This window comes from Dasypus novemcinctus, unplaced genomic scaffold (assembly GCF_030445035.2).
Source record: "Dasypus novemcinctus isolate mDasNov1 unplaced genomic scaffold, mDasNov1.1.hap2 scaffold_329, whole genome shotgun sequence".
In the NCBI taxonomy this organism is placed as follows: Eukaryota; Metazoa; Chordata; class Mammalia; order Cingulata; family Dasypodidae; genus Dasypus; species Dasypus novemcinctus.
In genome coordinates, this window is record NW_026688293.1 from 5,491 (window position 1) to 77,579 (window position 72,089).

Consider the following 72,089-nt stretch of genomic DNA (forward strand, 5'->3'; position numbering starts at 1 on the left):
TTGCACTTGGGGGATTGTTGCTGTTCCTTTAGGGACTGTGATAGAGCTCCCCTGGCTAGGAACTCAGCACTCCCTCAGTTGTTTTTAATTGTAACAACTATGAAAATATCCAAACATCTTTATGTACCCTGGATATATGGATATATGCCCTGTAGAACTCCCTGCCAACCATGTGTCCCCTGTCAATAACATCCCACACCAGCGTTCCTCCTCTGACATTATTGAACCTCTCTGTGATCCAAAACTTCTTCAAAAATGAAGCCCTATATTGCCAGGTTCCATTAGTAGTAAAATGAAATATAGTGATGAGTTTAAAGGTTAGATATAGAATACATATTAATTTAGAAAAATTAAGGTAAAAATAAATTGGGGTACCAAAAAATTTAAAAATACAAAAGCGTTATTTTTGATGTTTTGCCTTCCATCACTGCAATAAGTGTTGCCTTGTATGCAAACTGGCAAGGCAACTTCTTCCACCAAGGGATTACTACCAAATACCAGCTGATGATGTAACTAGAAAATGACCTTGAATAAAAGGGTCAACTCGGACCAGCAGAATGTCTGTCTACATATAATACCAGGAGTTAAAAATGCTTTTTGACCTTGAATAAAAGGAGGAAAGGAAAGGACAAATGAGTTTATGTGGCTATGAGTCTCCAAAAAGAGCCGGGAGGTCATCAGAGTGGTCGCCCTTACGCACACCTCAGCAGAGTCCCAGAGACAGATAAAGAAGATACAACCCCAGGTACTGGTTCTTCTGAGGGCTACAGGGACCAACAGTTTCTGTGGTCATGGCAGATGGAGTTCAGTGCCATGTCAGTTGGCCCTACTTTGGAGTTTGTGTTTCTGTGTGATGGAGATGGACTCAGATCTGATTTTGTCCACAAGCCTCCCTGTTACTTTTACTGGATCTGTAGTTGGTGCTTGGGTTTAGTGTATACCCAGGGGACCTGAATCTCTGGACTGACCATGTGATAGCCAGGCCCTGAGCCTCAACAGGCTTGCAACTCCTACACTCTGGTTTATTGGACTTACACCACTCTGCTAACATGGAGATGAAGAAGGTGAACCACCACAGCAGGGAGCCAAGAGTGCAGACAACTGAAAGCAGGAGAATTGCATCCAACATCCATGTGGAATCTAAGCCCTTTCTTGATATAGATGTGGAGTGGACACAACCATTCCAAGGTCCACAGGATGGAGGAATAGAGTATGGATTAGAGTGGACTTACTGATGTTCTATTCATGAATGATTGTGATTAGTAACTGAAGAAAATGTGGCATTGGTGTGGAGAAAGTGGTCATGGTGGCTGCTGGGGGCAGGGAGTGGGAGGGAGAGATGTGATGTGGGGGCATTTTCAGGGGTTGGAGTTGTCCTGGGTGGTGCTGCAGGGACAATTACCAGTCATTGTATGTCCTCTCATGGCCCACTGGGTGGACTGTGGGAGAGTGTAGGCTATGGTGTGGGCCATTGACCATGAGGTGCAGTGGTGCTCAGAGATGTATTCACCAAGTGCAATGAATGTCTCATGATGATGGAGGAGGTTGTTATGGGGGGAAAAGTGGGGTGAGGGAGATGGGGGTTTATAGGGACCTTGTATTTTTTTAAGGTAACATTAAAAAATTTTAAAAAGACCAAAAAAATGAAAAAAATAATAAATGCAATACCTACCAAAATCTCTGCAACCTTTTTTTAGGAATGGAAAAAGGTGATCCTCAAATTCATATGGAATAGCAAGGCACCAACTAGCCAAAACAATCTTTCAGAAGTCTCTAACTATATAATAAGCACACACAACCAAAATATCATCCCAAATTATACAACATAACATAAAAAGAACTGGAAAAAGCTCATCTATTCTCCAGGGGGAAAATCAGCCAATACAGTCCCAAATGAACCAGAGAAGGAATTATGCATCAAAGCAGTCTCTGCTCAATAAGAAAGGTAAATACTCTTGGAATGAAAGAAAAGATAGTTCTCAACAAAGAAACATAAACAACAACAAAAATGTAAAAGGAAACTTTAGACCTATATATAAAATATCCAAAATTCAAGGACAACTAACAAGATGTGGCAAAGTAAGGAGCTCCTAGAGTCAGCTCCTGCTACAGGGCAGTTAGTAATCACATGGTGCTATCTAAAGCACCTGTTTGGGTGCTTCAGGAAGCCAGAGAGTTTCATGCAACATCCTTGAAAGAACAGAAGGAAGGAGACTGCCCATCTGCAGAGAAGATTCAGAAGTAGAGCACCCCATGCCCTGGAAGCTGGTGCCCATCATCCAATGGAGGCACAAGCCACCTCGGGAACTATTCTGCAGCTGGAATAGGAAGCTCTATTTCCCAAAAATGGGGAAAGAAAAGGTAGTTGGGCACCAACTGCAGCTACTGATGAGTAAATTGAGAGGGCTACAGTATATAATCCTAAGAACAGCTGAAGTTTGAACCTGAACAAGTCAGAAAGAGGCTGGGAGTCGCCATCTTAACTCCATGCTGGGCACAAGGGGAAGCAGGACAGAATAAAAATCCCAGTGCTGGTAGGGACCAGCACCTTTCCATCCACATCAGATTGCAGCTCTAGCATAGGACCCAGCCTCACCTCCAGCAGGGAGGAATATGGGGGACCTGCATTAGCCTCTTTGGGAAATTACCAGCCAAGTTGAGTTGCCAGTGAATATCCTACTATAGCAGCACAAGCTGCCCCAAGAGCTATCCTCTGGCTAGAAATGGAAGCTCCTTTTTCCCAAAAACAGGGGAGGAAGAGAGTTGGCCACTGATTTCAGCTACTGATTAGTAAATTCAGTTTGCTAGAGTCTAACCCTAAGAACAGCTAAAGGATGAACCTGTCCAAGTCAGAAAGAGGCTGATGGCCACCATTTTAACTCCACCCCCAGCAGAAGGGGAAGCCAGGTTGACCGAAAATCATGGTGAACATAGGGACCTGTTTCTTTCACCCAGATCAGCCTGCAGTCCTATCCTAGGCTTCAGCCCCACCTCTGGCAGGGGGGAAACTAGTGGACCCTGTACCAGCCTATCCAGGTAACTCCAGGAACCTTTAGCTGACATGGACTGAATAACTGGAAGTCTACCAGGACAACTGTGGTCATCTTGGACCTGCAATACATAGATTGCTGCCCATGCCTGCAGCTCTGTCCCTGCCCCAGGCAGGGGTGAAAGGGGCATGAAGCTTCATCAGTTTCACTGGGCAGCCACAGTCACAGCCTGCATAACTTGAATTATTCCACACAGCTGTGATTCTGTCCCTAGCCCTGGCAAAGGAGAAAGTTGAGAGAAGATTCATAGGTCACTGGGTAATGAGGGCAGCTTAAGCCTCCACAGCTTAGAGCACCAACTACATCCTTGGCTCCTACTGCACAACCAGCAAAGGAGAAAGGGCAGAAAGCCATAAACTAAAGAGGAAAATCTACACCCAGAATAAATACTCTACTACACCAGATGCCAATACAACAAAAAATTATAATCCACACCAAGGAACAGGAAGATATGGCCCAGTTAAAGGAACAAGATAATGTTCCAAGTAACAGAAAGGATTTGAGACAACTAATCATAGAAGTTCAAACAAATCTCCTTAATAAATTCAATGAGATGGCTAAAGAGATTAAGGATATTAAGAAGACACTGGAGGAGCACAAAGAACTTGAAAGCATACATAGCAAATTAGCAGATCTCAGAATGAAAGGTGCGATAAATGAAATTTAAAAACATTGAAATCATATAAAGCAGATTTAAGGAGGCAGCAAAAAGGATTGGTAAGCTGAAAGAAATGGCCTCTGAAAGTGAACATACAAAAGAACAAATGAGGAATGGAAAAAAATTGAACAAGGAAACAGGGAAATAAATGACAGCAAAAGATGTACAAACATACATGTCATGGGTGACCCAGAGAAGAAGAAAAGGGAAAAGGGGCAGAAGGAATATTTGAAGAAACAATGGTAGAAAATTTCCCAACCCTATTGAAGGGCATAGATATCCATGTCCAAGAAGCACAATGTACTCCCATCCAAAAAAATCCGAATCAACCAACTCTGAGACACATACTAACCAGAATATCTGATGCCAAAGACAAAGAGAATTCTGAGACCAACAAGAGAAAAGCAAAGCATGACATAAGGGATACCCAATAAGATTAAGTGATGATTTCTCTTTAGAAACCAGGGAGGCAATAAAACAGTGGCCTGATATATTTAAGATATTAAATATAGAAGTAAAACTTCCAGCCAAGGATCTTATATCCAGCAAGACTGTCTTTCAAAACTGAGGGTGAGATTAGAATATTCACAGATAAACAGAAACTGAGAGAATTTCTAACCAAGAGGCAAGATTTTCAAGACATACTAAAGGTTATGCTAGACCCTGACAAGAAAAGACAGGACAGAGAGGCCTGGAAGAGAGTCTAGAAATGAAGATTATATCAATAAAATTAAAAGAGGAAAAAAAAAGGTGAAAATAAAATACAGCAGATAAAACTCAAAAAGTCAAGAAAAAACTTAACCAATGATGTAAGGCACTTGTATTCATAAAACTGCAACTCAATGTTAAAAAAAAAAAATCAAAAAAGTTCTAAATAACTGGAAGAATATTCCATGCTCATGAATTGGAAGACTAAATATCATTAAGATGTCAATTCTACTCAAATTGATATACAGATTCAATGCAAGCCTGATGAAAATTCCACCAGAATTTTTTTTAATTGAAAACACAATTATCAAACTTATTTGGAAGGGTAAGGGATCCTGAATAGCCAGGAACATCTTAAAAAGGAAAAGCAAAATCTCACCTCCAGACTTTAAATCATATTTCCTAGATATAGTGGTTTAAAAAAAGCATGGTACTGCCATAAAGACAGACACATAGACCAATGGAATCAATTTGATGGTTCAGAAACAGACCCTCACATGTATGGTCAAGCCATTTTTTACTAGCCTGTCAATCCCACACAGCTCAGGCAGAATAGTCCATTCAACAAATGGTGCTGAAAGAACTTGATATCCATAGCCAAAAGAAGGAAAGAGGACCCCTATCTCACACCTTATCTAAAAATTAACTCAAAATGGACCAAAAACCTAAAAATAAAAGCAAGAACCATAAAACTTCTAGAAAAAATGGTAGGAAAGTATCTTCAAGATGTGGTGGTACATGGTAGATTCTTAAAGGAGATAAGAGGAGGACTGAGATGGACTACTGATGGTTAATGTACATAAGTTTTAATTAGCTTTGCTGTGAAAGTGTGGAAATGTATAGAGCGGATGGTAACACATAGTGAGTAAAAGCTAGTTTATAAATGGGGATGTGGCTGAAAATGGTAATCTAGATATGAAATGCCAATTGACAGAATGCTAAAGAATAATCTAGGAACCCTGAATAGCACAGCAAACCAAGAAGTAGATGAGAATTGTGTTTGATGGTACAAATGCAAGAGTGTCCTTTGTTAGCTAAAGCAAATGTACATCACTACTGTAAGGTGGTGGGAATGTGGAGAAGTATGGGAAAAATATAACTGGAGTGACCTATGGACTCGGATTAGCAGTAATAATATAATATTGTTGCATCTATGCCAAAGATGTACTGTGTTGATAATGGGGCAGTATGGAAAATGTATGCCAAATGTACACTATGGTCATGGTAACAATCAGATGATATTATCTTATCTGTAACAATTGTTCAGATAGAGGGGTGTTGTTTGGGGATTCTGTACATGTGCATGATTGTTTTATAAGTTTACAACTTCTGCCATAAAAATATAGTTAAAAAATAATAATAGGGTAAGTTGGGGGGAAAATACACCAAATGTAAGATAAGAACAACAAGATTTTGACAAAAATCTTTCATAATTTGTAAGAAACATCTCATGAAAATGCAAGGTGTTGGTGGAGGGTTGATGTATGGGACCCCTGAATGATGTTACACATGTTTGCTTTCTAACTTCACAATTTTTACCATACTTATTATTTATGAAAGATCATATATAAATGATATAAAGATAATAATAGGGTGGGTTGGGGGAAAATACTTTGGTTAGTAGTAATATTGTGACAATGCTCTTTAATCATTAGGTTAAAATGTTTAACAATTCAAGGTATTGGTGATAGGGTGAGGTATGAGAGTCCTATATCATGTTATATATATATTTGTTTTGTAAATTCACAACTATTATTATACACTTAATGTTTATGTATGCTTATGTATGAGTGGTATACTCTAATAAATTTTTAAAAAATGTTTTAAAAAGCATGGGACCCACTGAGTCCATCACTCTCCTTTCTGGGGAACAGGATTGGAAGGAGACTATCTGGGGAGTCAGGCAAGCTAAAATTAGATTCAATTATAAAACAAAGTTGAAAAATTAGGTATTTTTTTTTATCACCAATTTACAGATGAGGAATAGGTACAAAGATCTCAAAGTACTTTTCCTGAAGTGACCCACAAAGTACATGTCAGGATCTAAGTACAGGGAAGTCTGACTTAAGGTAAACCACTGTGGAAATGACTTCACAAGAGTCACAATTCCATCCAAGTTGGGCCTCCCTCAAAGCCCATGGTGAGCCTCAACTACATTCAAGGGCTGCAAATATGATGGTCTGAAACCACCTACCCAACAAGGAGGGTCATCATAGAGATGGTGGAAAGAGCCACCGTCTCCACCCTTTACACTTTATTAAATAAAGTGAGTGCATGGTGACTGTTTAGGACTGTTTAGGTGATCCAGTGAGCAAGAGATAAAGAATCAGCAAATACAACTTGAAGAAGAGGGGTCAATGGTAGGATAACAGAGCAGGTAAGAAAGATGCTGTGAGTGGATTAAGTTCAACCTGCTGCCCACATAGGATGTCCCAGGTTTGGTTCCTGGTGCCTCCTAAAAACAAACAAGCAAACAAATGAATAAACCAACTCAAGGGAGCCTATGTGGCTCAGTGGTTCAGTGCCAGCTTCCCACGTACAAGGTCCCAGGTTCAGGTTCAATGCCCAGTCCTGGTACCTAAAAAAAAAAAAAAAAAAAAAAAGGTTACCTAAGTCAGAGAAGACAAGACTGGAGATGGGGATCAAAGGAGGAGGAGGAAGCAGGCAAATGGTGAGGGGCTATTTCCACATCAAGGATATAGCCAGTGACAAGTGGAGAAGGAAGAAAGAGCTTGATCACTCAATTACCTCCAAGGGAGTTGGGCATGACAAAAAAAAAAAAAACAACATTAAAAATGTGCAAAGTTGGGAAACGGACTTTGGCCCAGTGGTTAGGGCGTCCGTCTACCATATGGGAGGTCCGCGGTTCAAACCCCGGGCCTCCTCGACCCGTGTGCAGCTGGCCATGCGCAGTGCTGATGCGCGCAAGGAGTGCCCTGCCACACAAGGGTGTCCCTCGCGTGGGGGAGCCCCCACGCACAAGGAGTGTGCCCCTGAGGAAAGCCGCCCAGCGTGAAAAGAAAGTGCAGCCTGCCCAGGAATGGCACCGCCCACACTTCCTGTGCCGCTGACGACAACAGAAGCAGACAAAGAAACAAGACGCAACAAATAGACACCAAGAACAGACAACCAGGGGAGGGGGGGAAATTAAATAAATAAATAAATCTTTTTAAAAAATGTGCAAAGTATTTAAATAGACATTTCTACAAAGAAGATACACAAATGGTAAATAAGCATATGAAAAGATGCTCAAGTCTATTAGCCTTTAGGGAAAGGCACATCAAAGCATGATGAGCTATCCTTCACACCCACTCAAAAGGCTATTATTTTTTAAATTGGAAAACAGCAAGTGCTGGTAAGGATGCATATAAATAGGAAACCTCATACACTGTTGGTAAGAATATAAAATAATGTATTGGCTGTGGAAAACAGCTTGGCAGTAACTCAAAAAGTTAAACTAAAATTACCAAATGACCTGGCAATCCCATTTCTGCATATATATCCAAAAGAATTGAAAGCAAGGATTCAGACAGGTATTTGTATGTCAATGTTCAGAGCACAATAAAGAAAGGATAGAAGCCAAATAACTACCAGCAGATGAATGGATAAACAAAATGTGGTGAATACATACAATGGAATATAATTCAGCTTTAAGAAAGAATGAAGTCCTGATGCATTCGTCAACATGGATGAACCATCAGGACATTACATTCGGTAAAATAAGTCAGACACAAAAAGACAAATATTGTATGATCTCACTGATATGAACTAAGGATAAGAAGCAAACTCACAGATTTAGAATCTAGAATATAAATTACCAAGGGATACAATGGGTTAGAGAATGGAAAACTGATACTTAAATTGTGCAGAATCTCTATTTAGGTTGATTATAAATGTTTGGGAATGGATAGTGGTGATGGTAGGACCTTACTGTGAATTATATGTTTGTGAATATGGTTGAGAGAATTTGTTTAAGGTCATGTACATTACTAGGAGGAAAGCTAAAAGCCTAAAGATGGGATTGTTTAACTAAGTGAATCTGTTATGGATGATGGACTGAGGTTAACAAATATAAGATTGCTCTTTCATGAATTATAACAAATGGATGACACTATTACACATTGTTAATAATAGGAAGGTAGATGGAAAAAAACACCTAATGTAAACTAAGGATTATAGTTATCAGTAATATCTTATATTCTTTCATCAAGCCTCACAAAGCTGACACACTAATGCAAAGAGTCAACAATAGAGGGATACATGGGAACACTGTATTTTTTACATGAATTTTCTGTAAACATACAACTTCCCTCATTTTAAAAAATTGTATAATTTAAGAAAGCATTATGCTAAGTGAAAGAAACTAGATGCAAAGTACCATATATTCTATGATTTCATTAATATAAAATGGAAAGATAAATTTATAGAGATGAAATTTATAGTGGTTATGGAGGGCTGGGGAATGATAGAGGGATTGAGAGGTGACTTCTAAGGAGTATAGGGCTTTCCTTCTAGGAGTAATGAAAATGTCCTGAACTTGATTGTGGTGAGGAATGCACACATCTGTAATTATACTAAAGTACACTTAGGATAGCTTATATGGTATGTAACTATATCTCAATAAAACTGCTTTTAAAACTTGGAGCACAGATTGTGGAGGTTCTTGTAGTCCAGTGTAATAGCCTTGCATTTTACTGTAAACTGGGAAAGTGTGGAGGTTTCAGTAAAGAAAAACAAGGGCCAAGACTTGCCTGGGGTTTTAACAGGATCATTCTGGCTGCTAGGTAAGAATGGACCACAATGGCAAGTAGGTCAAAAGGCCAAGTGATATGGTGGATTAGACAGAGCAGCAGCAGTTAGGGAAACCAGGTGGTCGGGTTCCACACTTATTTGAAGTAGCTGTTGCTGGATTACTGTGGGGTAAGAAAGTGACACAATCCCAACTCCAAAAGACAGAGGAATGAACAAACAGGAGGAATGCACCTATGGATAAGTAGACTATTATTATTCTAATAATGGAAGAACATAACATTAATATAAAGACAGTGGACACAAGAGGTTCTGAGGGGAGGGAGAGGGAAGAATAGGCATTACATGGGGCATTTTTCAAACACTGGAATAATTTTGCATGATACTGCAATAACAGATACATGTCATTATACATTTTCTCAAACTTACAAAAATGTGCTGTGCAAAGTGTGAAACAATGCAAACTATAGACCATGCTTGACAGCAATGCTTCAATATGTGCTCATCCCATGAAACAAATGGACCACACTAATGAAGGATAATGTATATGGGGAAAATTGTTAGGGGGAGGGAGTAGGGTATATGGGAACCCCCTATATTTTTGATGGAACATCTATGGCAACTAAAGCTCCTTTAAAAATAATGAAAATAAATTTTTTTTAAATTGTGACACTGAAGCAGAAGTATCAATGGGGTTGTGATGTTAGGCAAGAGAAAGACTGGGGTATCATCAAAACTAGTTGATATTTGAAAACATGGAAAGAGATTCTGAAGAGAGAGTGCAATTGAATGAGATCCATAAAAAATAAAAATGACTCAGATGGTATCTCTCTTCATAAGACTTTCATGCTAATGTGCTGGAGGTGCAGTTAGTGTTGGGGTTTAAGATATATTTAGGGGATTTGAATCTCTGGACTGACAATGTGATAGCCAGGTCCTGAGCCTCAACAGACTCCAGCACCTACAATTTGATTTATTGGGCTCACCACACTCAGCTAAGATGGAGTTGAAGAAGGACAACCACCACACCATGGAGCCTAGAGTGATTACAACTGAAAGTGGGAGGATTGCATCCAGCATCCATGTGGAATCTGAGCCTCCTCTTGACATAGAGGTGCAATGGACACAACCAATCCAATGTCCACATAGAAGAGGTGGCATTGGATTGGGAAAAGTGGACATGGTGGCTGATGGGTATGGGGAAAGGTAGGAAGAGATGAGAGGTGGAGGTGTCTTTGGGACATGGAGCTGCCCTGGATGGTGCTTCAGGGGCAATCACCGGACATTGTAAATCCTCACAGGGCCCACTGGATGGAATGGGGGAGAGTATGGGCCATGATGTGGACCATTGACCATGAGGTGCAGAGGTGCCCAAAGATGTACTTACCCAATCCAATGGATGTGTCATGATGATGGGAACGAGTGGTGCTGGGGGGGGGGAGAGGTGGGGTGGGGGGTGGGGTTGAATGGGACCTCATATATATATTTTTAATGTAATATTATTACAAAGTCAATAAAAAATAAGAAAAAAAAATGATACACAGCTCTTCACCAAATTTTAAAACTACAGATCTGAAAAAAAGAAACTATAAAGGCAAACTACAGACAGAGAATAATATTTGCAAACTTAACTATGACAAAGAAAGAACACATACCTAGACTATCTGAAACTGATATCTGGAACAGCTATCTACAATATTGGGAGTGGATGTGGCTCGAGCAGTTGAGTGCCTGCTTCCCACAAGAGGTTCTGGGTTCAGATCAAAGTACTTGCTAAAATAAACAAAAACAAAAAACAAGCAAACAAAAAAATTTCAGGGGAGCCCATGTGGCTTGGTGGTAGAGGGCTGGCTTCCCACTAATGAGGTCCTGGGTTCAACCACTGGGCCAAATATCAAAAAAAAAAAAAAAAAAACCCACAAAAACACAGATATCTAGAATAAATGAAAAGAATTTCCAAAATTCTCAAAATTTAACCATGAAAAAACAATCCTGGGAAGTGGCTGTGGTTCAATCACTTGGGCTCCTGTCTACCATATGGGGAGGGTGCAGACCTGTGCTGAGTCTCATCCTTTAATACTGGACCTCCTGCTGCTGGAGCAGAACCCAGGATGAGAACCCAGGGCCTCCTTGTGAAGGCAGGCTCACCCACAGGCTGAGGATCGCTGCCTGGCCCACAGGTACTGCGGAGAGCCAACTCAGCCAGGCCATGCAACAAAGGAGGGAGACAAGCAAAAAAACCCACAGAAGAGTGTGCAGAGAATGAACACAGCAAGCAAGCTGCGAGGGTGGAGGGGAAATTTAAAAAAAAACAAAAAAACAATCCAATTAGAAAATGGGCACTATATATGTGCAAACATTTCACCGTAGTAGATGAATGGATGGGAAATAAGTACAGGAAGAGATGCTGGATATAATTAGTCATTAGGGAAATGCAAACTATACCATTATGATATGCAACTACACACTATTAAAACAACTAAAACATAAGGTGACAATACCAAATGCTGGTGAGAATGCAGAAAAACTGAATCACTCATACATTGCATAAGGGAACATAAAATGGTACAGTCACTCTGAAAACTAGTTAGCAGTTTCTTACAAAACTAAACATAAACTTATCATACAGCCCAGCGAGTGCACTCCTGCACATTAATCACATAGAAATCAAAACATATGCCCAAACTAAAGCCTTAGTTTGTTGTTTGAAATGATCTGATCAAACAGATAAATCTCTAGCTAGGCTAACCAAACATAAAATAGAGAAGATAAAAATTACCAATACCAGGAATGGAAGAGGTGTCATCACTACTGCTTCCACAGACATTAAAAGGATAATCAAACAAGACTATGAACATCCTTAGGTCCAATAATTTTATAACTTAGATGTAATGACTCAAAAGTTCTTGAGAGATGCAAATTATCAAAACTCACACAAGAATAGATCATCAGAATAGCCCTATAGCCATAAAAATTTTGAATCAATAATTAATAACATTCCAAAAAATAAAGGGCCTGGTTCAGACAGTTCAAAAGCAAATTCTACCAAACATTTAAGGAAAAATGAAACCAATTCCCCACAATCTCTTTCAGAAACAATGCAAAGGGAACCTTTCCTAACTCATGAGATAAGGCCAACATTACCCAATGGCAAAACCAGAAAAAGATATTAAAAGAATGGAAAAGCACATACCAATATTTCTCATGAATATAAAAACAAAATTTTGTCCCATTGCCTGGGATTGTCCAGCTGACTAGGGGTTTCCTAGAAGGAAAATTCACATAACAGGACATATTACAAATGCCTATAATGATCCCTTCCCAGAATCTTATTATTGTGTATTTTGTAGGAAAAACACTCATTTTAATAAAAATCAAATGTTGAGAAAGGTACACAATGAAAGGTAAGCCTCCCTCTCATCCAGCCCGTTCCCTCCATTCTACCTCTGCCCAGACACCCACTTACCAATTTCACACACCTCCTTGCTGGATAAGCCATCCAGACACAAGTATATATGCCTGTGTCTCATTGCACACCCTATGTTTTACAAGTTTTTTTAACTTAAATCATTCAGTCATTAAGCCAACCTTTCTTAAAGAAATGCTCAAAATAGACCTAATAGCTTGACCATGTAACATAAAGTCACATCAGGATACTCTTAGTGAGAGGGGGTGACATGACAAGGCAGGACAAAGGACATAAAACAGAACTGCCCTCAACAAGGGGGAGCACACAGTCATCCTGGAGCGCATCCATCTGTTTAACGGCTCTGTGGAAACCCAGTTCATGGACTTTCTTTAATTGACAAATCAGTGATCTGGAGTCCCCCAGCTCCACCCAGATGAATGTACCACCTCCTGCTCCAGCAGCAGGAGGTCCAGTATTAAAGGATGAGACTCAGCACAGGTCTGCACCCTCCCCAGTGCACAGGACTAACACCTCCTGCAAACATTCCCAGGGTACAGAGCTCAAGGCTGCCTAGCACCTGAGCAGCCACAGCCATCACCAAAGGCCGGGCTGAAGGAGCCTGGACACCACCTGCCAAGGCCTGCAGCCTGGAGCTGAGCATCATGGGAGAAAGGGCAGGGGCAGCTTTCAGCACTGCCCATGTGCAGGCCCCACCCAGACCTCAGGGCCCACCCAAGGCCTCCAGACTGGGGATGGCCCCACCCACTTCCTGCTTCAGGCACCCAGGGTTCAGCTAGTGGATCATCAGAACCATTCCTCAACTTCTGAGTGTTTTTCTTTAATCTTTAACATTCTCCATTTACTATTTCAGCCCTTTCAGCTTTTCACTTTATCTACTCAAGCATTATCTTGTCACCCTATTTCTTAAGAGATTATACTTCAATTTTGAGCTGTATTTCCATTTTTCTTATTTCTTCTCATTCACTTTGAGTTTTTTTAAATTTATGATATCTTATGTATTATTTCATTTTCTTAATGCCTGTTCTCTACTTTTCAGAAAGTATACTTCAGTACATAATATAGATCACGACAAAGAGCTTTCATTCATTTGTTGTGGATTACTCTGCACCTATGCCTTTTCTCCCTGTATTACTTTGATACTTGAAAATAACAATGTTTTTTCTCTTGGTTTTCATGATTAAAAAAATTTTATAGACAGAAGTGAAACTGAAAATAGCTTTCTAACAATACAGCTCTGTTTCTCTTTCTACAGGTTTTATGAAATATTTTAAAATATGGAAGATTTCTTCCTGATATTTTCAGATTCTATACTTCCACCACTCTTCCAAGAAGGGTCTTCACTCAGTTCATTTCCTCTACTGCACCTTTTCTTGTCTATTTTCTTTCTCCACCTGACTACTGAATGTTCCTTTTACATGTACTTCACTCTTGAGAAACATTACCACGTTGCCAAAATCTAGTCATTCTCTATACATCTATAGATTTTCAAAATCAATGATCTGTAAAAGTCTATATATATTCAAAAGCAATATGTATATGTTATTTCAATAAGTTATACTATATTTCATTTCTGAATTATCTTGTTTTTATATATTTAATGTTTTGTATTCCTACAATCATTAGATTTTAGTTTCTTATACTTTATGACTACAGTTATTTTCTATTTAGTTTTAAATGAATCTATTTTCATACACATTTGGTGTTAGCAATCATGGTTCATATTCAGCAAATTCTGAAAATTATTTATTGCTTTAGATTCATAATCAAATAGGTTCAGCATCATTTATATCTGGACTACAATATTACCACCATATGGCTTGATACCTATCATCAGACACACACATGGTCCTCAAGGATTCTGGTAATACTTGTTCTTATTCCAATTAAAATACTATTTTATAAATAACCTGAGGAAAGAAAAATTTATTTAATAGGGTTTATTGAATTTTTAAAATTTAAGAACACATCAAAATATTTCAGGCATAGTCTATCATGATCTTCTTATTAAACCTTGAACATATGGACATTAGCAAGAATTAAGTTCTTCAAAACCACAAAAATGTAGGTATCCTACAACTAACTCACATTCCAGGATTTCAGAAATGCACGCACAGGATGCCTATAATCTGGAGACTTTCTGCTGCTCACTATGTGTATGGTCATTTGTGGAAGTCATTCTACTCTGTTCACAGCTGCATTTAAAAAATCCATGGTTAACATTACACTCAATAGTGAAATACTGAAGATCTTTCCCAAGAGTTCATGAACAAGATAAGTTAACAAACTTTCATCACTGCTTTTCAACATTGTACTAGCCAGAGCAATTGGGTAAGAAAAAGAAATAAAGTCATCCATACTGCAATGGAGGAAGGAAAGCTATCCCTATAGATGACATACTCCTTTAAATACATAATTCCAAAGAAGCCACAACAATACTAATGCAACAATATGGGCATTAAGCAAACTTGCATAGTAGGAGATAAAGGCACAAAAGTCACTTTCATTTAAACAGCACAGCAAAAAAAAGTCTATTCAATTAGCTGCTAACAAATAAAATAGCTAAAATGAATTTAATGAAAGGATAAAACACATGAACACTAGCAAACAACTGAATGAAACTAAAGAAGACCTAAACATATGGCAAAACATCCATTGTTCAACAATGATAAGACTGTATTGTTCTAATATCAACACTACCCACAGGGAACTACAGATTCAATATAATAGTTATAAAAATCCCAGCAGCCATTTTTGTTTACAGAAATGGAAAAACCAATTCTCCAATTTAAATGGCTTCAATAAGTATCTTTAATAGAGAAAACAATCACCTTTCTCCCTTGTGAGACTGTGATAGACTAATTTATATAATATGAGGAGGGCTTTCATTGAGATCTGGTTGACTTGGGTAGGAATATGTGAGATTCTCTGAGGGATATTGGGGTTCACAGAAATTTGAGTCCTAATTCTCCCTGTTAATGGAGGGCAAAATTTTCCTGTAAATTTCATGGGGACTCAGAGGCCAGGATGTGGAATATCTCTGAGTACAGAGCTGTGTCCCCACTGGCATATTTTCATTCAGGCTGGGTGCAGTTTTTGGTTCTCAGAAGGAAGTAGAGGTCTCTGAAAACACAATAATTGACCAAGTCCCCTCCTCTTTATATGCTAAATCACAGGATCTGCAGTGAGTTAAGCATGAGCAAGGGTATGAAAATTCACTCAACATCACTAGTGCCAGTAAAATTAATAAGAAAACTAGAAGGTCTCACTGCTACATCTTCTGAAGTGCACATGATCTGGGAGAGGAAGGACTGAAATAGGAAGGTGCACACTCCAGGCTGCTGAGGGAATTGTTTAGCTCTTTAGTCAGGGAAACACCTGTTGTTGACCACCTCTAGAGAAGTTCTCACATCATTCTACTTTTCAACTCCAGAATTTCTATTTCCACTAAATTTATACTTTATAGCCCTTTATTGATATTCTCTACTTGGGGAGACATAATTCTCATGTTTTCCTTTCACTCACTGAGCAGATTAAAAATTTGTAGATGCACTAATCTGGAAAATGGTGTCGATGGAAGTGGGTAACTGCTCATCTCTTTTGAAAAAAAAAAATGGGAGAGAGGGGGCAAGGGCCTAACTTGAGTGAGCTGTTTTGGGAATCCAAGGAGCAAGAGGCAGCAGGCATCATTCAGGAGGGAGATGGACAAAGAGATAAAGAGCTCAAAGGAAAACCATGAGGTGTTCACCGCTGTGGTTGGAAAAGGTGGTGGGCAAGCCCCACCTTCAAGGCAAATAGCCTCCATGGACGCCCTGGCCCTCAAAGGCCAGCTGAGGGGGAGGGAGCATTCCCTGGGAAGAAGCAGGTTTGCTGCAGGGTGGGCAGTGGTTTCTCTTCTGTGGGTTTGGAAACCTCAGCCCCCTTTGAATCTCAGGGAGGATGTCAGCCAGCACTAAGGTGGCCCTGGGGAGAGTGGAGGGGGAATCTGCTCAGGCAGGCTGTCACACCCAGCCACCCTGGGAGAGAGAAACTTGATCAAGGAGGGGCAGGGATGGGCACCCAACTAGCCCAGCCCCTGAAAGCTGTTAGAAAGTCCAACTCTTAAGGGAAACAGGGCCAGGAAGAACCAGACAAGCTTCCAAAAGCCTGTTTAGCTCATAGAGCTGCTGCAGCACAAGAGGGAAGCCCCTGCCTTGTATGTAGTTGCCTGGTTGGAGCCCTGGTACCTCCTGAGTGAAGGGATCCAGAGAGAGTAGGCACACAGTGAGCACCTCATGATAGGGACATAAGGCTGAGATTCTATTGTTTTTTAAATGGTTTCTTGGATTTTTTTCTTTTTCCTTTATTTCACTTGGTAAAACTGGATGCATCACCTGTGGAAGGCAGGCTGTAGGTGACTGACTGATGAACACCAGCAGCCTATGAGGTCTCTGGGGGCCTAAGAGGGAAGGCTGCTCTTCCAGGGTGGCTTCTTTGTTACTCTTTTGTTTTCTTTGTTCTTTGTTCCTTTTTCTAAACTCATTTTTCAACCTATTTTATTTCTCTTCCTTTTGTTTTTCTGCCTTCTGACTTCTGTTGCTTTTCTTTCATTCTACCAGTTCTTCTTTGGTCTTCACTTTTTCATTTTCTCTCTTTCCTTCTACGGTCTTCTGATGTGCTTGGCATTTTAATTCATTCTATTTTTTTCTATTTTCATTCTTGTTTAATTTTTTCTATTCCAACTCTTTTTATTCTTATTCCTTTGTATTTTTATGGTTTTTTACTTATATTCCTTAGTTTCCTAGCTCTTATGCTGTTCCTCTTTAAATTTTTTGCATTATTATTACTATTATTCTTACCTCTTTCCTTTCCTATGGGTCTAGCATTTTTTTGCCAAGGGAATAGAGACAACTGGGAGGATATTCTAGAGGACCAAACATAAAAAAACAACTTTAAAAAAAAAGATTTATTTTTTTCTCTCCCCTCCCCAGCCCCCATTTGTCTGCTGTGTCCATTCGCTGTGTGTTCTTCTGTGACCTCTTCTATTCTTAGCAGCAGCACCAGGAATCTGTTTCTTTTTTATTGCATCATCTTGTTGTGTCAGCTCTCCATGTGTGCAGGCTGCACTTTCTTTTGTGCTGGGTGGCTCTCCTTATGGGGCACACTCCCTCCACGTGGGGCTCCCCTACTTAGGGAAAACCCCTGCATTGCACAGCACTCCCTATGTGCATCAGCACTGTTCATGGACCAGATCCACATGGGGCAAGGAGGCCTGGGGTTTGAACAGTGGACCTCCCATGTGATAGGTGGATGCCCTATTCATTGGGCCAAACCCACTTCCCCCCAAAAAACAGCCTTGAGGACTGCCAGGAAAAGGGATGAAGAAGGTAGGTAGAGACTTACAAGCCTACAAAAAAAAGCACCCAGAAGGCAGGTACCTATCTAAAGGAGGGGCTCTGGATATTTATAGAACAGGAAGGTGCTCTGAGTCATCTGGAAGGTACTGGAAAGATAAAGAAGAAAACTAGGAGTTGCTCACCCCTGTGGCTGGGAATTGCACATGTACCCCACAATCCTGGCAAGTAGCCACATGGCCCCTGGCTTGCTGCTGCCAAGGGAATGGGAAGGTGTGTTCCCTGGGAGGAAGAGGGGTCTGGCAGATGCTGCACAGTGGTTTCTTTGTGGTGAGTTTGGCCAGCTCAGGCCCCTTGGAATCTTGGAAGAAACCCAAATCTGCCTGGGAGAGGGGAGGCGGGATCCCCTCAGGCAGGCTGTCACACCCAGATGCCCTCCTGAGGAGAGAAAGCCAATAGACTAGAGAGGGGCTAGACTGCCTCATCAGCCAGACTCTAGCAGGTACAGAAGTCTACAAACACCTGGGGAAGGTGGCACCTAGCTCTCTAAAGACCCATTAACTTAAGGAGACAATTTAGCTCAGTCGAGGGAGTCCTGCCTTGCATGTATGAGATCCCTGGTCTAAGGTGTGACCCAACTGGTTATCAGGCATCAGCTAGTAGTTTATAACAAGGAATATGCTGGCACTCTTTCTGATTTAAGTGCTCTTGGACCTATTATTTATTTGCTTTAAAAAAAAGTCCCCCTTCTTTATTTTAACTTTTTAAATTTTAATCACTAAAACTGGGTCCATCACCTGCCTGCAGAAGGTAGGCTGCAGGGTGAATGATGAACACCAGTAGCCTGAGAAGCTCCTTAGGGGCCTAAAGAGAAGGCTCTTTCCTCAGTTGTTTTGTTGTTCTTGCTGCTGCTGTTTTTTTTTTTTTTTTGTGGTGTTCCCCTCGCTTTGTCCCCCCAATTTTACTTTTACTGATTTTTTTCTACCTACATAATTTCTTTTCTTTCCTTCATTTATCTATCTTCTGTTTTCTGTTCTTTTTCATGCACCTTGCCAATTTTGCTTGGTCTTCAATTTAAAAAATTATTAAATTTCTTTTTCACCTCTCTACTCATCATTCCAGGCTTTTAATTCATTATTTTTCTCTATTTTTTCTCATTTCATTTTTTTATTCCACTTTTTAAAACTTATTCCACTGTCCTTAAGATTTTTCACTCATGTGGAGTATTTATTTTCCTAGGTCTTGTATGACCCCTATTCTACCTTTTATTATTATTACTGCTATTATTATTCTTTTCCTCTTCTTATCTCTTTCCTTTCCTCTGGTCATATTTTTTTCAAGACAACACAGATAAGGAAATACAATAAGAGGAATGAAGTGTCAAAGTGAAAACTTACAACATGCAAAAACAATAACAAAATAAAACACTAGAGCAGAAAGAGAAGCTAACCAACTGAATAAACCCATCAAGATAAACAGATGCCTAGACACCAACAAAAAAGTATGGCCCGTACTAAGAAACAAGAAGACATGGCCCAGGCTAATGAACAAATTGAAAAAAAGGAGGAAATACAGAACATGGAACTAATCAAAGATGTCCAAATATCATGAGTCAACTTAATGAAGTGAAGGAAGAGACTGAGGATATTAAAAAGAAACAGGAGGAAGCGGATTTGGCTCAACAGATACAGCATCTGCCTACTACATGGGAGGTCCAAATTTCAAACTCAGGGCCTCCTGACCCATGGGATGAGCTGGCCCATGTGCAGTGCTGATGTGTGCAATGAGTGCCATGCCACACAGGGGTGTCCCCCTGCATAGGGGAGCCCCATGCACAAGGAGTGCACCCCATAAGGAGAGTTGCCCAGTGTAAAAAAGTGCAGCATGCCCAGGATGGCGCCACACACAGAGAGGTGATGCAGCAAGATGATGCAACAAAAAGACACAGATTGTCAGTGCCACTGACAAGAATACAAGTGGACACAGAAGAACACACAGCAAATAGACACAGAGAGGAGACAACTGGGGGGAGGGGAGGAAGGGGAGAAAAATAAATAAAAAATAAATCTTAAAAAAAGACACTGGGAGAATATACTGAAGAAATTGAAAACATACATACATAAAAAGATAATGGATATGATGGTGATTAATGGCACAATGCAGGAAATCAAAAATACACTGAAAGCACAAAACAGCAGATGTGAACAGACAGAGGAAAGACTCAATGATGAGGAAGGCAGTACATCTGAAATCAGATAGCAAAACAGAAGGATGAAAAGACAAAAACTCCAGCAGGGACTTAAGGATTTGAATGGCAGAAACATATGCACTGTAGGCATCCCATAGGGAAAAGAGAAGGAAAAGGGGACAGAAGGAGTGCTGGAGGAAATGATGGCTGAAAACTTCCCAACCCTACTGAGGGAAAGGGATGTACATGTCCAGGAAGTACAGCACAACCCAAAAAGTATAAATCCCAACACCTCTGCCCAAGACATATACTTGTCAAATTGTCCAAAGCTCATTGCGGCGGCTTGCTCGGTCGGTAGAGGTGGGGTCTGGCTGCGGACGAGGGGTCGGTCCAGCTCTGGATGAGGGGTCGGTCCCGCTTGGGACGAGGGGTCGTTCCCACTTGGGACGAGGGGTCGGTCCGGCAGCAGACGAGGGATCGGTCTCACAAGGGGTTGCGCGGTTTGGCTGACGGGGTCGCCCGGCGAAGCCGGCGACGAAAGGGTCGCCCGGAGAAGCAGGCGACGAAGGGGTCACCCGGAGAAGCAGGCGATGAACTGGGGACAAGGGAGGCCAGGCCTTTGTCGGGGGCTCTCAGGACTGGAGGGCACACGGCAGAAGAACTACCGCGGAGACAAGGTAAACACGCAAGTCCACTTTACTGAGGGAGAGGCAACAGTTTTATAGGGGCTGGGGAAGGCTGATTGGTCGAAGCCATGCCCTGTTCTGATTGGTTGCCGGCAAAAGGTCAGTGGGTGGTACTGGATGGGGGAGGGGTGGTGGTTAGGGATTGGCTGTCGCTGTTGCTGGGGGAAGGGGCAGGGTTTAGGGATTGGTGGCTGCTGTTGCTGGGGTGGAGGGCAGACTTGAGTTTCCCGCCCACGCCTGGCTGTTGCTGCTGTCGGGGGAGGGGAAAAGGGCAGACTGGATTTTTCCGCCCACGCCTGGCTGTTGCTGCTGTCGGGGGAGGGGAAAAGGGCAGACTGGATTTTTCCGCCCACGCCTGGCTGTTGCTGCTGTTGGGGGAAGGGAAAAGGGCAGACTGGAATCTTCCGCCCTGCGCCTGCGCAGGGAGAAAGAAGAAGAAGGGTGCTGCCCTACAAGGCATCGTGTGGCGCTATCTGGGAGGAGGGGTGGCCGCAGAAGCATGGCTGCTGAGAAGGGGAGACCCGAGGGCACTCTGCGCCCATGCCGAGCTTCCTTCAGGGGTGGCGGTGGGCCCGACCAACCACCCTATTATGGGGGCAGCGGAATTAGGCCTACCGCGGCCGCTCCCCTGCCAGGCCAGCAAACCACACTTCAGCCCGAGGGGTGACCGTATTTCCCCCTTCTTTTCAAATAAGGGCCAGGATGGCAGCAGCAACAAGTAGCCGAGGCCCAAGAGGCAGTAAGCAATGAGGGAAGCGGGGCTGAAGAGGGAGGTGAGTATGACGGGGATATAAATGTACAATTTGGGGGGCGGTATCTTGCCGTTGCAAGCAAAGGTGGCCAATGTCCAATTCTCGTTGATCTCTATGGCTATAAGGTCCATCTGCTGTTAAAAGTCCAGGGTGACAGCGCGTTACAGGTAGTTGATCTCTTCTTGGTGGCAAAGAGCGGCAGAGACAGACTGTGTGATGGTCTGGAGGATCATAGTTGTGAGGACAAGTCACGTCAGGGCACCAGCAGTGGTGGCGGTGGCAGCGTTGGGAGTGGTGGAGACGTAGGCAAGGACAACAAGAAGGCCAAACTCTCCACGGGCACGAGAGAGGCCGATGTTAACGGGGAGGGCCGACATGGGGCGGCCCAATCTGCAATGCAATTGGGGTTCAAGCAAAAAAAGGAGGGGGGCGGGGGACAAGAAGGGATGCTTTGGATGGCTGAGAAGAGGAGTGAGGTCGAGACAGGAGGAAGCTCCGCAGACGTATGGGGAGGCAAAAGCAGAAACGTTATTAGATGCTAGAAAGCAGGCCGTGGGCCGGGGAAAGTGGGTTGTGGGCCATTTAGTGGGGCTGGAGCTGCTTGAGAGCGATGGTGGCATGGGGGGCTGCGGTTACAGAAGTCTTGGGGCTGTTTCAAAGAGATCTTACGCCGATGAGTGTCTAGGAGACCGGCGAGGGCCCAAACTTGTGGGGCTTGCTTAGCAGATAGGATGTTACCCATTGCTAATGGCCTTTTGGAGCCGATAAGAAAAGGGGCCCTTACCTTGAAAGCGCGGTGATGGGAGGCGAGGTGTGCGGTGAGACGAGGGGTCAGAGCCGATGGGGCTCCGACAGTGGTCGCAGGCCAAGAGAAGGCCCCAACGAGGGGAGGGCAGGACGACGAGCAGTGGAGCAAGGCAAAGGGGAGCAAGCACAGAGGGGAGGAGGCAGAGGTAAAGGCAGGGGTGGAGGTGCTCAGGCACGTGCTCCTGAGAGTTTTATTGGCACCTCTTAATCATAGCGGGTCGGTATAAACCCCCGACATGAAAGGAGAAAGCCATCCAGCGATTCTCCCAGACCGCCGTGGATCATATGAGGTCACCAAGGTTCAGGAGCAGCAATGCAGAGCGAAAAGATAGGGGTGAGAAGAGAGGAGAGCGTAGGGCTATGGTAGGGTTACTTCAGACCTGCAAGCGCGTGCTCCCGAGAAATCCAAGGCTCCTCTTAATCATAGCAGGTCGGTATAAGCCCCCGACATGGAAGGAGAAAGCCATCCAGCGATTCTCCCAGACCGCCGTGGATCGTATGAGGTAGCCAAGGCTCAGGTAGCAGCAATGTTGCACGAGAGAAGTCCCAAGGTGAGAAGAGAGGAGGGGGGGGTCGCCAGGTTATGGAGTGAGGCTGTGGTGGAGTTGCCTTGCCCCACGTTGTGCTGTGGTGGGGTTGCTTTGCCCCACGTTGGGCGCCAGCTGCGGCGGCTTGCTCGGTCGGTAGAGGTGGGGTCTGGCTGCGGAAGAGGGGTCGGTCCAGCTCTGGACGAGGGGTGGGTCCCGCTTGGGACGAGGGGTCGGTCCCACTTGGGACGAGGGGTCGGTCCGGCAGCAGACGAGGGATCGGTCTCACAAGGGGTTGCGTGGTTCGGGTGACGGGGTCGCCCGGTGAAGCCGGCGACGAAGGGGTTGCCCGGAGAAGCAGGCGACGAAGGGGTCACCCGGAGAAGCAGGCGACGAACTGGGGACAAGGGAGGCCAGGCCCTTGTCGGGGGCTCTCAGGACTGGAGGGCGCATGGCAGAAGAACTACCGCGGAGACAAGGTAAACACGCAAGTCCACTTTACTGAGGGAGAGGCAACAGTTTTATAGGGGCTGGGGAAGGCTGATTGGTCGAAGCCATGCCCTGTTCTGATTGGTTGCCGGCAAAAGGTCAGTGGGTGGTACTGGATGGGGGAGGGGTGGTGGTTAGGGATTGGCTGTCACTGTTGCTGGGGGAAGGGGCAGGGTTTAGGGATTGGTGGCTGCTGTTGCTGGGGTGGAGGGCAGACTTGAGTTTCCCGCCCACACCTGGCTGTTGCTGCTGTCGGGGGAGGGGAAAAGGGCAGACTGGATTTTTCCACCCACGCCTGGCTGTTGCTGCTGTCGGGGGAGGGGAAAAGGGCAGACTGGATTTTTCCGCCCACGCCTGGCTGTTGCTGCTGTCGGGGGAAGGGAAAAGGGCAGACTGGAATCTTCCGCCCTGCGCCTGCGCAGGGAGAAAGAAGAAGAAGGGTGCCGCCCTACAAGGCATCGTGTGGCGCTATCCGGGAGGTGGGGCGGCCGCGGAAGCATGGCTGCCGAGAAGGGGAGACCCGAGGGCACTCTGCGCCCATGCCGAGCTTCCTTCAGGGGTGGCGGTGGGCCCGACCAACCACCCTATTATGGGGGCAGCAGAATTAGGCCTACCGCAGCTGCTCCCCTGCCAGGCCAGCAAACCACACTTCAGCCCGAGGGGTGACTGTAGCTCATGACAAAGAGAATACTGAAAGTAGCAAGGGAAAAGAGATCCATCACATACAAGGGAAGCTCAAAAAGATTAAGTGCTGATTTCCCATCTGAAACCATACAGGCAAGAAAGCAGTGGTATGACAGAGTTAAGGTGCTAAAAGTAAAAACTTCCTGCCAAAAATTCTCTATCCAGAAAATCTGGCATTCAAAAAATGAAGACTTCAATATATTAACAGATAATGAGAAATTAACAGCATTTGTCAATAAGAAACCTGCCATTCAAGAAATACTAAATGGAGGGAAGTGGACTTGACCTAGGGGATAAGGAGTCCATCTACCATATGGGAGGTCCATGGTTCAAACCCCGGGTCTCCTTGACCTGTGTGGAGCTGACCCACATGCGGTGCTGATGCGCACAAGGAGTGCTGTGCCACGCAGGGGTGTCCCGGTGTAGGGGAGCCGCACGTGCAAGGAGTACGCCCCATATGGAGAGCCACCCAGCATGAAAGAAAGTGCAGCCTGCCCAGGAATGGTGCCACACACATGGAGAGCTGACACAACAAGATGACACAACAAAAAGAAACACAGATTCCCATGCCGTTGACAACAACAGAAGCGGACAAAGAAGATGATGCAGCAAATAGACACAGAGAACAGACAACTGGGGATGGGGGGGGTGAAGAGGAGAGAAATAAATAAATATATATATATATATATTTTTTTTTAAAGTAAAAGTTACACTATGAAAAAAAAGTTTCACTATGTACAGACGACATGATCCTATACAGAGAAAGCCCTCAGGAACAAAGCTTCTAGAACTTACAAATGAGTTCAGTAAAGTCAAAGGTTATAAGAATAATGCAAAAAAATAAGTAGCATTCCTCTACACCAATAATGAGCAATCTGATGAGGAAATCAAGAAAAAAAAATACCATTTACAATAGAAACTTAAAAAAATCAAATATCTAGAAATAATTTAACTAAAGAAGTAAATGACTTATACATAGACAACTACAAAGAACTGTTAAAGAAAATCAAAGAAGACTTAAATAAATGGAAGAATATTCCCTGCTCATGGATAAGAAGACTAAATATCATTGAGATGTCTGTCCTACCCAAACTAATCTACAGATTTAATGCAATCCCAATAAAAATCAACACAACGTTTTTTAATGAATTGGAAAGACTTACTATGAAATTTATTTGGAAGGGCAAGAGTGCCTGAATATTCAAAGACATACTGACAAAGTAAAATGAAATTGGAGGAATCACACTACCTGACTTTAAGGCATACTACAAAGCTACAGTGGTCAAAATTGCATGGTACTGGCACAAGAACAGACAATAACTAATGGAACTGAACTGAGAGTTCTGATATAGATCATGGCATGTACAGTCATTTGATCCTCAGCAAAGCCACCAAGCCCACTCAACTGGGAGAGAATGGCCTCTTCAAGAAATGGTGCTTGGACACTGGATATGAATATCCAAAAGAATAGCCATCTCACACCTTATACAAAAACTAACTAAAGATGGATCAAAGATCTAATTATAAGAGCCAAGACCATAAAGACCTTGGAAGGTAAGTAGGGAAGCATCTATAAGACCTTGTAATAGGAAATGTCTTCATGAACTTCAAACCCAAAGCATGAGAAGCAAAAGAAAAAAATAGATAAATGGGACCTCCTCAAAATTAAAACCATTTGCACCAGAAAGAAGTTTGCGATGAAAGGGAAAAGACAATGGTAGAAAGTATTTGGTAACCAAATATCTGATAGGAGCCTAATATCCAGCATATGTAAAGAAATCCTATATCTCAAAAATAAAAAGACATGGGAAAGGGACTTGGCCAGTGGTTAGAGTGTCCGTCTACCATATGGGAGGTCCGCGGTTCAAACCCTGGGCCTCCCTGACCTGTGTGGAGCTGGCCCATGCACAGTGCTGATGTGCACAAGGAGTGCCCCCCACACACACAGGGGTGTCCCCCGCGTAGGGGGGCCCCATGCACAAGGAGTGCACCCCGTAAGGAGAGCCAACCAGCACAAAAGAAAGTGCAGCCTGCCCAGGAATGGCGCCATCCACACTTCCCGTGCCACTGACGACAACAGAAGCGGACAAAGAAACAAGATGCAGCAAATAGACACAGAGAACAGATAATCGGGGGAGGGGGGAATTAAATAAATTTTTAAAAATAAATAAATAAATGAAAAGACAAACAACCCATTTTAAAGATGGACAAGTGATTTGAACAGACACTTCAAAGAAGCAATACAAAAGGCTAAAAAGCATATGAAAAGAGGTTCAACATCACTAGCTATTAGGGAAATGCAAATCAAAACTACAACGAGATACCATCTTACTTCTATCAGAATGGTGGACATTAAAGAAATCAGAGGACTAAGGTGTTGGAGAGGATGCAGAGTAATGGATGCCCTCATCTACTGCTGGTGGGAATGTAGAATGGCCCAGCCATTTCAGATGACAGTTTGGGATTTCCTCAAAAATCTAACTGTAGTTCTGTCATAAGACCCGTCAATTCCACTGCTGGGTATATATCCAGAAGAACTGAAAACAAAAGACAAGAACTGATTATGCACAACAGTGTTCGTAGCAGCATTATTCACTATTGCCAAAACTGGAATCAACCCAAATGCCCACTAAGAGATGAATGGATAATCAAAATGTAGTCTATACATACAATGGAATATTATTCAACTGTAAGAAGGAATACAGTACAACACATGGGATAACATGAATGAATCTGAAGGGCCTTATGTTGAATGAAGCAAGCCAGGCATTGAAGGACAAATATTACATCACCTCTTTGATAAGAATTAAGTTAAGTGAGCCAACTCAGGGAGCTAGAGTCTGGAAGATAGGTTTACAGGAAATAGAAAGGGAGAAGATTGTGACCCAATGCCCATAGGGGTGAAATCTATGATAAGGTGTGAGTAGTTGTGCAGTAAAGGGATATGACAGGGGTGTAGGGATACTATTGGGTTGGGTGGTACAAGCTTGACAGGGAGCTAGGGTAAGGAGGATGGGTTGGATGGTCCATGGAAATGGGGGAAGGGTTGGGGAAGGTAGCAAGTGAACACTGGGGATTGGCAGGTATGTGGTTGAGACTACAATGCTGAGAAAATTGTTTTGGCAATATGACAAGGAAGGGCTACTGGTTTAGGGTGCTGGACAGAGGTACATTTAGGACAGGGCATACCTGAGTAGTCTTCTAGAGAAGGTGCAAGTGATGCTTTTGTCATAGTGTGTTGGATCAGTGGGGGAGACCCACATAATGAGTGGAAAGGAGTTAAACTCCCATACAGGGGAGTCTTGATATGTTCTCAAACACAGGGGAGGGTGTCTCTGGAGAGTATGGGTGGTTCCCAATAGGGGAGTACAGACGACTGTGTCAGCATTGTTGCAAGAATTACAAATCTTGTCCTTCAAGGAGTGAAGCCTTGTGGGCACAGTGGGTCCTGAGGGGAGGGAGAGGGAGGAAAGGGATCAATGGAAGAGTAGGTATTTAGGGGGCAAAGGAAGTGTTCTGTATGATCTTGCAATGATGGATATAGGCCATGTTAAGTTTCATCAAAAATGCATAAAGGTATATGGTCTAAAATGTAAACCATAATAGAAACCACTGACCATAGTTTGCAGCTATGTTTTAATATTTGTACATCAGTTGCAACAAATGTACCATCCATATGAAAAAAAGGTTCTTAAGAAGGAAAGGTGAAAAACGGGGGGGGGGGATGTTGGGTATATGGGAGTCCCCTATATTCTGTATGACTTTACTGTGACCTAAAACTGCTTTGAAGAAAAAATGAAAAAGGTAAAATACTGGGGAAGTAATGGAAGAAAATGTAACTGTACATATAGGACAACATATATTACAGTGATGAAAGGCAAAACTTAATTTTTTAACTATTTTTCATTTTTTAAATACTCCTTTTTAACCCTATTTTATTTTTGTTTTCTTAAATTGTTATGTATTTTATTTATGATGTTTAAACCTTTCGTTATTATTTCATTTTCCTATTAAGTGAATTTGAAAATATTCTTGGCTTCATTTTTGAAGAAGTTTTAGATAACAAAAGGGTTACACCTATGGTAGGGGAGGACCACTGGTGTGGGGTGTCTATGATGGGGGATATATGGAAGGAAGTTCATGTGGGGATATATACAAGGTATATAAATATGTTCAAATGTTCATGGGGCATTGCCACAGTGGGTAGAGATTCACACAATAACTGAAAGAATATTGAAGTCCTATCCTTGGGAGCTCTGCCACATTCTCTAACGCTACAGCAACAATCCCCCAAGGAGCAAGGACTAGTGAAAAAGGATGGCCTATTGATATACCCTTGAGATTGATGACTATGCTTATGTACTTTTTGCTCTTAAATTTGTAACTTATCCTAGTGATGTAGGATACCTAAGAAGTTATTTCCTGAGAGCCTCCATGTTACTCAAATGTGCCCTCTCCCTAAGCCAAACTCAGCATAAAAATGCATTACTTTCTCCCCCAATATGGGACATGACTCCCAGGAATGAGACTGGACACTGAACTAAAGGGAGGGAAGGTAAAGATACATGAGTTTATATGGCTAAGAGACTTCAAAGTAAGCCAGGAGGCCATCAGAGATTTACACTTAAAATGTCTCTGCAGGATGTCATAGACTGCCGAAGCAGATGCTACCACAAATAGTGGGACACTTGAGGGATCCAGAGATACCCAGCTCATATGTTCAGGGCAGATAGCTCCAGAGATTGTTGCCTGGCCACTGGGTCCTCCTTTGGAGTTTGTGCTCCCAAGTGTGACAGAGTTGGACTCAAATGTGCTTCTCTACACATGCCTCTTCTATCTCTTTTATTTGAACCTATAGTTGATGCTGGAATTGGTAGGTGTACATCCAAAAGACTTAAATTTCTGGATGGTTCATGTGTCAGCTGGGCCCTGAGACTCAGTGGAGGTGTAACACCTACTCTCCAGTTCATTGGCCTCACCCAGGACAACTAACAAGGAGGTGAGGATGGACAACCACCATACCAAGAAACTGAGAAAGTCAACAACTGCAAGCAAGAAAGTCTCATCTATTAGCCAAATGAGTTCAAAGTCACCTCTCAGGTAGAGCAGGCATCACCATTCCAGAATCCTCAGGATTGGAGAATAAAATATAGATTAGTGTGAACTTACTGGTGTTCTACTATAGATGTACTGTGGTTCTATCAGTGGAAAAACTATTCATTGATGTGGAGACAATGGCCACTGGTGGTGCTGAAGTCAGGGAGAGGGAAAAAGAGGTATAATATGGGCGCATTTTCAGGACTTGGAATAGACCTGAATGACATTGCAATGACAGATACAGGCTGTAGCATTTTGATATTATGGATGAATTCCAAAAAGAAATATCAGATTATGTATGTAAACTGATCTTTTTTAGGGGGGCATATTAAATTATGTTGGATTCATAGGTTTACTTGATTAGGTAATTATGTTAGTCACTTGTGCCAGAAGGGCATTGAGTCCCCACCCTTTGATCAGCAGGGACACAAAGATAAAAGGCAAGGCAAAGGACAGAGTTAAGTGTTCTTAATGTTGTAGTTTTGATATTGCAGTTTGATGCTGAAGCTGGAGCCCTGGGAAGCAAGGAACCCTGAACCCAGAGAGAAGCAATACCCTGGAAGGGAAGAAACACAGGAAGCCTGAACCCTTGCAGATGTCAGCAGCCATCTTGCTCCAACACGTGAAAATAGATTTTGGTGAGGGAAGTAATTTATGCTTTATGGTCTGCTATCTATAAGCTCCTACCCCAAATAAATACCCTTTGTTAAAAAAAAAATTTCTGGTATTTTACATCAGTACCCCTTTCCCTGATTAATACACAGACCATTATATATTCTGCCATAACCTACAGAATTGAGTGTGAGAGAGTATAAACTACAATGTAAACTATAACCCATGCTTAGTTGCAATGCATCAAAATCTGTTCATCAATTGTAATGAATTGTGGCACACTAGTGCAAGAAGTTAGTAATGTTGGGAACAGTGGGAGGTGTAGGGAGTAGGGCATATGGGAATCTCTCATATTTTTTAATGTAACATTTTATGTAATCTAAGGATCTTTTAAAAATAAATTTAAAAAGGACACAAAGGCCTCTGAGCTGACTACAAAGGGGTATCCAGGGATCTACCATCCCCAGAAAGGGGAGAGAGAGGGGCACTGCCTAAGGCTGATAGCTTCTGACCCACAGTTCTGGTCTGCTGTGTCCCACCAGCCCTTCCACACTGTTGTCTACCTTGGGACACTAAACAGGACTGGAGAAATCCAACATTCTCAATCTCCCTCTCTTATAGCTGGCACTGATTGTGGAGGATGTACCTTCCCAGAAAACAGGGAAGAGAGGGACAAGATCTAAGGCTGACTCAGGTTTTGACCCACAAATTTGGTCTGTTGTGTCCCACAGCCCCTTCCAGGCCAGGGAGGCCTTGCCATTGTTTGTCTTAGGAGGCTGCAAGAGAGTAAAGAAACCTGACCCTCTCAATCTCCTCTATGAACGGGGACTGATTGTTGAAGATGGAGAAGGGAGTGGAATTATTTCTTACCCAGAAAATGGGAGGGGGCTGCCAGAGAAGGCTAGAGACTTTTTTTATAAGAAAGTTCAAATTACAAGGCTCTTAGGCTCCAGGTAGGACCCTTTCAGATTGATCCAGGCTGTGTTACACCTTTGAGCAACTAACAGGGACAAGCCTAATGATCCAGGTTGAATCAAGAATCAAAGAGCAACAGTAACACACAGCCTCCTGCTACAAATCCCAACAAAAGACAAAGAAATTGAGCATCTGAGTAAACTACATACTAATCAGGTGCCTAGAATCAGCAAAAATTTATGAGCCAGAAGAAGAAAATGGAAGACATAGCCCAGGAAAAGGAATATATCAAAGTCCCAGAAGAGATGCAGGATTTGAGAGAACTAATTAACAAGATGTGTACCAATTTCCAAAATTAAATTCGTGAGTTGAAGGACAATATGGCTAAAGGGATGAATGACATCAAGAAGACGTTGAGCAAGCAAAAAACAGAATTTGAAATGTGGAACAGAAAAGCAACAGAGCTCATGGGAATGAAAGACACAATAGGTGACATCAAAAACACATTAAAGGTCTACAACAATTTCAGGCAGACTTGAAAGGACAGAAGAAAGTATAAGTGATACCAAAGACAGAACAGCTGAAACTGAAGAGAGAAAAGAACAGAGGGAGGAAAAAAACGGGAAAAAAAAATGAGCAGAGGCTCAGGGAGATGAATGACAACAGAAAACGGACAACAACATACATGTGATGGGAGTTCCAGAAAGAGAAGAGAAGGGAAAAGGATTACAAATAGTATTTAAGGGAATAGTTAAAATTTCCCAATGCTCACAAAAGGAATGACCCTGCATGTCTAAGAAGCCCACCTTATCCTAATCAGAATAAATCCAAATAGACATACTCCAAAAGATATATTATTCAGAATGTCAAAAGTCAAAGATAAAGAGAAAATTCTGAGAGCAGTAAGGGAAGCAAATCATCACATACAAGGGATGCCCAGTAATAGTATGGATTTCTCATCAGAAACCATGGAGGTAAGAAGACAGTGGTATGATGCAATAAGGAGACTGAAAGAGAAAAACTACCAGCCAAGAATTCTGCACCCAGCAAAACTGTCCTCCAAATATGAAGGTGAGTATAAAATATCCACAAACAGAAACTAAGAGAGTTTGTAAAAGAGAATCCAAATTGCAGGAAATAATAAGGAAGCCATAGAGCCTGAAAGAAAAAGAAGAGAAAGGCCTGGAGGAGAGTAGAGACAAAAGAAGAGCAGAAAGGATAACCAAGAGAAAAAAGACACCAAAATATGACATGACACATGAAAACCAAAGAATAAAATGTAGGAAGTAAACAATGCATTTACAGTCCTATCATTGATTGTTAATGGATTAAATGCACCAAACAAAAGATATAGATTGACAGGATGGATAATAAACACATAAGCCATCCATATGCTGCTTACAAGAGACCCACCTTTGACTCACAGATACAAACCAGCTATAAGTAAAAAGTTGGAAAAAGATACTCCATGCAAATAGTAACCAAAAAAGAGCAGGGACAGCTATACTATTATTAGACAAAGCAGACTTGAAGTGAAAAAAAGTTATGAGTCAGAGAAGGCCATTATATATTAATTAAAAGGACAACCCACAATATATTTATGCACCTAACCACGGTGCCCCAAAATACATAAGACAAACTCTGTCAAAACTGAAGGGAGAAACAAGCATCTGTACAATAATCACTGGAGACTCTAATACACCACTCACATTATGAGACAGAACAACTGGACAGAAGATCAACAAGGAAACAGAGAACTTAAAGAACTATAAATGAGTTAGACCTAATGATACACAGAATGCTGCATCCAAATGCAGCAAGTTATACATTCTTCTCACGTGCCCATGGACCCTTCACCAGGATACACCACATGTAGGGCACACTGTAGGTCTCAATACATATGAAAAGACTGAAATTATACAAAGCACCTTCTTAGATCATAATGGAATGAAATTGGAAATCAAGAATAGACAGGAAAAAGGTAACTTTGCAACTGTGTAGAGTCTAAACAACACACTCTTAAATGATCAGTAGATCAAAGAAGAAATTGCAAGTGAAATCAGTAAATGTATAGACAAATGAAAATGAGAACACAAATTATGAAAACTTAAGGGATACAGCAAAGCCAGTCTGGAGAGGGAAATTTATAGCCCTAAACACCTATATTAAAAAAGAAGAAAGTGCTAAACTCAAAGACTTAACTGAACACCTAGAGAAATTGGAAAAAGAACAGCAAACCAATCCTCAAAGCAAACAAAAGGAAAGAAATAATAAAGATTAGAGCAGAAATAAATGAAATTGAGAACAACAACAACAACAAAAAATAGATAAAATCAAAACCAACAGCTGGTCCTTTGAGAAGATCAGTAAAATTGACAAATCGCTAGCAAGATTAACAAAGGAGAAAAATAGGCAAATAAATACAATCAGAAATGAAAGGAGGGAAGTAATGACTGACCCCACAGAAATAAAAAGAATCAAAAGACGATATTATGAGAAACTGTATGCCAACAATGACAACCTAGAAATGGGAAAATTCCTAGAAAGGCACAACCAACCTACACTGACACTACAAGAAATACAAGAATTAACAAACCAACCACATTTAAAGAGACTGAATCCATCATCAAACACCTCCCAACAAGGAAAAGCTCAGGGCCAGATGACTTCAGAGACAAATTCAACCAAACATTTCAAAAAGAATTAACAACAATCCTGTTTAAACTCTTCCAACATGATGAAGAGGAGGGAAAATTACCCCACTCTTTTTATGAAGCCAACATCTCCCTAACACCAAAGCCAGATAAAGACACTACACGGAAAGAAAAGTACAGACCAATCTCTTCAATGAACACAGAGATGCAAAAATTCTCAACAAAATATTGACAAATTGAATCCAGCAGCATTATTGAAGACTTACACATCACAACCAAGGGGGATTTGTTCCTGGTTGCAAGGTTAGCTCAACATTAAAAAAACCATCAACATAATACACCACATTAAAAAAAATTGAAGGGAAAAAACACATGGTGATCACAATAGACACAGAAAAGGCATTTGACAGAATCCAGCATTCTTTCTTGGTAAAAAAAAAAAACACTTCAAAAGGTATGAATAGAAGGAAAATGCCACAATATGATAAAAGGCAAATATGAAAAACCCACAGCCAACATTGTACTCAGTGGGGAAAGTTTGAAAGCTTTCCATCTAAGATCAGGAACAAGACAAGGATGCCTACTATCATCATTGCTATTCAACGTTGTACTACAAGTTCTAGCTAGAGTAATTAGAGAAGAAAAAAAATTAAAGGCATCCAAATAGAAAAAGGGGACATAAAACTTGCACTATCAGCAGATGACATGATCCTATGTTTAGAAAATTCTGAAATGTCTACAACAAAGCTACTTGACATAAGAAATGAGTTCAGCAGAGTGGCAGAATACAAGATCCACATGCAGAAATCAGTGTTCTTGTACAGTAGTACTGCATAATCAGAGGAGAAATCAGGGGAAAATTCCATTTACAATAGTAACAAAAAGATTCAATATGTAGGCATCAACTTAGTCAAAGAAGTACAGGACCTAGATGCAGAAAACTACAAAACAGTGGTAAAAGAAATTTAAAATGACCTAAACAAATGGAATGACACTCTGTGTTCATTTACTCTAAGACTAAATATCATGAAGATGTCAATCCAACCTAAACTGATTTATAGACTCAATGTAATACCAATAAAAATTCCAACAGCCTACTTGACAGAAATAGAAAAGGCAATTACCAAATTCATTTGGAAGGGAAAATGCACTCAAGTAACCAAAAGCATTCTAAAAAAGAAGAGCAACATGGGAGGAATTTCAATGCCAGACCTTGAAACATATTACAAAGCTACAGTGGCCAAAACAGCATGGCACTGGCATAAAGAGAGACTCATGGATCAGTATTATGGAATTTAGAGTCCAGAAATAAACCCCCACCTCCATGGTCAACTAGTTTTTCAGACACCCACCAAATCCATGTTAATGGGGAAAAAGTCCCTTCAATAAATGGTGCTGGGAGACCTGGATATCTACAACCAAAAGAATGGAATGGAACCCCTATCTTACATCCCATACAAGAATCAACTGAAAATGGATCAGAGACCTAGATATAAAAGCACCATAAAACTGCTTGAAGAAAATGTAGGGAAACATCTTAAAGACCTTGTGCTACATGGTGGTTTCTTGGACCTTACATCCAAAGCACACAAAACAAAAGAAAAAATGGATAAATGGGACCTCCTCAAAATTAAACACATGTACACCTCACAGGACTTTGTCAAAAGGGTGAAAAGGCAGCTGCCTCAGCAGAAGGAAATACTTGGAAATCACATGTCCAATAAGGGATTAAGATCCCTGATATGTAAAGAGATGTTACAACTCAAAAATAAAAAAAGACTCAATTAAATGCAAAAGACATGAATAGATATTTGTCCAAAGAAGAAATACAAATGGTGAGAAAACATGTGAAAAAATGTTCAATATGAGTAATGATTAGGGAAATGCAAATCATACTTAAGAGATATCTTTTCACACCTATCAGAATGGCCACAATTAAAAAGTCAGAGAACTACAAATGTTGGAGAGGATGTGGAGAGATAGGAACTCTTACTCACAATTGGTGGGAATGCAGAATGGTACAGCCCCTGTGGAGGACTGTTGGGCAGTTCCTAAAGAAGTTGAATATAGGGAAGCAGACTTGGCCCAGTGGTTAGGGCATCCATCTACCACATGGGAGTTCTGTGGTTCAAACCCCGGGCCTCCTCAACCCATGTGGAGCTGGCCCATGTGCAGTGCTGATGCACACAAGAAGTGCCCTGCCCGCAGGAGTGTCCCCCATATAGGGGAGCCCCATGTGCAAGGAGTGCACCCCAGAAGAGCTGCCCAGTGCAAAAGAAAGTGCAGCCTGCCTAAGAATGGTGCTGCACACATGGAGACCTGACACAACAAGATGATGCAACAAAAAGAAACACAGATTCCCATGCTGCTGACAACAACAGACGTGGACAAAGAAGAATATGCAGCAAATAGGCACAGAGAACAGACAACTGGGGCAGGGCGGGGATGAGGGGAGAGAAATAAATAAATAAAAATGCCAGTGACCCAGCACTATCACTATTGGGTCTACACCCAGAATTGAAAGCAGTGATACAAATACACATCTGCACACTCATGTTCATAGCAGTGCTAGTCACAATGTCAAAAGCTGGAAAGAACCCAGGTGTCCATCAACTGACAAATGGATAAACAAACAGTGGTATAGTCCCACAATGGAATATTATGCAGTATTCAAGAAGAAATGGGCAAGCGGATTTGGCCAGACAGATAGGGCATCTGCCTACCACATAGGAGGTCCAAGGTTCAAACCCAGGGCCTCCTGATCCATGTGATGAACTGACCCATACACAGTGCTGATTTTCCCAAAGAGTGCTGCGGCACGCAGGGGTGTCCCCCGCATAAGGGAGCCCCACGTGCAAGGAGTGCACCCCATGAGGAGAGCCACCCAGCACAAAAGAAAGTGCAGCCTGCCCAGGAGTGGTGCCACACACATGGAGAGCTGACAGAACAAGATGATGCAACAAAATGAGGCACAGATTCTGGGTGTCACTGACAAGAGTACCAGTGGAAACAAGAAGAACACACAGCAAATGGACACAGAGAGCAGACAACTGGGGGTGGGGTGCAGAAGGGAAGAATAATAAATAAAAAATAAATCTTAAAAAAAAATAGAAAAGAAGTCCTAAAACATTTGACAACATCAATGAACCTGGAGGACATTATGTTGAGTGAAGCAAACCAGACACAAAAGGATAAATACAATAAATAGAGGATCGCTATGAACTAAATATATTGTATAACATTGTATGATCCCATTTACATAAAATGTAAATGTAAATCAATTTACAGAGGGGAAATAAAAGTATCTGTGCAAGAATAGCCAAAAAGGGGAGCTGTGAACAGTAGGAAGCACAGATGGAGAAGTGATGGATTTACTTTTTAAATTATTATTCAAATTAAGAAAATGCTCTAGTAATGATGGAGGTGATGAATGCACAACTATGTGATGCTGCCAAACACCACTGATTGTGCAGTGAACTATATGCTTTGTTGATACATATAGATAAAAATGATTTGTTAAAAAAAATGACAAACAGCACTTAAAAATGGGAAACTATGTAAATAACACTTTCACCAGAGAAGAAACATGCAATTCTTTTCATCACTAGGGAAATACAAATTAAAATCTGCTATGACATCATATAGACATAGTAAAATGGCTAATATCAAGAAAGATAATACCAACTGTTAAAGAAGATGTGGAAAACCTGGAGCCCTCATACCTTTCTAGTTAGAATGCCAAAAGGTGCTACCACTTTGGGAAACATTTTGTCAGTTTCTTAAAAATATAAACTGGGAAACGGACTTGGCCCAGTGGTTAGGGCGTCCGTCTACCACATGGGAGGTCCGCGGTTCAAACCCCAGGCCTCCTTGACCCGTGTGGAGCTGGCCCATGTGCAGTGCTGATGCGCACAAGGAGTGCCCTGCCACGCAGGGGTTTCTCCCGCATAGGGGAGCCCCACGCGCAAGGAGTGTGCCCCACAAGGAGAGCTGCCCAGGGCGAAAGAAAGTACAGCCTGCCCAGGAATGGCGCCGCCCACACTTCCCCTCCCACTGACGACAACAGAAGCGGACAAAGAAACAAGATGCAGCAAATAGACACAGAGAACAGACAACCGGGGGAGGGGGGGATTAAATAAATAAATACATCTTTAAAAAAAAAAAAAAATATATATATATATATATATATATATATATATATATATATATAAACTTACATCATTGTTGCTAGTTCCACTCCGAGACATCTATCCAAGACAAACTGCTGTACCATGATTCCCACAGCAAAGTTCATGGCCGTCAAAACTGGGGAAAAAAATACAAATGCCTATCAACTGGGGCTTGGATAAGAGAAGGTGGTACATCGTAAATAGCTCTGCAGCTCTAACGAGGTAATTTCATTCAACTAACTTTCACAGAATAAACAAGTTATCCGTGTCTGGAAAAATGCCAAAGACTGAAGCAGGCCCCAGGCCCCCGGCCGCCCACAGGCCCCGTGAAGGCAGCCCCCAACCGCACAGCGGGAGCTTTGGCGGCAGCGCGGGCCAGGCGCATCCTCAGCGCAGCGCGGGGACCGCCGCTTGCCCGCTTTTCCGTGCTGCCGGCGGCCCCCGCAGCCCTGCGCCCCGCGCCCTGGCCGGCCCCGCCGCCCCCGGGTGGGGTCCGCACACGTACCGAGCTCCGAGCCAGGAGCAGGCCGGCGTCTGAGAAGGGACCATGCGCTCCACCTGAGGGTTCCGGGCCAGCGCTTGCTGCCAGGAGCGGAGTCTCGGCCCCGCCCAAGCATCAGGACGCCGCTGGGACTGGAACCCCTGAGGGTCCGAAAGGTGCAGCCGCTGCGCCTCGTGCTGGGCGGGGCCTCAGGGGGCGGGGCTGAGCGGTGGGGAAAGCGGCTGCGTGGCCAGCAGCTGGGCTGAGCGCCCGCCACGCCCCCCTGCCGCGGCCCGAGGCGGACCCGCGCACGTAGGGCTCCTGCGCGCTCCCGTCCCACTAGACTTCGGGGCCCCTACCTGCGTGCTCCGGGAGGAGGGTCTCCCCACCCCCCGAGATCCGGCCAGCGCCCGGCATCCACGTGGATACCCCTGGCCAGGAATGGGGACGCCTCCTGGGAGGAGCTGCCAGCCACCCCCCCACCCCCCACCCCCTACCCCCTGTTGTGAGATAAATATTCTTCTACATCACAGAAGACTGAAGCTCAGGGTGCAGCCCAATAAAGGGAGCGCAGGAGGTGCGCTGGGTGGGGGGGGGGAGCGGGGAGTCTCATTGTAAACAGATGGTTACTGGCCCCTTTTTAACTAACAGGTCATGATTCTAGGACCCAAGATTATAAAAATAGTTAAAATGAACAGAATTATTGTAGTTTCCCAAGATACGCAGGATTTTAGAGTGGAAAATCTTCAAGGGAAATTAAGACCTATGAAATGCTATGGTTATAAGTGAATCAACACTTGGAATATTTTAGAGCAATACTTGGGACAAACTATCAGTAATTCATCTTTTAGGACTTTTGTACTCACTCCAAACAGATTACTCCTGTAATGCTAAAAAACTATCATATAAATGGAAACTTTAAAAAAATTTTTTGTCTTTTTTTATGCTACCCTGAGCACAAATGTTACATTAAAAATATAAGGTTCCCACCCCCCTACCCCCCACTATACTATGCAAATAAAGACAGACAGAATGAGGATTAATGGCTGGCAGGGGTTGAGGGGAGTGGGGAAGGTGGAGTAACTCCTTTTGGGTCTATGAGTTTTCCTTCAGAATGGATAAAAATGTTCTGAAATTAGATAAATTTTATGCACAACATAGTAAATGTACTAAATGCCACAGAATGTACTGTTAAAATCATTAATTTTATGTTATGTCACTTTCACCTAACAAAAAATATACAGATAATGTGAAGTGGAGGAAAAAGAAACTCATAATTATAATGCTCTTATAGTGCTTGAAAGGAACACTTTCTTTCTACTATATCTCTCACCTGCACGGTTCTGAGTTGTCACCTGCTGATGGAAGAGTTCCATGCCATCCAAAAGGACAAGGTGTGTCTACATTGCAAAGGATCCACAAAAATCCTGACTGGTTCCTGTTCAAGAAATAGGTTTCTCTAGTTCTAAAAATGACTAAAAGCTAGGGTATTAAGTTAAACAAGTATTATCAACACAGACATACTCAAGATGAATTAGGAGGAAAAAGGAATTTTGCAATTGAGCAAGTCTCTTGCTAGATTTCATTACCAGTATCAATTAAAGCATTTTTTCTTTTCTGCTCTAGTACAGAACCTGGTCAGAGGGTTTTTCTCCTAGCTCACTTAAGCTTCCCCTCTTCTATTAGTGCCTTTGCAGGGTTCTCTCTGACCACATGAACCTTCCCTGCCATTATTTATGTCCCATTTCTCCCCTCCTCCCTTCAGTTCCTCCTCCCCCTCCTCCCTCTCCTCCTCCTGCCTCTTCTCTCTCTTCTCTCAGGCTTTTCTAAACCACAAGAGGCCATGGCCTCATTTCCATTGTCATAGAACCCTCAAATCCCAAAGAACTGCAGAATCACTCATCAAAGTTGGCAAGTTTTTTATTTTACTTGTGTAGAAGACATGATCTTTTTTGGTTACTGTTAGCATGGAGTATCTTTTTCAAAGATTTCACTTTCAGGCAGTTTTTATCCCTGGATCTAAGGTGAGTCTCTTGTAGGCAGCACATGGATGGCTCATGTTTTTCCATCCATTCTGTCAGCCTGTATCTTTTTTTTTAAGATTTATTTTATTTATTCCTATCCCCTTCCACCTCCATTGTCTGCTCTCTGTGTCCATTTGCTGTGTGTTCTTCTGTGTCTGCTTGCATTATCTGGCAGCACTGGGACATTCTTTTTTTTTTTTTTCATCATCTTGCTGTGTCAGCTCTCCATGTGCAGTGCCACTCCTGGGTGAGCTGCACTTTTTTTTCACATGGGGCAGCTCTCCTTGTGGGGTGCACTCCTTACACATAAGGCACCGCTATGCAGGGGCATCCCTGCATGGCAGAGCACTCCTTGAGTGCAGCAACACTGCACGTGGGCCAGCTTACCACACAGGTCAGGAGGCCCTGGGGATTGAACCCTGGGCCCTCCATGTGGTAGATGGATTCTCTAGCAGGTGAGCCATGTCTGCTTCCCAGCCTATATCTTTTGATTGGGGAGTTTAATCTATTCACATTCAATGTTATTACTGTAAATGCATTATTTACTTCTATCATTTTATTCTTTGGTTTTCATATGTCATGTCTTATTTCTGTCTGTATTTTCACTCTCTTGATTATCCTTTCTGCTATTCTTTCTTCTATAATCTCTTCCAAACCTCTGTCTCCTGTCTTTTTCTGTCAGGTGGTAAGGTCTCCTTTAATATTTCCTACAAAATGGAATCATTTTTATGAATTCTCTTAATTTCTGTTTTCTTTGTATTTTAAATGCACCTTTCATATTTGAAGGCCAATTTTGGTGGATAAAGATTTCTCAGCTGGCAGTTTTTCTCTTTTAGTATCCTAATTACATCATGCCATTGTCTTCTCTTCTTCAAGTTCTGATGAGAAATCCACAAAAAAAATCTTTCTGGGCATCCATTGTATGTGATAGTTTGCTTCTCCATTGCTGTTGTCAGAATTTTCTCTTTATCTTTGACATTTGGCAATTGGAGTAGTCCTGTTAGACCTACTATGAATCTGAATAGACCTATTGGAGTAGGTCTATTCACATTTATTCTGATTGGGGTACACTGTGCTTCCTGGACATGCAAGATCATTACTTTCATAAGGGTTGGGAAATTTTCAGCTCTTATTACCTCAGATACTCTTTCTACTCCTTTCCCTTCTCTTCCCCTTCTGGAACTGACATGACACGCATGTGGTTGTGTTTTCTGTTATCACTCAACTCCCTGAGCCCTTGCTCAATTTTTCACACTCTTTTCTATTTCTGTTCTTTTCTTTCTTCCATTTCTGCTGTTCTGTCTTCTGCATCACTTACTGTTTCTTCTGTCATTTCAAACTTGCTGTTGTATGCCTCTAATGTTTTGTTGTTGTTGTTGTTTTGTTTGTTTCCTCTTAAAGGGGTACTGACAATTGAACCCAGGACCTTGTGCATTGTAAGCAGATGCCCAACCACTGAGCTACATCTGCTCTGCAGTGAGAGTTCATTTTTTCATTTGTTGTTTTTAGAAGGTGCCAGGGATCAAACCTGGGACCTTGTACATGAAAAGTAGATCCTCAACCACGTGAGCTACAACTGCTGCCCTCTAATTTGTTTTTTATCCCACTTTTGTGTCTTTCATTACCCTGAGTTCTGTTACTTTTCTATTCAGGCTTCCAAATTCTTCTTTGTGCTCACTTGTCTTTTTTATATCTTTTATCTTTTTATCCATATCATATTTCAATTCATTAATTTGATTTTGGAAGTTTGTGTGCATCTCCTTGGTTAGTTGTCTGAAATCCTGTGTCTCTTCTGGGGACTTTGATAGATTCCTTTTCTTGGGTCATTTCTTCTCTTTTCTCAGAATGACTTGTAACTTTTTCCTGATGTCTAGGCATCTGATTTGAATGGTGAGTTTACTCAGACGCTCACTTTCCTTTCATAGGGATTTAGCGGCAGGAGGCTGTGTGTTACTGGTGTCCTTGATTCTTGGTTCAACTTGTTCTGGGTCTTAGGATAGTCCCTGTTAGTTGCTCAGATCTAGGCCCTGAGCAGAGTAATGTGTTGCAGACCTGCTTCCTAGGCCCTTGGGGAGGGAGACTGTAAAGACCAGAAAATGCCTCTCTTGCTTATTTGTGTTCCTTATATGCTTTTCCTTGGTCCAGCCATGGCACTCTTTGTCAGCCTTCTCAATTCAAAGCCTGGTCAGAGTGTGTTTACATCCACCAGACCAGATCACAGTGATAGAGGATCCTGCCTGGAGGCTAAGAGCCCCCTAATTCAAACAGTCAGTCCTGGTCGATAGAGAGGGCAATTAGTCCCCTGCTGGCTCCCAGGCAAACAATAGCAGGGCCCCACCCAGGCTGCAGGAGCTCAAGGGCACAGCAGACCAAAGCTGTGGGTCAAAAGCAGCCAGCCTTAGGCTTTGTTGCTCTCTCCTCACTTCTGGGAGGTGGGTCCCCCTTTGTAGCCAGTGGCCCTGAGGCCTGAGAATTCAAAGTATCTATATGGTGGGGGTGGATACTGGCAACTGCAACATGTACTCATAGTTTTGCCACCATGGTTCTTTTCTTTTCCATTGCCCCTCTATCTGCTGGGTGGTGTCCAGGCTTCCCCTGGGGTCCTGACCCCTAGAAGTTTCTTTCCAGGCCATTTCTGCCTGTCCTCTAGCTATTTTTCTGGAAGAGAAGAGTCCTCTGTCTTGCTAATCTGCCATCTTCCCAGAAGAATCATTGTAAAGTAATAGAAGCCATTTGAGTTCACAAGATTTCAATAAAGATAATAATAATGAATATGTATTCAGACTATTTGTACCCCATCTTTCCGTAATGGTTTTTTAGTATATGCACAAACACATATTTATAGAAATAATTATAAAATTCTCTTGAAACTAAAGCACTAAAGAAGTTAAAGCCATAAAGAAGGCAAAAGTAAACATTCTCACAAAGAGAGTTAATACAAATTGCATCAAATTTGACTGAATTAGTGTTCAGGGCAAAGTGAGAATTGTGGACATTTGAAATACTGATTTCCAAACTGATTTTTCACTTAATGATTTTTTTATTGCTTTCTGGGTCCCATTGGAAAGGTGAGTTGTCAGAGGGTATCTTTGGTGTTGGGGATTGCATAATGTCCCCCACAAAAGGTATGTTCAGGTTCCAACCCCTGGTCTGTGGGTGGGAACACTTTTGTAAATAGGACCTTTGAATATATGGGCCTTAAATCCAGTGTCGCTGAAGTCCTTATAAGCAAAGCAAATGGATGTGGAAAGGAAACTCTGGAAGCAGCCTGAAGCTGGAAGTCAACAGAACCCAGAAGAGAAAGGAGAAGATGCAGCCATATGCATCAGCACATGACAGAAAAGCCAAGGAGCACCAACATGGCTGGTGAGTTCTAAGTACTGACTCTGGGAGGAAGCAAGCCTTCTGGCCTCTGAAACCTTGAGTCTGTAAATCCCTGTTGGTAAGCCAACCCATTATATGGAATCCGTTACAGCAGGAGGAAATTAATGCAGGAGTCATGGAAGAAACTGAGAGTACACAGTTCTGACCCTCAGCCCCTTCCATCAGGGCAGCCATGCTTTTATCATTTTTTGTTAAATATTTCTCAGGCTAAAAAGCAATTACATATTTGTTTTTCACAGAGAAGGAAACATACCATTCTTAAGAAAAAGTTTTCCTGATGCAAGAATGCTGAAAGTGATAGCTTTTACAGGGATAATTAAATAACATATAACTGTTATTAGAGACAATTAATAAAAAAGAACAATAATAAAAAAGATAAATTTTTTTTAAGCAAATAACCCTTTCTTGGTAAATAAAAAACAAAACTATAATTTAAAAACATTGTGGCAGGAGGTTAAACTGTGGTCCAGGTATATAATATTTTAGTGGTCAGTGGAAAATGAAGAAGCCAATATATATGACTTACATCAAGGATTCTGAACCTTTCAATTATTGAATTCATTACAGTCTCCCAACAGAAAGGTTCGATATTTATTGTACATGAAAATCTTGTAGGAAACATATTTAAAATACTATTTTCTATACCTTATACTCAGATATTTTTATCTGTGATTTGGTGTGGAGAACCAGAAATCTGTATTTTATTTAAAATATATTAGTTTTCTTGATTAGATACATGAACATAATGAAAATATCTATCTAGAATAATCTCATGATCACTACTGTCCCATCAGCCTAGTTTACTCTGCCACTCTTTCAAATTATTATTATTATGAATTTCTTAACTCTATCCAGAAAGTTTGTCCTAAGGTAAGAATTCATTTTAAACACAACCCTTTTTTCCTACTATTATATGTATTGGATGTTTTGAATTGTACCACATTGATTGCATTCCTTTTCCTATATGGATATATTGTCATTTCCTTTTCCTGTGTTTTCCATGGGGTTAAAATGCAACATCCTTAATATATAAAATCATGTTTCATTTGGTACCAACTTAACTTTCATGACATGTACATATACTTTACCTATACCTCTACAAACAGAGAGGGAGACTTCATAACAATAAAAGGATAAACCTAAAGGAAAGATATGACATCTGTAAATATATGCTCATTTAACACCTAAGATTCCATTTAATACCTAAAGTAAAAAAAAAAATTTGACTCCTATCTGAGGGATATCCCTGTCAAGGGGGGGAGGGGGAAGCTTGTTTTCGATTGATCTGCCAAACTCAGATCCTTACACTATGCTCCAAAATTCAGAGCACTTATCCTGACTGTTTTAATCATATGTTTACAAAGTTTGGGTCACCAAGAGCATGTTCTTCCCCTGAATGTAAAGCATATACTAGTTGATATCCAATGATTATTTTGGAGTGTATGAACAAATGAATGACTGAATGAATGGATGGCTCACCAGGCAGAGGTGAAGAAATAGGAGAGTAGAGCATATTGTCAGAACTTTAGGTTTTCCCAAATGCTTTTGTGTGGGAGGAAGGGCACCCGGCTTGCCACAGTAGCAAATGGTGCGGCAAGAAGTGATACCGCCTCTGCCCACTGGGCCTAGATAAGGTGACCATGCCTGACTAGGCCTTTGCTGCTAATGGCTGGCCGGCGCTGCCCTCCCCCTTTTTATCTCCCGCCTAACCCAACATCCGGCCAGCTCTCACTCCCCCTTTCCCCTCCCCTATTCCAAACCTCTCAGCCAGCCCTCTGCCTAGCAACCGCTTACAATCACCTATCAGGAAGCAGTACCCGCCCGCACCTATCAAATCCCTCCACGCAGTCCCTAACCCTATAAAGCTGTGTCCCCTTCCGCAATAAACTGGACTTGCACACAGACCTGGTCTCCACGGCTTTCTTCCTCCCCTTGCCGTGCATCCTCCACTCCTGAGAGCCCCTCTGATGCTGTCTGCCGTAGCATCAGACGCCACTGCCATCTAGTCTGACCCCTCCAAACCCCCCCATCAGCATCGGGGTGCAAGCTGCCCCAGCCGCACTTTTGGTAACATTTCCCAAACTGAATGCCTTCAGATGTTAGTAGCTATTCAGTGAAAAACAGGAGTTCAGTACTCAAACTTTATCTTCTCTGTTCTCTATTTGGATATCCTCAATGCCCATTACTGTGTTTATTTTTTTAAATATACTTTTAAATTTAAAAAAAAATACTTAGACTACATAAATGTTACAAAAGACTACATAAATGTTACAAAAAATATAGAGGGAATTCTGATATGTCCCACTCCGAACCCTTTCCACATTTTCCCACATTAACAACATCCTCCATTAGTGTGGTATATTTATTACAATTGATGAGCACATTTTGGAACATTGCCACTAAAGTATATTACAGTTTACATTATAGTTTACACTCTCTGCCCATCACTGTGTTTAAGTTCATTTCCCCATGTTCACAAACTTATTAGACCAGAATTTTATTAATATCTGAAAGAAGTGTTCCTTGGAACACTGTTTAGAATATGCTGACCTTTAGTGTAAGATAATTCTGTTGGGGGATGCACAGATGAGTTGTAGAGGTGAATAATGTCTAGTTTGGAGATTTCTGTTCTAAAATGCTGGATTTGAATTTTATTATGCAAACTATATAAATAATTGAATAGTTTTAGATAAGAAATATTTTGAATTTTATACCTGTCCTAGCTGGCAGTGTAGAAGATAAATTTGAAGGAGGCTGGACCAGAAGCAGAGAAAATATTTGGAGGCTTGTGACAATAATCCAGGCTATCAGTGATGAAATAATGGACTAAGTCTACAGTGAGAAATGGGGAGGTGGTGTGGAATTGAGAAGATATGTTTAGGAAACAGTATTGACACATCATCAGACTAATATTATTTCAGAATGATAGAGTGGGAAATATAAAGGAAATCATCTGGTTTCTGGCTTAGAGAATTGGGCAGGAGGTGGTGACATTCATACTGAAAAAGAAAATGGTTTAGACCTGTGGAGTAACAGCCTTAGTTTGAGAGATTTATGAAAGACAAGGGAGAAATTCACATGTGGGACTCAGGAGACAGAACTGGGCTAGATATGAAAAGTTAAGAGTCCTTGGCCTCCTCCTTGAAACAATAGGTTTGGATGTGGTCATTGAATAGACTATGGTGAATGAGAAGGAAAGTGAGAAGATTGAACCTTGTGGAGCATCAATATGTAAATGGGGAGTGGGGCAAGATGGTGGCTGAGTGAGTGCACCTGACAATCTCTCCTGCAAAGAAGCAGCTGGGCAGCATTGGAAATTCTTTGGGACCAGACTGTTTCAGGATTTTGCAGGGCAGGAGATGTCTGGACATTGATTTGGTGGGAAGGTAACAGAGAAAATTCATATATAAGATAAAATTGAGGCTCTATTACATGGAGGTGGGGGCTGCATGCAGGATGCTCCCTCTTGGGGTGGGCGGAGCTGTGGCATTGGTGCTGTGGTGGCAGTTCCTGGAGGCTCTGTGGTACTGGGGAATTCATAAGCCCTGAGTGGGCTATTGGGAGCTAACAGGGCAGGAGGCCTTCGAAGACCGATTTGGGGAGACAGACAGGAGTTTTATTGCGAGGCAGGGATTTTTGATTGCGGACACAAATAATAGCACTTCTGGCTAGAGCCCTGCCCCCAAGGCCAGGCTGCAGTGGCCTTAAATTGCTCACAATAAAGAGACGTCACCAGGAGGCTGTTTCAGGGACTGGCAGGGTGGGAGACATCTGGAAGCCGATTAGGGGAATATTTTGCGAAGTGTGGGAATTTCGGTTTTGGACTCTGATATCAGTGTTTCTGGCTGGAGCCCCGCCCCTTGGGCCTGGCTACTGATCTGCAGCATCATTAAATTGGCTGTAGTGTAGAGGCGCCCCCAGGTGGCCATTTCGAGGGCTTACAGGGTGGGAGGTGTCCTGAAGTTGAATTGGTGATACAGCCACAGAAGAGACCCAAGTGAGAGGGTGAATTGCGGGGTTCTGACACATAGGTTAGAGTTTGTGGATGTGACCTCCTCCATAGGGCTGGCTGGTCCTATCCCAGCTGCAGGGATCCCTGAAGGCTGTTTTGCACTGTGATGCTCCCAGGCTCCCTGTTAACCAGATTTGAGGTTGCCAGGTCTGAGTCCCCTAAACCCTGGTGGCCCAGACCCCAGAGACTCACACCTCTTGAGTCTGCAATATCACAGACTTTCCATCCCTGAATCCATCACGCCCTGAGGTCCATCAGAGGTCCTTGAAAGTCCTAGCCCTCAATGTTTGCATTTTTTCTTTTTTGTTTTTGTTTTGTTTTGTTTATTTTTTTTTTATTTTTATTGTCCTGATTGCTAACATTGCATTTTCTCCTAGTATTTTCTCCCATCGTATCCCCCAAAGTCTTTTTTTTTTTTTTTTTAGTTATTTAGGGGGGTTTTTTGTTGTTGCTGTTGTGGTTGTTCTATATCTTTTTTTCTTTCCTTACTTGTTCCCCTCCCTTTACCCACCCCCTTTTTCTTTCTTTCTTCTCTTTTTTTTTCTCTCTTGTCCCTTCTTATTTTCTTCTTATTTCATTTTATCTTAAGTATAAAATAGGTGCAGCAAGAAACACCTCACATTTGCTGGGTTTCCCATCCTCTGTTGCCTCATTTCTGTGTGAATTTATTTTGGTTAACTACACTATCCCCTATCCCCCACATCTTGATATCCTCCATCATCTACTGTGTCTCCTATATTCCACCTCCCTTTCTTTCATCCCCAAATTGTCTAACTCTTAATTTCTAGTACCTTTGTTTTGTTTTCTGTCTTTTATCCACTCTTGAAACTATTGCCTTTCTTTTCTCTTTCCGTCTCTCATGAAAACACTAGCTTTTTGATTCATACCATATTCCTCCCATATTCAGTCGACTACCTCATTATAGGTACTCTACCTACTGCTATAACTCTACACAACTTACATGAATCTAATATCCATCCTCCCAGATCTCATATTGTTGCTCTGTTAACATTTATTACCAATACTACTTTACACATTTTCCTTTCTTACACAATTGCCTTTCCCTGGCCCTAATAGTTTCCTTCAAAGTGAACTCAGCCAGCAATAAGAAATTAGAATAAGAAGAACAAAGTGACAAAGAGAAGATATAACATTTATGCAAAAACAAGAGCTAATTAATCCCCAAGACTAGACAAAGAAGCTAAGGAAGTGATTAAACCCATGAAGATAAAATGATGACCAGACAGCAACAAAAATCTACAAACCAAACCAGTAATCAGGAAAACATGGCTGAATCCAATGAACAAACTAAAAACCAGGAAGGGGAGCAGAACTTCACACAAGTAATTAAAGATCTCAGAACATATATCACAGACAAATTTAATGAAAAGTTTAACAATATGAAGACAACACTTGAGGGGAAATTGCAGACATATGCAAAAAGATAACAGATATGATGTGAATGAACACCACAGTTCAAGAAATCAAAAATACACTTGCAGCAAATAACAGCAGATTAGAAGAGGCAGAGCAGAGAATTAGTGATGTGGAAGACAGTACATCAGAAATCAAACAGATAGTAGAATTGATCGATAAAAAGATAGAAAAAAATCCAGCTAGGATTTAGGGACCTGAATGACAATGCAAAATGCACAAACATACGTATTATAGGCATCCCAGAAGGAGAAGAGAATGGAAAGGGGTCAGAAGGAGTGTTGCAGGAAATAATGGCTGAAAACTTCCCAAATCTACTGGAAGAGATGGATGTACATATCCAAGAAGCACAGCGCACCCCAAACATCATAAACCCCAACAGGCCCACCCCAAGACATATACTTGTCAAATTATCCAACGCCGAAAACAAAGAGAAAATTCTAAAAGCAGCAAGAGAAAAGAAAACCATCACATACAAGGGAAGCTCCATAAGATTAAGTGCTGATTTCTCATCTGAAACCATGGAGGCAAGAAGGCAGTGGTATGATATAGTCAAGGTACTAAAATGTTGTGGGTGATTAAGGCAGCATGCATAGAATCTACCTTTCAGCAATGCCAGTAACATGGCCGCCAGAGCTGATACAACAATAGCTTAGGTCACCCTCCCCCCTTCTTTACAGAACCAGTTCCCGCCAAAAGTTCTTACCTCAAATCTGCCTCCCGCCCTAGCAACAGCAGCGGCCAATCCCAGACTGCCACCTATCCTTATCCACCACCCCTCCTCCCAAGAGTATATATGCTCAGTCCCCTCAATAAAGTTTTGCAGCTTGATCAGAATACTGTCTTGCTGTCGTTCCTTGTGTCTCTCTTGTCCCATACCATTCTTTCCCTCCTAGGATCTGGAGCTCCCGTTGATCGTCCCGCTAGCCAGGACAAACTGGCGCCCAACGTGGGGCCCAAAACCTCTGAGGGATAGAATGCCACACTAAAGAAGAGAGCGCTCTCACTCACCGCACCCAGGATCGCCATGAGGGAACTCGCTCGTGAGACAGATCCGTCACCCGAGATCGCCACAAGGGACTCGCTCGTGAGACAGATCCATTGAGAAATCACCCAGTGTTGGCGAAAAGAAGAAAGAAAAAAAAAAAAGAAAAAAGCGAAAAGGTAGGCTCCCCCCTCCCCCACCATGGGACAAGGAACTTCCCAACATAGTTTATATATGAAACAATTGAAAGAGGCACTCAAGGCATAAAGAACTAGAGTTAAGAAAAAGGATCTCACACACTTTTTTGAATTTTTGTTAAAAACCTGCCCTTGGTTCCCTCTAGAAGGTACCATAGATCATAAGTGTTGGAAAAGGGTTGAAGACTGCCTACAAGACTATTACAAAACTTTTGGGCCAGAAAAAGTCCCAGTTACTGCCTTTTCTTACTGGAGTCTTATTTCTGAAACCCTAAAAGTCCATTTTTCCACTCCAGACATTCAAGAACTTTGCAAAAAGGGAGAGGAAGCTTTGAAGGAGCACTCTTGTCCCGCTTCAGCATGCAGCTCAGTAATAATTAATATGCCTGAAAGCCCCCTTAACAAAAAGCCCAATGAAAGTAGGCCAAATACCCCAACCAGTCAAGCTAGTCTATCACCTGATCAAGCCGAAATTAAACCAGAGGCTAAAACCCATCCTCTTTTTGAAAACCCAGAGACAAAACCAAAAGCTAAAATTCCTTCCATGTTCAAGACCAATTCCCTTCCCCCATTTTGGCCACCCCCCTATAATCCTAATTTTCCCAATCCGTATCCTCCTTTTTATCCAGCCACGTCTCTGCCTCAATTCCACGCTTTAGAAAGGATAACAAAAAATCTCTGGCTACACGCCGATAACTTTAAAGAAACCTTTAATCAAGAGTGGCAGCTGGCCGCCGATTTACTCGCCGAACTTCAGTTGGCAACTCAAACCATTGCTGCCTTAGCACTCCCAGAAAATGTCCACTCACCCCACCCCCATTGTGCTCACCATACCTATGCTTTCCCAGTCATGCGCAGTCAGAGCAAAGACCTTGCCGCCAGCTCCCAAGATGGCGCTGCCAGCTCCCAAGATGGCGCCGCCAGCTCCCAAAATGGCGCCGCCAGGTCTCAAAATGGTGCTTTGAGTAGCAAAAGTGAGGAAGACCCCTCCCAGCTCTGACGAGGGAGAACAAGAGGAAGTTAGTACTACATGGAGAGAGCAAGAGGAAGTTAGTACTACAACAACAGCTAAAAAGAAGAAACTTAGTTTAAAATATTTAGAAAAATTTTAAAAGGCAGTGAATGCTTATGGTGCCACCACCCCCTTTACATTTGCATTATTAGAAAGCATCAGTGAGAAAGAACTTACTCCCAATGATTGGTTTCAATTAGCTAGAGCTGCCTTGTCCGGTGGCGATTTCCTGTTGTGGAAATCTGATTATGAAGAACACTGCAAAAAGTATGCCACCCGTAATGCCCATAAAGCCACCTCTAAAAAATGGGCATTAAACAAATTTCTAGGTCAAAGCCCCTACCATCAAAATAACAAACAAGCCCAGTTCCCCCCCCCCCCCCCCCCCCCGGCCTTATAGCACAAATACAAACAGCTGCGCTTAGAGCATGAAAAAACTTCCACAAAAGGGTTCTGCCACTGCCTCTCTCGCTAAATTAAGGCAAGGACCCAATGAACCATATACCAATTTCCTCAACCGCCTACAAAATATGGCTGAGCATTTATTTGGGGCCAGCAAGAGTGATAGTGATTTCATTAAACATCTGGCTTTTGAAAATGCCAACGCTGCCTGCCAAGCCGCAATTCGCCCTTTTCGCAACACCGATCTTACTAACTACATAAAACTTTGTTCTGGCATCGGGCCCACTCAAACTCTGGGAATAGCCATTGGCGCTGCCCTCCAAAATTTTGCAACACAAACTAAGCCTCCTACATGCTATAACTGTAAACAACCTGGCCATTTTTCAAAAAATTGCCCCGTACCAAGAGTCAATTCCCCCTCATTCATCTCTAAGAAACCCTCATTGCCACCCTCTATTTGCCCCCATTGTAAAAAAGGGTTTCATTGGGCATCTGAGTGTCACTCCCGCATAGATATTAATGGCCAACCCCTTAGGCCTAAGCCCCAGGGAAACTTGCAATGGGGCCAGCCCCAGGCCCTGACCAGAACAAACCCAGGGCAGTGCGGTTTGTTCGACCTTCCCCAGTCTCAGTCCCTGCGCTCCCAACTATAAACCATGCTGCCGCATCTCAGACCTATGGAGAGTCACAGCAGGGAGCGTAGGAATGGACCTCTGTACCGCCTCCGAGTCAATATTAACCCCAGAAACCAGCCCTCTCCTCATACCTACAGGGATCTATGGGCCTCTGCCTCCAAATACCTTTGGTCTCATTTTAGGAAGAGCTAGTGTCACCCTGCGTGTAATCCAAATTATCCCAGGTGTACTAGATAATTACTTTAAGGGTGACATACAAATAATTGCAACCACCTCAAACAATATTATTCATATTCCTTCTGGTACTCGAATAGCACAACTTATAATATTCCCCATTCGACATGTCAACTCAAACTTCAAAAAGTTCCAGCGCCCCACAGAAGGCCCTGGATCATCCGATGTTTTTTGGGCACAACCAATATCCCATAATCGGCCCACCTTAAAACTAAAACTTAATGGCAAGCTATTTGAGGGAATCTTAGACACAGGAGCCGATTCCACAGTTATGTCCTCAAACCACTGGCCAAAATCCTGGCCCCTCACAGCTGCTGCCACCCACTTAAAAGGAATAGGTGAAGCCACAAATCCTCTACAAAGTTCACAAACCCTAAAATGGGAAGATGAGGAAGGAAACACTGGTACAGTTATACCATATATTATCCCCTTCTCCCCGTTAATCTCTGGGGCAGAGATATTCTAACTCAAATGAAAATTTTTATGTGCAGCCCCAGCGATGTAGTTACTGCTCAGGTGCTCAAAATGAACTTTCTCCCTGGCAAAGGCCTGGGCAAAACTAATCAAGAGATAAAGCAGCCCATCTCTATAACACCTAATACAACTAAAACAGTACTCGGTCTCTCTCAAAATTTAACCTGATGGCCATTGACATCCCTGTACCCCATGCTGAAAAAATCTCCTGGAAATCCATGGAGCCAGTATGGGTTGATCAATGGCCCCTAACTCAGGAAAAAACCCTAGCTGCTATAGAGTTAGCACAGGAACAACTTAACGCTGGACATATTGAACCCACTCAGTCCCCTTGGAACACTCCCATTTTTGTCGTAACAAAGAGAACAGGTAAATGGAGACTATTACAAGACTTAAGAGCTGTAAACCAAGCAATAGTGCCCATGGGGGCACTGCAACCCGGTCTCCCTTCACCAGTTGCTATTCCTATTGACTTTCACAAAATAATTATAGACTTAAATGATTTTTTTTTCCATACCGCTTCACCCGAAAGATAGGCAACATTTCGCCTTTAGTGTTCCTCAAATTTACTTCCAAGGCCCTACGCCCCAATTTCAATGGAAAGTCTTACCACAAGGCATGGCCAATAGTCCAACTTTATGTCAAAAATTTGTTGCCGACACTATTAACCCCATCCGGCAACTATGGCCACAAATCTATATCCTTCATTATATGGATGATATCCTGTTAGCAGGTCAAAACTTGTCCAACCTACACCTTTGTTTTCAAGACCTTCTAAAAAACTTAACTGGAAGAGGTCTTCAAAAAGCCCCTGATAAGGTGCAAACTTCAAACCCCTTTTCCTATTTGGGTTTCGAGCTTTAGCACCAACAAGTTTTAACACCCTGCGTTCAGCTGCGAACCTCCCATCTATTAACTCTAAATGATTTCCAAAAACTTCTAGGAGACATTCAATGGCTCCGCCCCTACCTAAAACTACCCACTGAAACACTTCTGCCACTCTATAATATCTTAAAAGGTGATGCAAACCCCTCCTCGCCCCAAAGCGTAACTCCAGAGGCAATGCAAGCGTTTATCTTAATAAATCAAGCTATCCAAAGTCAAACCTGTTATCAAATAAATTACCACCAACCCTTAATCTTTATAATTCTAGCTACAGTTCATACACCTACAGGAGTTTTCTGGCAATCAAACATAAAACAGCAAAATGGACAAGGTCACCCATTGCTCTGAGTTCACCTCTCTGCTACTCCATCAAAGGTGCTCTCATCATACATTTCTCTTATAGCTGCCCTCATAATAAGAGGCCGGCAAACTAGTCACCAATTGTTTGGAAAAGACCCCGATTCCCTTATCGTTCCATACACTCAGGATCAAATCCATTGGCTCTCCCAAACCAACGACGAATGCGCTATCGCATACTTTTTGTTTCCAGGCAATATTGATAACCACTACCCTGGTGATCCACTAATTCAGTTCACCAAAATCCATCAATTCACCTTCCCTAAAGTCACTAAAACAAAACCCATAGACTTGGCCACCTTAGTCTTTACTGATGGATCAGCTAATGGGACTGCAGCTTACGTCATCCAGGGTCAAGCCTTTCCCATGAGTTCTCCCTATACTTCAGCCCAACTTGTCGAACTCTACGCAGTCCTGCAAGTTTTTTCCCACCTTCAAAACCAACCTTTAAATTTATACACTGATAGTGCATATATAGTCCAGTCTATACCGCTATTAGAAACCACTCCATTTATCAAGCCCTCCTCCACTGCAGTCCCCTTATTCTCACAGCTGCAAAAACTAATTCTCAAACGACAGCACCCCTTCTTCGTAGGCCATCTCCATGCCCACCAAAGTCTACCAGGCCCTCTTGCAGATGGCAATGCATTAGCAGACGCTGCCACTCAGCTAATATGTCCCAATCTTTGCAACTCTTTTACCTTAGCTTCCCAAGCCCATGCACAACATCACCTAAATGCAAACACTCTCCAACTAAAATTCAATATTACTAGAGAACAAGCAAGGGAAATTGTTAAAACCTACAAAAATTGTGTAACCCAATTGCCAGTCCCTCACCTAGGAGTCAACCCAAGAGGACTTATCCCAAACGAAATCTAGCAAATGTATATCACCCATTTTGCCAGTTTTGGGCAACTCAAATATATTCATGTTTGCATTGACACATACAGCAGATTTATTTTAGCTAGCCTACAATCAGGAGAAGCTTCAAAACACGTTATCTCGGGAAACGGACTTTGGCCCAGTGGTTAGGGCATCCGTCTACCATATGGGAGGTCCGCGGTTCAAACCCCGGGCCTCCTTGACCCGTGTGGAGCTGGCCATGTGCAGTGCTGATGCACGCAAGGAGTGCCGTGCCACGCAAGGGTGTCCCCCGCATGGGGCCCCCACGCGCAAGGAGTGCGCCCGTGAGGAAAGCCGCCCATCGTGAAAAGAAAGAGCAGCCTGCCCAGGAATGGCGCTGCCCACACTTCCTGAGCCGCTGACAACAACAGAAGCAGACAAAGAAACAAGACGCAGCAAATAGACACCAAGAACAGACAACCAGGGGAGGGGGGGGGAATTAAATAAATAAATAAATAAATAAATAAATAAATAAATAAAACAAAACAAAACACGTTATCTCTCATTTACTACATTGTTTCACTATTCTAGGCCAGGCTCAGCTCATTAAAACAGACAATGGACCTGGATACACTGGAAAAAATTTTCAAACCTTCTGTCAAAAATTACAAATCGTACATAATACAGGAATACCATACAACCCCCAGGGCCAAGGAATAGTAGAACGAGCACATCGCACCCTAAAAAATGCCTTGTGCCGTCTAGCTGATAGCGCTCTCGATCTCACAAAACAATGCCCCCGAGATCTTTTACATCATGCTCTCTTTGTCCTCAACTTCTTAACTCTGGATCAAGAAGGGCACTCTGCAGGCGATAGGCACTGGCATCCCAAAACACAAACGCGACAAGCCACCATTATGTGGCGCAACCCCTCAACATCGAAATGGAATGGGCCTGACCCCGTTATCATCTGGGGGCGAGGCTCTGCTTGCATATACGACCAAGAAAATGAAGGCCCTCACTGGCTTCCAGAAAGATTAATAAGACATGTTAATCCTCCACTATCGGAAAAAACCCCTCTCCCCTTTAACGACAACCTTTCCAGGGAACAAATCCCTCCCTGAGAAAAGAAATTTTTTTTTCTCTTCCAGCATGTCACCAACAAAAAAACGCCAACCTTGCTGTAACCTGCGCGGAGAAACCTCATTGGATTTCAAGTTCCGCGCAGAGAATCCACATACAGCCTGCAACTTAAAGAAGCTCAGCGTACAGGTTTGCTCCATCACTAAAGCCACATGAATTATTGCCACAATAACTATTGGCTCCTGCCAATTGGCTTTCTGGCATTGCTGTTCACAGCCAGATTAGCAACCATTGCCCCAAAAGATTGGAACCTGCTAGAAAAAACCCTTCTTGCCGTAACGTATTTGTGCATTGTAGCGTGCTTCATTCTGCTAGCTTGCCTTCCTTAAACACCTACAGCCCTCGGTAACATGGCCTTATTAAGCTCACTGCCGTTTAAGGCTGTCGCCCTACATTTTTTCCTGCAAAGTGTGCTCAATAACCTAAGCACCACTTCCCTTGAAACTAAACCCCACCAGCCTTGGAATTGGTCCCTAATATGATGGGAAGATTAAAAAATTGTAAATTCCACCATTACCGCGGGGGCACCTTCCTTTATCTTTAATGTCACTACCCTGTTTCTCCCTGGTACTTTCCCCAATGCCAATAGCGGCTCCAGTAGTTCCCGTAGAGGAGGCCGTGCTGGTGTACGCCAAAATCTTAACCTCAGCCAGGTCTACATGTGTCCAGCCTCAAATCCTGGAAAAACCTATTGCAACTCCCCCAATCAATACTATTGTGCATACTGGGGGTGTGAAACATTAGCCACTGATTGGAAACCTAGTACCACCGATCAATATCTTACCCTAACACGAACTCCCCCTCACTGCAAACCTTCTTCCACTGATGGGCTCGGCCGCACTACCCCAGGGACCTGCGTAGGATTAAATATCACTGTACAGCTCCCCAATAACCTCGCTTGGACAATCGGTCGAACCTGGGGTATCAGGCTCTATGTATCAGGGACTAACCCAGGGAGTCTTATGATAAAAAAGGAAGCAGTACGGCAACCATCAATCGCCATTGGGCCAAATGTAGTGCTCGCTCCCCCTCCTCGCCAAGCTTCACCCCCATCCCCTCAAATCGCAACTACCCCTCCTCACAAACCCACCAATCAAATCATTTCAACCCATTCTTCCTTTGCTACCAGCCTAACACTGTTGCCTTCAAAAACTTCCATGGAGCCTAAACCAACTTATAACCCATTCTGGTCAGTGCTCCAAGCTGCCTTTCTCTCCCTAAACTCCTCCCAGCCCAACTTTACCCATAGTTGTTGGTTATGTTTTTCTGCCAGCCCTCCTTTTTATGACGCTGTCACCCTTAATACCTCATTTAATACTTCAAACGAGGATAATCCTCCCCAATTCTCTTGGAATACAACAAAAATTGGCCTCACCATGCAATCTGTTATTTACTCTGGACATTGCATTGGTACTATCCCCTTCTCCTTTAATAAGGTCTGTGCACAGTCATCCTCTCCACCAACAGGTAAATCCTACATTCCCCCAACAGGGGTAAAATGGCTATGCTCTTCCACAGGGCTTACTCCTTGTGTATCAGCAAAAGCCCTCAATGAGACTAAAGAAGTGTGCCTCTTAGTAGCTGTGCTGCCCCGCATCGTCTTCCGTAGAGGAGAAGACCTTTATCAATACTGGGATGCACAACCTCCAACCATATCAAGGAACAAAAGACAACTTGTTACAGCTGTCACTATTGCCTCTCTTTTAGGTATTGCTGGCCTAGGTACTGGAACCACCGCTGTCATTCTCCAAAAGCAAGGTTTGTCCCACCTGAGAGCTGCTATAGATGAAGATTTAGCACGCATTGAAAACTCCATCACCCATCTCGAAAAATCCCTTACATCCTTATCAGAAGTTGTTCTCCAAAACAGGAGAGGCCTAGATCTACTCTTCCTTAAGCAAGGAGGACTTTGTGCTGCACTAGGCGAGGAATGTTGCTTTTATGCTGACCATTCTGGCTTAGTCAAAGATTCCATGTCCAAACTTAGAGAAGGAATTGCAAACCACAAATGTGAGTGAGAAGCCCAAGGAGGTGCCTCCTGGGGATTCAACGGAATCCTTCCTTACATTCTCCCCATATTAGGTCCCTTAATAACCATACTCCTTGTAATATCCTTTGCACCTTGGGCCATAAAAAGTATTATACAACTAGTAAAAAACGAAATTGATTCCGCTCTTAGCAGGCCTATTCAAGTGCACTATCACTGGCTTCACCTCGCTGATCAAGGTATATCTCTAAACTAACTAACTGCTGCCCACCCTCATGGGTGAAGAGCCCCCTCCTACAGGAACAGCATATAACTCGAAACTATGCTTTGATTGGTACCGCTGGGTGCGAGGCAAAGCACTGCAAAGGAGGGTCAAAACAATTAAAGGCCATTTTCGAGCTCCTTGAGAAGCATGCCTCATTAGCATAGGGGTTCGCTCTGCACAAATAAGGTTTCACTCTGCGTGAATCCTACCCCAAATTCCCCTCCCCAGAAAAACAGAGCCACAAGCAACATGGGGAATGAGGCCTCTACTTCCCCCAGCAGGTTAATGCCAAAAGAGTGCTCGATGAGCATTCTTCCTCCATTCTTTTGAAAAACAAAGGGAGGAGATGTTGTAGGTGATTAAGGCAGCATGCATAGAATCTACCTTTCAGCAATGCCAGTAACATGGCCACCAGAGCTGATACAACAATAGCTTAGGTCACCCTCCCCCCTTCTTTACAGAAACAGTTCCTGCCAAAAGTTCTTACCTCAAATCTGCCTCCCGCCCTAGCAACAGCAGCAGCCAATCCCAGACCACCACCTATCCTTACCCAACCCCCTCCTCCCTAGAGTATATATGCTCAGTCCCCCAATAAAGTTTTGCAGCTTGATCAGAATACTGTCTTGCTGTCGTTCCTTGTGTCTCTCTTGTCCCATACCATTCTTTTCCTCCTAGGATCTGGAGCTCCCATTGATCATCCCACTGGCTGGGACACTAAAAGAAAAAGATTTCCAAACAAGAATACTCTATCCAGCTAAACTAGCATTCAAAAATGAGGGAGAGTTCAAAATATTCACAGATAAACAAAAAGTGAAAGAGTATGCCAACAAGAAACCTCCCCTTCAAGAAATTCCAAAGGGAGTTCTGCAGGAAGAAAGGAAAAAACAGGACAGGGAGAGTTGGAGGAGAGTGTAAGAGCAACAAAAAAGACAAAAGAGAAGAAAAAACACAAATAAAATATGACAAACACAAGTCCAATCAAAATATGGCTAACATAAATAATTTCTTGAAAGTAATAACACTGAATGTCAATGGATTAAACTCACCTCTCAAAAGATTCACACTGGGACACTGGATAAGGAAATATGAACCATTTATATGCAATCTACAAGAGACACATCTTAGACCCAGAGATTCAAGGAGGCTGAAAGTGAATGGTTGGAAAACAATCTTACAAACAAACAATAACCAAAAAAGGGCAGGAGGAGCTATCTACTATCAGACAAAATAGACTTTAAATGTGAAACAGTTGTGAGAGACAAAGAAGGATATTATATATTAGTGAAAGGGACAGTCTGTCAAGAAGAACGAACAATCATAAATATTTTTGCTCCTAACATGGGTGCCTCTAAATATGTGAGGCAAATGCTGGAAAAGCTAAGTGAAAGAACAGATGCATCTACAATTATACTGGGAGATTTTAATACACCACTATCAACTCTGGACAGAACATCTCAAAAGAGAATCACTAAAGAAACTAAATATTTGAACAGTATATTAGAGGAGCTGGATCTATTAGACATATACAGATCATTACACCCAAACACAGCAGGATATACATTTTTCTCAAGTGCACATGGATCATTCTCCAACATAGACCATATGCTAGGCCACAGAGAAAGGCTTAATGAATTCAGAAAGATCAAAATCATACAAAATAATATCTTTGACCACAGTGGAGTGAAGCTGGAAATCTGCAAGGGCCAGAGGCCCAGATTTCACACCAAGATATGGAAATTAAACAGCACAATCTTAGAAAACCAGTGGGTCAAAGAGGAAATCTCAAAAGAAATCAATGACTACCTTGAAACAAATGATAATAACACAACATACCAAAATTTATGGGATGCTGCAAAAGCAGTACTGAGAGGGAAATTTATAGCCATAAATACATGCATTGAAAAACAAGAAAGAGCAAAAAGTGAAGAACTAACTGCACATTTGGAGGAATTAGAAAAAAAACAACAAAGTAATCCCACAGGAAGAAGAAGGAAGGAAATAAAGATAAGAGTAGAACTAAATGAAATAGAAAATAAGAAAGCACTTGAAAAGATAAACAAGACCAAGAGCTGCTTTTTTTAGAAGATAAATAAAATTGACAAACCTTTAGTGAGACTAGCAAAGAAAAAAATGAGAGAAGATGCAAATACACAAAATAAGAAATGAGAAAGGAGATATCACCACTGACCCAACAGAAATAAAGACTATCATAAGAAGATACTTTGAAAAACTACATTCCAAAAAAATGATAGTTCAGAAGAAATGGACAAATTCCTAGAAACACATAAGGAGGCTATATTGATGAAAGAAGAAATCGATGATCTCAACAAACCAATCACAAGTAAAGAGATAGAATCAGTCATCAAAAATCTCCCAAGGAAGAAGAGCCCAGGCCCAGACGACTTAACAAGTGAATTCTACAAAATATTCCAGAAAGAACTAACACCAATCCTGCCAAAACACTTCCAAAAAATTGAATCAGAAAGAACATGCCAAACTCCTTCTTTGACGACAACATTACCCTAGTACCAAAGCGAAACAAAGACACCACAAGAAAGGAAAATTACAGACCAATTCCTCTAATGAACCTAGACGCAAAAATACTTAACAAAATACTTCCTAATCGTACTCAACAACACGTTAAATGAAATATACACCACGACCGACATGAGATTCATTCAAGGTATGCAAGAATGGTTCAACGTAAGAAAATCAATCAATGCAATACATCACATAAACAGATTGAAGGGAAAAAAAGACCCTGGGCCTCTCCTTTCTGGGAGACAGGCCTCTGCAGGCGGGCCCAGAGCCCAGGCCTAAGCCTGCAGACCACTGGTGGGAAAGGCTGGGGTTGCCCAGACAAAAGGAGGGGGTGAGGGCGATAGGAGACAGCATGTCTGTGACCACTGCCTTGGGAGAGACCTGCAGGGCAACGCCGGCCGGCCCTAGGGAGGCCCCTGCTGGAGGAGGCCTGGGGGATTTTGGTTGGCCAGGACACCCCCTCTTCAGAGGGGCCTGGCAGCCTGACCCAACCCAGACACTTGGCCTGGGCCAGGTGAGCTATGGCATGGAGAGGGGGCTCTCCAAGCAGCCCCAGGTCTGCCCCAGGGCTCCCTTCCCCCACAGCCCCTTCAGCAAGGGGCCCTGCCCCTCCCCCTGCCTTAGAACTCAGCCCTCTGGCCTCCAGTAATGAGAGGAAGAAACTATTCCTATCCAACAGTGGCCCCTATCAGTGGAAGTTTTGGCTCAGATTTTGGGCAAAGGAGCCGCTCTCTTATTCCAGGAGCTTCTTCTGTCTCTTGGCTTTTCACCAGAGAGACAGGAGGCAACAAATGTCCAGGACACCAGAGCAGAGCTTCTCTCCTAGCCCAGTCCCCAGTCAGCAGGCTCCACCCACGTCAGCCACCACTTCGGTCGCATCCCCGTGGCCTCCTGGTGGCATTCGGTGTAAACATTTTGGAACCCCGCTTCCCCCAGCGCTGGAGGTTTTCCTGGCAGTGGACGCGCTCCCCGAAGGGCATTGGGTGGGTTTCGGCAGGATGCCTATTGGCCGCATCTGTCTCGGCACTGGCACTGTGGACAATTCCCCGAGTGCAGAAAACGCCCCCCGCCCCCATCCATCACAACTGTCTTCCCACTCCCAGCCTTGGGCAGCTCCTGCCAGTGGCCAGCGTCACCAGAGCAACCAGGCGGGGCGGGGTCAGGGCGAGCGTGACGGGGGCGGGGTGAGGGGCGCCTGCACGCCAGGGCGGCCATGGGCGTGGCCGGCCCAGCGGGCTGGGGCGCCTGCGCTTTGGTCCCGGCACGGCGGGCGTCGGAGAGCGGTCTAGGACGGCGCGGGAGGCCTAGCGCTTGCCCACCCCCACCCACACCCCGGGCGCCGGCCGGGCGCCCCGACAGGAGGGGGTGGGGCGGAGGCAGCGGATGGAGCGAGAGGGGGCCTAGATCCCACAGGGCTGTTGGATGCGGCTCTCCCGCGGGCAGGTGTCGGCACTTTTGCTTCCCTCCGCGGTCAGGACCACCTTCTCCTGCCTCTCAGCTGACCTGGGCCGGTCCAACGAACCTGAGCGCAGGTGTTGCATCTGGGCTGAGGCTCTGGTCCCAGCTGGCACGGGGCCTGTCCAGAGACATGCAGAGGCCTGTCTCCTGAGCATTGCACGCACCCAGTGCCAGTCTCAGCCGCAGCCAAAGTGACAGAAGAAGAGGCATGTGTAGAGAGGCCCCCCTGCAACCGACTCCCCCCTCCCCGTGCAAGAGCACGGATTCCCAAGTAGGGCCCACTGGCAGGGCACTGAGGCCCCGAGCCACCTGCCATCAGCAGCGTAGTCCTGGGTGTCCCCGCCGCCCTCAGGAGCACCGGGGCCTGGGGCTTGATCGACTAGGCAGCTGCGCCTCGGCGAGAAGGGCTATCTGCTTTGGTTTGCAAATCTTGACCGTATCCCTGCGGCATTGCCCGCTATGGTAGCTTGGAACGGCAATCAATAGGAAAATCACCTGGGGGCGTGGCGTGCTCTGGCAGAGCGAAATGTGCTGAAGATGATGGGTTCTCACTTTTTTTTTCCCCTCCCCAAAAACGGACGGTTACGACTCGAGGCAATGCCCAAACAACCCACACGTCCGCTTTGGACGCTCACGATGGCCGCTTAGAATGTACCCGGTCCATGGAACATCTGGACCTGGAAGCCCACTTGACCGCAGTGCCTGCCTCAAGTGAGCAGAAATGATTTCCACGCAAGGGTCTCAGCACCCAATTTACAGGTAAGCAGTTTCGTTGTGCGTCCCCCGGCCCCGGAGCCGAGAGAAATGCTCGTTCGTTCATAGGGTCCCAAAAAGGAGGGCGAGAGGAGAAAGGGCAGGCTCATTGCTCAGAGTCGTCGGGGTGCTCTGGGGCCCCTCTCGTCCCAGACAAGAAACGCAGAGAAAGAGAGGTCATTGACAAGGGAGAGGGAAGACTCTGGGCCTGTCCTCTCCGGGAGACAGGTGTCTGGAGGCCTGGCCGGGAGCCCAGGCCGAAGCCCGCAGGCCACCGGTGGGAAAGGCCGGGGTTGCCCTGACAAAAGGTGGAGGTGACGGCGATGGGAGACAGCATGTCTGTGACCATTGCCGTGGGAGAGACGTGCAGGGCAACACCGGCCGGCCCTAGGTAGGCCCCCGCTGGAGGAGGCGTCGGGGACTTTGGGTGGCGAGGAAACCCCCTCTTCGGAGGGGCCCGGCAGGCTGGCCCGGCCCAGACCCTCGGCCTGGGCCAGGTGAGCTACGGCATGGAGAGGGGGCTCTCCCAGCAGCCCCAGATCTGCCCCAGGGCTCCCTTCCCCCACAGCCCCTTCTGCAAGGGGCCCTGGCCCTCCCCCTGCCTTAGAACTCAGCCCTCTGGCCTCCAGCAAGCGTGAGGAAGGAACTATTCCTATGCAACAGTGGCCCCTAGCGGTGGAAGTTTTGGCTCAGACTTTGGGCAACGGAGCCGCTCTCCTGTTCCTGGAGCTTCTTCGGGCTCTTAGCTTTTCACCAGACAGACAACTGTCCAGGACACCAGAGCAGAGCTTCTCTCCTAGCCCAGTCCCCAGCCAGCAGGCTCCACCCGCGTCGGCGGCCCCTTCCGTCGCGTTCCCCTGGCCTCCTGGTGGCATTCGGTGTAAACATTTTGGAACCCCGCTTCCCCCAGCGCTGGAGGTTTTCCTGGCAGTGGACGCGCTCCCCGAAGGGCATTGGGTGGGTTTCGGCAGGATGCCTATTGGCCGCATCTGTCCCGGCACTGGCCCTGGGGACAACTCCCGAGTGCAGAAAACGCCCCCCGGCCCCATCCATCACAACTGTCTTCCCACTCCCGGCCTTGGGCAGCTCCCGCCAGTGGCCACCGTCTCCAGAGCAACCGGGCGGGGCGGGGCGGGGTCGGGGCGAGCGTGCCGGGGGCGGGGTGAGGGGCGCCTGCGCGCCAGGGCGGCCGTGGGCGTGGCCGGCCCAGCGGGCTGGGGCGCCTGCGCTTTGGTCCCGGCACGGCGGGCGTCGGAGAGCGGTCTAGGGCGGCGCGGGAGGCCTAGCGCTTGCCCACCCCCACCCCCACCCCGGGCGCCGGCCGGGCGCCCCGACAGGAGGGGGTGGGGCGGAGGCAGCGGATGGAGCGAGAGGGGGCCTAGATCCCACAGGGCTGTTGGATGCGGCTCTCCCGCTGGCAGGTGTCGGCACTTTTGCTTCCCTCCGCGGTCAGGACCACCTTCTCCTGCCTCTCAGCTGACCTGGGCCAGTCCAACGAACCTGAGCGCAGGTGTTGCACCTGGGCTGAGGCTCAGGTCCCAGCTGGCACGGGGCCTGTCCAGAGACATGCAGAGGCCTGTCTCCTGAGCATGCACGCACCCAGTGCCAGGCTCAGCCGCAGCCAAAGTGACAGAAGAAGAGGCATGTGTAGAGAGGCCCCCCTGCAACCGACTCCCCCCTCCCCGTGCAAGAGCACGGATTCCCAAGTAGGGCCCACTGGCAGGGCACTGAGGCCCGGAGCCACCTGCCATCAGCAGCGTAGTCCTGGGTGTCCCCGCCGCCCTCAGGAGCACCGGGGCCTGGGGCTTGATCGACTAGGCAGCTGCGCCTCGGCGAGAAGGGCTATCTGCTTTGGTTTGCAAATCTTGACGGTATCCCTGCGGCATTGCCCGCTATGGTAGCTTGGAACGGGAATCAATAGGAAAATCACCTGGGGGCGTGGCGTGCTCTGGCAGAGCGAAATGTGCTGAAGATGATGGGTTCTCACTTTTTTTTTCCCCTCCCCAAAAACGGACGGTTACGACTCGAGGCAATGCCCAAACAACCCACACGTCCGCTTTGGACGCTCACGATGGCCGCTTAGAATGTACCCGGTCCATGGAACACCTGGACCTGGAAGCCCACTTGACCGCAGTGCCTGCCTCAAGTGAGCAGAAATGATTTCCACGCAAGGGTCTCAGCACCCAATTTACAGGTAAGCAGTTTCGTTGTGCGTCCCCCGGCCCCGGAGCCGAGAGAAATGCTCGTTCGTTCGTAGGGTCCCAAAAAGGAGGGCGAGAGGAGAAAGGGCAGGCTCATTGCTCCGAGTCGTCGGGGTGCTCTGGGGCCCCTCTCGTCCCAGACAAGAAACGCAGAGAAAGAGAGGTCATTGGCAAGGGAGAGGGAAGACTCTGGGCCTGTCCTCTCCGGGAGACAGGTGTCCGGAGGCCTGGCCGGGAGCCCAGGCCGAAGCCCGCAGGCCACCGGTGGGAAAGGCCGGGGTTGCCCTGACAAAAGGTGGAGGTGACGGCGATGGGAGACAGCATGTCTGTGACCATTGCCGTGGGAGAGACGTGCAGGGCAACGCCGGCCGGCCCTAGGTAGGCCCCCGCTGGAGGAGGCCTCGGGGACTTTGGGTGGCGAGGAAACCCCCTCTTCGGAGGGGCCCGGCAGGCTGGCCCGGCCCAGACCCTCGGCCTGGGCCAGGTGAGCTACGGCATGGAGAGGGGGCTCTCCCAGCAGCCCCAGATCTGCCCCAGGGCTCCCTTCCCCCACAGCCCCTTCTGCAAGGGGCCCTGGCCCTCCCCCTGCCTTAGAACTCAGCCCTCTGGCCTCCAGCAAGCGTGAGGAAGGAACTATTCCTATCCAACAGTGGCCCCTAGCGGTGGAAGTTTCGGCTCAGACTTTGGGCAACGGAGCCGCTCTCCTGTTCCTGGAGCTTCTTCGGGCTCTTAGCTTTTCACCAGACAGACAACTGTCCAGGACACCAGAGCAGAGCTTCTCTCCTAGCCCAGTCCCCAGCCAGCAGGCTCCACCCGCGTCGGCGGCCCCTTCCGTCGCGTTCCCCTGGCCTCCTGGTGGCATTCGGTGTAAACATTTTGGAACCCCGCTTCCCCCAGCGCTGGAGGTTTTCCTGGCAGTGGACGCGCTCCCCGAAGGGCATTGGGTGGGTTTCGGCAGGATGCCTATTGGCCGCATCTGTCCCGGCACTGGCCCTGGGGACAACCCCCGAGTGCAGAAAACGCCCCCCGGCCCCATCCATCACAACTGTCTTCCCACTCCCGGCCTTGGGCAGCTCCTGCCAGTGGCCACCGTCTCCAGAGCAACCGGGCGGGGCGGGGCGGGGTCGGGGCGAGCGTGCCGGGGGCGGGGTGAGGGGCGCCTGCGCGCCAGGGCGGCCGTGGGCGTGGGCGTGGCCGGCCCAGCGGGCTGGGGCGCCTGCGCTTTGGTCCCGGCACGGCGGGCGTCGGAGAGCGGTCTAGGGCGGCGCGGGAGGCCTAGCGCTTGCCCACCCCCACCCCCACCCCGGGCGCCGGCCGGGCGCCCCGACAGGAGGGGGTGGGGCGGAGGCAGCGGATGGAGCGAGAGGGGGCCTAGATCCCACAGGGCTGTTGGATGCGGCTCTCCCGCTGGCAGGTGTCGGCACTTTTGCTTCCCTCCGCGGTCAGGACCACCTTCTCCTGCCTCTCAGCTGACCTGGGCCGGTCCAACGAACCTGAGCGCAGGTGTTGCACCTGGGCTGAGGCTCAGGTCCCAGCTGGCACGGGGCCTGTCCAGAGACATGCAGAGGCCTGTCTCCTGAGCATGCACGCACCCAGTGCCAGGCTCAGCCGCAGCCAAAGTGACAGAAGAAGAGGCATGTGTAGAGAGGCCCCCCTGCAACCGACTCCCCCCTCCCCGTGCAAGAGCACGGATTCCCAAGTAGGGCCCACTGGCAGGGCACTGAGGCCCGGAGCCACCTGCCATCAGCAGCGTAGTCCTGGGTGTCCCCGCCGCCCTCAGGAGCACCGGGGCCTGGGGCTTGATCGACTAGGCAGCTGCGCCTCGGCGAGAAGGGCTATCTGCTTTGGTTTGCAAATCTTGACGGTATCCCTGCGGCATTGCCCGCTATGGTAGCTTGGAACGGGAATCAATAGGAAAATCACCTGGGGGCGTGGCGTGCTCTGGCAGAGCGAAATGTGCTGAAGATGATGGGTTCTCACTTTTTTTTTCCCCTCCCCAAAAACGGACGGTTACGACTCGAGGCAATGCCCAAACAACCCACACGTCCGCTTTGGACGCTCACGATGGCCGCTTAGAATGTACCCGGTCCATGGAACACCTGGACCTGGAAGCCCACTTGACCGCAGTGCCTGCCTCAAGTGAGCAGAAATGATTTCCACGCAAGGGTCTCAGCACCCAATTTACAGGTAAGCAGTTTCGTTGTGCGTCCCCCGGCCCCGGAGCCGAGAGAAATGCTCGTTCGTTCGTAGGGTCCCAAAAAGGAGGGCGAGAGGAGAAAGGGCAGGCTCATTGCTCCGAGTCGTCGGGGTGCTCTGGGGCCCCTCTCGTCCCAGACAAGAAACGCAGAGAAAGAGAGGTCATTGGCAAGGGAGAGGGAAGACTCTGGGCCTGTCCTCTCCGGGAGACAGGTGTCCGGAGGCCTGGCCGGGAGCCCAGGCCGAAGCCCGCAGGCCACCGGTGGGAAAGGCCGGGGTTGCCCTGACAAAAGGTGGAGGTGACGGCGATGGGAGACAGCATGTCTGTGACCATTGCCGTGGGAGAGACGTGCAGGGCAACGCCGGCCGGCCCTAGGTAGGCCCCCGCTGGAGGAGGCCTCGGGGACTTTGGGTGGCGAGGAAACCCCCTCTTCGGAGGGGCCCGGCAGGCTGGCCCGGCCCAGACCCTCGGCCTGGGCCAGGTGAGCTACGGCATGGAGAGGGGGCTCTCCCAGCAGCCCCAGATCTGCCCCAGGGCTCCCTTCCCCCACAGCCCCTTCTGCAAGGGGCCCTGGCCCTCCCCCTGCCTTAGAACTCAGCCCTCTGGCCTCCAGCAAGCGTGAGGAAGGAACTATTCCTATCCAACAGTGGCCCCTAGCGGTGGAAGTTTCGGCTCAGACTTTGGGCAACGGAGCCGCTCTCCTGTTCCTGGAGCTTCTTCGGGCTCTTAGCTTTTCACCAGACAGACAACTGTCCAGGACACCAGAGCAGAGCTTCTCTCCTAGCCCAGTCCCCAGCCAGCAGGCTCCACCCGCGTCGGCGGCCCCTTCCGTCGCGTTCCCCTGGCCTCCTGGTGGCATTCGGTGTAAACATTTTGGAACCCCGCTTCCCCCAGCGCTGGAGGTTTTCCTGGCAGTGGACGCGCTCCCCGAAGGGCATTGGGTGGGTTTCGGCAGGATGCCTATTGGCCGCATCTGTCCCGGCACTGGCCCTGGGGACAACTCCCGAGTGCAGAAAACGCCCCCCGGCCCCATCCATCACAACTGTCTTCCCACTCCCGGCCTTGGGCAGCTCCCGCCAGTGGCCACCGTCTCCAGAGCAACCGGGCGGGGCGGGGCGGGGTCGGGGCGAGCGTGCCGGGGGCGGGGTGAGGGGCGCCTGCGCGCCAGGGCGGCCGTGGGCGTGGGCGTGGCCGGCCCAGCGGGCTGGGGCGCCTGCGCTTTGGTCCCGGCACGGCGGGCGTCGGAGAGCGGTCTAGGGCGGCGCGGGAGGCCTAGCGCTTGCCCACCCCCACCCCCACCCCGGGCGCCGGCCGGGCGCCCCGACAGGAGGGGGTGGGGCGGAGGCAGCGGATGGAGCGAGAGGGGGCCTAGATCCCACAGGGCTGTTGGATGCGGCTCTCCCGCTGGCAGGTGTCGGCACTTTTGCTTCCCTCCGCGGTCAGGACCACCTTCTCCTGCCTCTCAGCTGACCTGGGCCGGTCCAACGAACCTGAGCGCAGGTGTTGCACCTGGGCTGAGGCTCAGGTCCCAGCTGGCACGGGGCCTGTCCAGAGACATGCAGAGGCCTGTCTCCTGAGCATGCACGCACCCAGTGCCAGGCTCAGCCGCAGCCAAAGTGACAGAAGAAGAGGCATGTGTAGAGAGGCCCCCCTGCAACCGACTCCCCCCTCCCCGTGCAAGAGCACGGATTCCCAAGTAGGGCCCACTGGCAGGGCACTGAGGCCCGGAGCCACCTGCCATCAGCAGCGTAGTCCTGGGTGTCCCCGCCGCCCTCAGGAGCACCGGGGCCTGGGGCTTGATCGCCTAGGCAGCTGCGCCTCGGCGAGAAGGGCTATCTGCTTTGGTTTGCAAATCTTGACCGTATCCCTGCGGCATTGCCCGCTATGGTAGCTTGGAACGGCAATCAATAGGAAAATCACCTGGGGGCGTGGCGTGCTCTGGCAGAGCGAAATGTGCTGAAGATGATGGGTTCTCACTTTTTTTTTCCCCTCCCCAAAAACGGACGGTTACGACTCGAGGCAATGCCCAAACAACCCACACGTCCGCTTTGGACGCTCACGATGGCCGCTTAGAATGTACCCGGTCCATGGAACACCTGGACCTGGAAGCCCACTTGACCGCAGTGCCTGCCTCAAGTGAGCAGAAATGATTTCCACGCAAGGGTCTCAGCACCCAATTTACAGGTAAGCAGTTTCGTTGTGCGTCCCCCGGCCCCGGAGCCGAGAGAAATGCTCGTTCGTTCGTAGGGTCCCAAAAAGGAGGGCGAGAGGAGAAAGGGCAGGCTCATTGCTCCGAGTCGTCGGGGTGCTCTGGGGCCCCTCTCGTCCCAGACAAGAAACGCAGAGAAAGAGAGGTCATTGGCAAGGGAGAGGGAAGACTCTGGGCCTGTCCTCTCCGGGAGACAGGTGTCCGGAGGCCTGGCCGGGAGCCCAGGCCGAAGCCCGCAGGCCACCGGTGGGAAAGGCCGGGGTTGCCCTGACAAAAGGTGGAGGTGACGGCGATGGGAGACAGCATGTCTGTGACCATTGCCGTGGGAGAGACGTGCAGGGCAACGCCGGCCGGCCCTAGGTAGGCCCCCGCTGGAGGAGGCCTCGGGGACTTTGGGTGGCGAGGAAACCCCCTCTTCGGAGGGGCCCGGCAGGCTGGCCCGGCCCAGACCCTCGGCCTGGGCCAGGTGAGCTACGGCATGGAGAGGGGGCTCTCCCAGCAGCCCCAGATCTGCCCCAGGGCTCCCTTCCCCCACAGCCCCTTCTGCAAGGGGCCCTGGCCCTCCCCCTGCCTTAGAACTCAGCCCTCTGGCCTCCAGCAAGCGTGAGGAAGGAACTATTCCTATCCAACAGTGGCCCCTAGCGGTGGAAGTTTCGGCTCAGACTTTGGGCAACGGAGCCGCTCTCCTGTTCCTGGAGCTTCTTCGGGCTCTTAGCTTTTCACCAGACAGACAACTGTCCAGGACACCAGAGCAGAGCTTCTCTCCTAGCCCAGTCCCCAGCCAGCAGGCTCCACCCGCGTCGGCGGCCCCTTCCGTCGCGTTCCCCTGGCCTCCTGGTGGCATTCGGTGTAAACATTTTGGAACCCCGCTTCCCCCAGCGCTGGAGGTTTTCCTGGCAGTGGACGCGCTCCCCGAAGGGCATTGGGTGGGTTTCGGCAGGATGCCTATTGGCCGCATCTGTCCCGGCACTGGCCCTGGGGACAACCCCCGAGTGCAGAAAACGCCCCCCGGCCCCATCCATCACAAATGTCTTCCCACTCCCGGCCTTGGGCAGCTCCCGCCAGTGGCCACCGTCTCCAGAGCAACCGGGCGGGGCGGGGCGGGGTCGGGGCGAGCGTGCCGGGGGCGGGGTGAGGGGCGCCTGCGCGCCAGGGCGGCCGTGGGCGTGGGCGTGGCCGGCCCAGCGGGCTGGGGCGCCTGCGCTTTGGTCCCGGCACGGCGGGCGTCGGAGAGCGGTCTAGGGCGGCGCGGGAGGCCTAGCGCTTGCCCACCCCCACCCCCACCCCGGGCGCCGGCCGGGCGCCCCGACAGGAGGGGGTGGGGCGGAGGCAGCGGATGGAGCGAGAGGGGGCCTAGATCCCACAGGGCTGTTGGATGCGGCTCTCCCGCTGGCAGGTGTCGGCACTTTTGCTTCCCTCCGCGGTCAGGACCACCTTCTCCTGCCTCTCAGCTGACCTGGGCCGGTCCAACGAACCTGAGCGCAGGTGTTGCACCTGGGCTGAGGCTCAGGTCCCAGCTGGCACGGGGCCTGTCCAGAGACATGCAGAGGCCTGTCTCCTGAGCATGCACGCACCCAGTGCCAGGCTCAGCCGCAGCCAAAGTGACAGAAGAAGAGGCATGTGTAGAGAGGCCCCCCTGCAACCGACTCCCCCCTCCCCGTGCAAGAGCACGGATTCCCAAGTAGGGCCCACTGGCAGGGCACTGAGGCCCGCAGCCACCTGCCGTCAGCAGCGTAGTCCTGGGTGTCCCCGCAGCCCTCAGGAGCACCGGGGCCTGGGGCTTGATCGACCAGGCAGCTGCGCCTCGGCGAGAAGGGCTATCTGCTTCGGTTTGGAAATCTGGGCAGTATCCCTGCGGCATTGCCCGCTATGCTAGCTTGGAACGGCAATCAGTAGGAAAATCACCTGGGGGCGTGGCGTGCTCTGGCAGAGCGAAATGTGCTGAAGATGATGGGTTCTCACTTTTTTTTTCCCCTCCCCAAAAACGGACGGTTACGACTCGAGGCAATGCCCAAACAACCCACACGTCCGCTTTGGACGCTCACGATGGCCGCTTAGAATGTACCCGGTCCATGGAACACCTGGACCTGGAAGCCCACTTGACCGCAGTGCCTGCCTCAAGTGAGCAGAAATGATTTCCACGCAAGGGTCTCAGCACCCAATTTACAGGTAAGCAGTTTCGTTGTGCGTCCCCCGGCCCCGGAGCCGAGAGAAATGCTCGTTCGTTCGTAGGGTCCCAAAAAGGAGGGCGAGAGGAGAAAGGGCAGGCTCATTGCTCCGAGTCGTCGGGGTGCTCTGGGGCCCCTCTCGTCCCAGACAAGAAACGCAGAGAAAGAGAGGTCATTGGCAAGGGAGAGGGAAGACTCTGGGCCTGTCCTCTCCGGGAGACAGGTGTCCGGAGGCCTGGCCGGGAGCCCAGGCCGAAGCCCGCAGGCCACCGGTGGGAAAGGCCGGGGTTGCCCTGACAAAAG

The 72,089-nt window shown here is 45.9% G+C and overlaps 1 long non-coding RNA gene across 1 annotated transcript; it reads right to left on the bottom strand.

Moving 5' to 3' along the window:
* Positions 1 to 6,918: 6,918 nt before the first annotated feature.
* LOC131277710 (uncharacterized) lies at positions 6,919 to 38,100 on the bottom strand. Its single transcript, XR_009184823.2, has 3 exons — positions 38,011 to 38,100; positions 37,554 to 37,641; positions 6,919 to 6,994 (listed from the first exon to the last, which is right to left on the bottom strand). It is a non-coding gene; the product is annotated as an uncharacterized lncRNA (long non-coding RNA).
* Between the last annotated feature and the right edge of the window lie 33,989 nt (positions 38,101 to 72,089).